Source organism: Lactuca sativa, chromosome 4 (genome assembly GCF_002870075.4).
Source record: "Lactuca sativa cultivar Salinas chromosome 4, Lsat_Salinas_v11, whole genome shotgun sequence".
Classification (NCBI taxonomy): Eukaryota; Viridiplantae; Streptophyta; class Magnoliopsida; order Asterales; family Asteraceae; genus Lactuca; species Lactuca sativa.
The window spans coordinates 3,140,879-3,212,967 of NC_056626.2; the positions used below are offsets into that span (position 1 = coordinate 3,140,879).

Here is a 72,089-nt window from a genome sequence, read left to right on the forward strand (position 1 = left end):
GTATTATTCAGAGATAGATCTGATTGATCTGAACAATGAGTTCCAAAACTTGAAGAAGGGGAGGATGAGCATAGATGACTATGCTACTGCATTCACTGAGAAAATGAAGTTATTTCCGTACCTAGTGCCAACGGAACTCTCCAAGATTGAGAGGTTCGCTAATGGACTGCCTGCCGACTTTGGCCCAACAGTCAAGATGACAACCACTTTGAAAACAGCTGTTCGTGTAGCTAAGAATGTGGAGGCCCAACAGAAGGAAAAGGGTTTGGAAATGATAGATGTTGGTGAGAAAAGGAAGTTCGATGGACCTTCAGGGTCCAACAAGAAAAACAAGTTCTCGAAGTCTAGTTCGAGAGGAGGAGGAGGCAAAGCGAAGTGGTGCGAAAAATGTAAGAAGAAGCATCATGGAAAATGTGAGGTAGTGGCCACATGTTTTAAATGTGGAAAGCCAGGGCACTATGCCAATGAATGCACCTCACTAAGAAAGTTTGTTATGGTTGTGGTGAGGAGGGACACATGTCGAGGGACTGCCCGAAGAAGTAGGAGGCAGGTAGACCCAACATTCCGCCAAAGCCGAAGGCGAGAGCATTCCAGATGACATTGGAAGCTGTTAAAGATGAAGCTGATGTCGCTTCAGGTACCTTTCTCGTAAACGAATTGCCTGCCCAAATTTTATTTGATTCTGGAGCCAACTACTCCTTTATTTCGCATGAATTTGGTAAGCAACTAGCTTTGCCTGTTGATAGACTAGATAATGCCTTATTAATCGAAGTTGCTAGTGTCAAGTTTGTACCTGTTAGACATTGTATGAAAAACATATTAATTGACTTGAATGAGAATAAGTTCCGCGAGGAATTATTGCCTATAGAAATTAATGGTTTCGACATCGTTTTGGGAATGGATTGGCTTAGCGCCAATGACGCCGAGATATTGTGCAAGAAGAAGATTGTAAAGGTAAACCTGCCAGGGAAAGATTCGTTTATGGTGTATGGAGATAAACGCAGAGTAAATTCTGGAATCATTTCATTGATGAAAGCAAGAAAGTGTTTAGCCAAAGGATGTACATCGTATCTAGCATTTGTGATAGATGCTAAGAAGGAGAAAAAGGCGATGTAGAGCACTCCTGTCGTATGTGATTATCCGGAAGTATTTCCCGAAGATCTTCCTGGATTACCGCCTGATAGACAAGTGGAGTTTAGAATAGACTTGTTACCAGGGACGACGCCAATATCAAAAGCCCCTTACCAATTAGCACCGATGGAGATGAAGGAGCTGATGATGCAACTTCAGGAGTTATTGGACAAAGGTTTCATTAGACCTATTTCATCGCCCTGGGGAGCTCCGGTGTTATTCGTAAAGAAGAAAGACGGGAGCATGAGGATGTGTATTGATTATAGAGAGCTGAATAAAGCAATGATAAAAAATAGATACCCGTTGCCAAGGATTGATGACCTGTTTGATCAATTGCAAGGTTCGAGCTATTTCTCGAAGATCGATCTAAGGTCAGGATATCATCAGCTAAAAGTAAGAGAGCAAGATATCGAGAAGACTGCATTCAGAACTAGATATGGACACTACGAGTTCTTGGTTATGTCGTTTGGACAAACCAATGCTCCAGCAGCATTCATGGATTTAATTTATCGGGTTTGTAATCCATTCCTTGATAAATTTGTGATAGTGTTCATAGATGACATTCTGATTTACTCGGAAAGCCAAGAGGAGCATGGCAGACACTTGCGAGAAGTGTTAGAAGTTTTGAAGAAGGATAAGTTGTATGAAAAGTTCTCCAAGTGTGATTTTTGGATTCGAGAAGTCAAATTCTTGGGTCACGTGGTCAACCAAGAAGGGATAATGGTTGATCCAGCGGAGATTGAAGCTGTGATGAAGTGGGAACAACCGAAAAGTCCCACGGAGATCTGAAGCTTTTTAGGATTAGCCGGATATTACCGAAGGTTTATCCAAGGCTTTTCTTCGATCGCTAATCCATTGACAGCTTTGACCCACAAAGGAGCTACTTATGCTTAGAGTGATAAGCATAAAGAAGCATTCGAGAAGCTAAAGAAGAAACTATGTGAGGCACCGATACTTTCTCTACCCGATGGAGTTGAAGACTTCGCTGTTTATAGCGATGCGTCTGGGGTTGGATTGGGTTGTGTTTTGACCCAAAGAGATAAGGTGATCGCATATACGTCTCGACAATGAAAGAGCATGAAAAGAACTACCCGACTCATGATTTGGAGTTGGCAGCAGTAGTTTTCGCTCTGAAGATATGGAGGCATTACCTCTATGGCACGAAGTGTAAACTTTTCACTGATCATAAGATTCTCCAATATCTCTTTAATTAGAAAGAATTGAATATGAGGCAACGACGTTGGTTAGAGTTACTTAAGGACTACGACTGTGAGATACTTTACCACCCCGGTAAAGTAAATGTTGTTGCTGATGCTCTCAGTCGGAAAGTCAATCTTGAAAGGAAATGGCCAAGAGCGTTGAGAATTGAAGTTGTCTCGACCATTGTGGAAAGTATAAACAAAGCTCAAGAGGAAGCTTCTGAGAAGAATGACCGAAAGGAGGAACGTTTGGGTAAAATGTTAGTGTTTGATACAAACGGTCATGGACTGAAGGTGTTCCAAGGTCGGATTTGGGTGCCTAATTCAGGAGGAATAAGAGATCTTCTGATGGAAGAAGCTCACAAAACCATGTACTCAATTCATCCTGGCAGTACTAAAGTGTATAGGGACCTGAAACCCTACTACCGTTGGCCGACGATGAAGCTTGATGTTGCAAAGTATGTGGCTGAGTGTGTGACTTGTGCGAGAGTAAAGACACAACATCAGAAACCGTACAGGAGTTTAGAACCATTGCCTGTGCCTATGGGTAAGTGGGAAGACATTGCTATGGATTTTGTCACTAAACTGCCCAGAACAAAGAATGGTCACGACATGATTTGGGTGGTCGTTGATCAATTCACTAAGAGTGCGCATTTCATAGCAGCCAAGGAGAAATGGACTATGGAAAAGCTTGCGAATTCTTACATGAAGGAAATAGTGAGGCTTCACGGTGTTCTGTTAACAATTGTGTCAAATCGTGACAGCCGTTTCACCTCGCGATTTTGGAAAAGTCTACAAGAGGAATTGGGTACCAAGTTGTGTTTGAGTACAACTTACCATCCACAGACTGATGGTCAGAGCGAACAGACGATACAAACACTTGAAGATATGCTAAGAGCATGTACCCTGGAATTCCAAGGTAATTGGGATGAACATTTACCTTTGGTAGAATTTTCCTACAATAATAGTTTCCACTCGAGCATTAAGATGGCACCTTATCAAGCTTTGTATGGACAGAAGTGTCGTACGCCGTCTTGTTGGCTTGAGGCTGGGGAAAAGCAGTTTATGAGACCGGAGGTAGTCCATCAAACTGCTGAAAAGTTGAAAATAATTAGAGAAAGAATGTTAGCAGCTCAGGATCGTCAAAAGAGCTATGCTGACAACAAGCGAAGACCGATGACTTTTGAAGTTGGAGATTCAGTTTTGCTAAAAGTCTCGCCGTGGAAGGGACTTATAAGATTTGGTAAAAGGGGAAAATTAAGTCCAAGGTTTATTGGACCGTTTAAAGTTCTTCAGAGGATTGGTAACCAAGCTTACAAGCTCGAACTACCAGAAGAACTGAATGGAATTCATAACATTTTTCATGTGTGTTATTTGAGGAAGTTCACAGGAGAAGTTCCCGACATAATTCCACTTTCGGAGTTGAGAATCGATGAGAACAAAAGGTTGATTGAAGAACCAGAGGCAATCATTGACCGAAAGACTAAGAAGTTACGACACAAGATGGTCGGGTTAGTGCTTGTCCGATGGAAACACACGAATAGGCCGAATCTCACATGGGAGACGAAGAGTGACATGACGAGTCGTTATCCGCATTTGTTTGTTGATGTGTGATTCCGGGGACGGAATCATTCTAAGGTGGAGATAATTGTAACGCCTGTGTTTCTGGGCTTGTCATTAATGTTGATATAATATTCTAGGTTAACCTTTGTAACCCTTCTTGAAATAATAAAGATGTATTATTTGAATATTATGTGTTTTATGCTTAATTGCTTAATTGTGTGGCTTAAATGAATTAAGTATAAAATAAGCGTCAAAATTTAAGTGTGAGATAAGCCCGATATCTTTGCATGAAGATGTAGTGGTTGAATCAAGGATTCCGGAGATATAATGAATGCCAAAATCCGAGTTATAACGAAGAAGTTATGATCTGTCGAAGTTTTGCGACATAACCTGACAATGCTAAATGATGTAAAAAGTGAAATTTATGTTAGAGCGATATTTAGCCTTAGTAATATAAACGAAAGTCGTAGAGTTCGTTAAACCGAGAGCGTGCATAAAAAGAACGCCCAAATCTAACTTCGTATGAGGAAGTTATGATTTTTCTAAGTTTCGACTTAGCAGTATGCAACCCGAATACTTGATTTGAGACCGAACGGTTTTTAGCCGAAACAATCTAAACGAGAATCGAAGATCTCATTAATAGTAGTAAAACGATAAAAAGATAGGCGAAAACGGACGTCGGATGAAGAAGTTATGAATTTATAACGGAACTTTCTTGTCCTGGCCTACTAAAAATAAATAATAAAAATAAAGTCAAAATTAGCCGACGGAGTCCAAACGAAAGTTGTAGAGCGTAGTCTCACCTACGCGTGGATATAAAGAACATCGAAAACGGAGTTCGTATGAAGAAGATATGAATTTTTGAAGTTTATTAAATAATTAATAGATAAATTTAATTATTAATCCGATATTATCCGAAGGGGAGTCACCGAACTTATCCGGGTTACGCCCAACGTACAGCGAAGCATGACGCGTCTCGCACTCGAGTTCTTCGGATACGTAAGCAGTGACGATTTCGGAGGAGTACGCCCCGCGTAGAGCATTACGCCCAGCGTAATGCGAGGCCTCAACCTCCTCTAAAAGGGCATGCGAGGGCAGCCTTATTCTTTTGCCAAATTCTTCCTTTCTCTCTAGTTTTTGCCTCGATTTGCGTGCCATTTATACCTCGAAGCCCCGATATTATTCCCGAGCCCCGAAGCAAGTCCTGAAGCTCTGAAGATCCTGAGAAGTAAGATTCCCGAGCCGAAGCTTTGCCCGCGAGAAACCAATTTTTGTGAAGATCTTCCAGATCTGCCGAAGAATACTACTTCTATAAGCCGTAGTGCTGTCCGATCATCTTCTGATCAAGTGAGTGTGTAGTTACCTTCTTCTAACACATAATTATGAAGTATTTTATACGAAATACGTGTTATGTGTATATTTTGTTGTTATATGCATGAATGTATATTCACTTTCTTCTATCTCATAGATCTGATTTTATTCTCTGTGAAATACGTGTTATGTGGATGTATCTCATCTGTTATGTGGAATATGTATTGAATGAGAATGCTATATAGGTTTTAAACTATGTATATAAATATATATTTTTATCTACTAATATGTTGGGTAGAACATGGGTAGATAGTTGATGTGTGATAAATAGATGAAAGGCCTCGATGTTGTTGTTGTTGATCTAGTTATTTAGCAGAGTATGGATAACGACCACATACTCTTTCTAGACAGTCCCGTGGAACGCTAGCAGGTTCATAACCTGTAGGTGTTGTGAACGATGTGTTCACTGGTGTACTCTATCCCCCTCATGGTTGCCTTTATGATATCTACTGTTGAGGAAACCCCTTAGCAATAATGTCCGTCCCGATGAAAATCCTAGATTAGGTCCCTTGAGATAGATATTGTTTTAGGGACATAAAGTGAGGATAACGGGAATGGATAATCGGGTTATTGTTGGTTGGTGAAATTAAATATAATTATTTATTGTGGGTTGAAAACCCTATATGCTTACCAGGCTCCCAAGCCTGACCCACTCAGTTTTATTTGTATTACAGGAAGTGGTGCAAGGGCATAAGATGGATGAATCATCGAGTTGTTTTGTTTACAAGTCTGTATATGTATGTATTTGTTGAATGACTTGTAATGTTATCGTTTATGCTTTATGGTCTGTATCGGAACATGACATCCCGAGTTTTGATTAGATAATGAAAATGCATCTCTTGATGAAATGCTTTGATAAATATTATTTTATCATATTTTGTTTTGGGAACAAATTCCGCAACTCTTTTAAATCAAAATGATTTACTCTGAAATTATTTTAAAAAGCATAAATGAAATCGGTCTTTTCTGGCCGTGATTTTGGGGGTGTCACACCAACCATCACATATTCACATATAGCATAATGAAACATAACTAGCATATACAGATAGTTATACAGGTCTAGTATATCACTATAACATAACACATCCTATCTACCAGGATACCGATCTAACATATCACAACATCATAGCAAGCATACAATAAGCCAGGATAATAATCCAAAGGGCCGACATTGGTGCCTTCGACTCGAGAGTATAGTGAGGACAACTCACCTTACAAGCAACACAAAACTGATAAGGTCCGACTCCGAATCCCACCTCTCAAATCAAATGCCTACAACCATCAAATGACCAATTTCATCAAACCCAAAATACCCTCAAGGTCAAACTTGGTCAAAGTCAAAGCCAATGGTCAAGGTCAACAGTCCAGATTGACCCAACACGCCATGTTCTCTTTTGACCACGCCGTGTTCCACGGATAATTCTACAGGTGGGAAAACTTTAGCCAACACGCCGTGTTCGCTAGATTCCTAACAACTTAAGATATTTAGCTGCCTTTTCGACCCCAAGAGCTCCAAGGCTCAGATATGGACTAGGAATACAATTCCAACTTTATCCTTTGGGACCGCAAAAGGTCTAAAAATCTGATCTACATGCTTAACCATGCAAGGGATTAACCAAAAAGTCCTCAATCCTCAATATCCAAAGTCCATTCCTTCCAAAAGTGGTTCAACCACATAAATCCTTCCAAAGTTTGGTGCTTTTTAATACATGCATATCCAATGCATTGCCTGAATCCATATCAGGTCAAAAAAGGAATTCATGACCTACTTTCTATGCATGGCATCAAAACTTTGGTTGAAATGAGATCCAAGCCACTACAAGGTCTCCCTGACCTGGAGATTCATAAAGTTGCAAACTTTATGAGATCCTTCCATGCATCAAACCATAGCAAAGAGAAAAGGGGACATAACTTAAGATCTAGTGACTATGAATGGTAAAAGTCGGGACTTGGACACTTATAATGATCCAGGAGAGTGTTACACTAAAGTGTGATGCTTGCTAGTTGAATCCTCACTTCCTTCTTTCACCTTCTTCCTTCAAAACACCAACTATATTCACAAATCGGAGATGAAAAGATTAGGGTTTCTTTTCAAGCTTGAGAGGGAAGATGGAGGCTGAGGGTGGACAAACCCTAGCCCCCATATTCCTTAAATAGGTGAACAAACCCGAAATATTAGGGTTTCACACACAACAGTCAACACGCCGTGCTCAGAGGGGAAAAACGCCGTGTTGCCCAACCAAAACACACGCCTTTTAATGTCTAGACACACCGTGTTGGTGCCTCCAACACGCCGTGTCTAAACCCCAAGATTGCAACGACTTGACCAATTATCATGAAATAGAATGAGTTAGAAATACCAGAACATCGGGATGTTACAATATATATATATATATATATATATATATATATATATATATATATATATATATATATATAACTACCTTTTATATAAATAAACTCTAATTAGTTTAGTAAGATATAAATATAACTTATAGATAGTCATAGTTTATGATATATTTCATAAGTTGTTAAATTTCTCCAATTAATATTTTTCCATAAATAATAAATTCCTATTTAGTAAAATATTATTTTCGTAAAATAACAATTGTATAATTAAATACAAGTGTTGATATATTTATTAATAATTTAATTATATTAATAAATAATCAATCGATGATAACTTGCTATAAAATATGATCATATATGATTGTTTGTTATTAGCAATAACATTCTATGACGACTATTGAGTATACAAGATCTTTCAATTTTTCAATTATGGTATGAAAATAACCAACATCGAAAAAGTATTTTCAATGGTTAAACTATAGTATAATTTAAAAAATTATTAATTTATTATTCTTTTAATTTAAACCTCTAATTAAATGGTTATCTTTAAGAGTTAACTTTTTTCAATAATATATATATTTTTTAATTTAACTAATTTATCATTATCTATCGAAAATATTATATAAAATATTTTTCTTTAATTAGTCTCCTTCTAAACATATATTATATCAAAAATGTTATAAACAATTAAAAATATAAGTACAATTATGCCGGTTCTTTATTTTATATAGATAAAATACGAAAAAGTATATTAGGTTATAGTTATAAAAATAAAAAAAGAATTAATGTGTTATATAATCGATATAAAATTTATATTTCATAATTGAACTATTTAATAAAATAATTAATTAGTTATGAAATAAAAAATATAAGAGGATAAAATAAAATATAAATTAAGGGGTAAAATAAAATATAATTAGAAAGATAATTAAATGTACTATGCATAAAATTATATCAAACATTCAATATATAAATTATATCAAACATTCCATATATATTAAATGATCAATGAAAATAAACAAATAAATTATATGATCCAATGATTTTAAAGCAAATAATAATAAAATACAAAATAAAATCATAAGCTTATTAAAGATGGTCTAACCCTAAGATACGAAACTACATTTCAAGTATAAGATGTGTATTTTATAAAACCTATAATCACACTTTACTCTTATATTTTTCTTATTATAACATCAAATTTTAAACTATCTATGTGTTATAATAATGAAATTTATCCTATAATTGAATGACCTTGTTACGATAATATTTTCAAAAGATAGTGATATATAATGGTCCGTACTTTGCAATAAAATTTACCATGACATCACTTCCAATTTCCAAATCTTTAATTTCAAGTGTGAAAAAGATAGGTTAATTAGAAAGATAAAAGCTTATATAATTTGCAACATGGAATAATGACCTCCCAATTTATTTTCTCTAGTCTTATCCCTTACTTTTCTTTTGTACAGTTTGACCCATCGTTTTAATTTTTTTAAAAGAATTTGTTCCTTAATTTTTACTTTGTGATCTATCACTTTTCATTTTTATAGTTTTGGCTAAGAATTTTAATATTATTTACAAATTTGGTTCCTTATTTTTTGACAAAATTACAAAAATGGTCCCTATGGTATATATTTTTTTGAGGTTTTAGTCCAAGCCCCGACTTTTTTGGCTTCGTGATCTTTTTGACCATGTTTGTTTGTGATTTTGGTCCCTCGGAAAACTAAAATGACTAAAATACCCTTTCTGATACATTTTTTATGTTTTCTCATTTTAATTTAAAGGAAAAAGAAAATACTTAATTAATTTGGGCCCCATCTCTCTCTCTCTCTCTAATCCCGGTCTATCTCTTCATCGCCCACAAACAGATGAACCTTCCCTCTTCTTTCGATCTCCACCTTATCCCCTGATTTGTTATATTTTTTTTGAACATAACAACCCTAAATCCACCGTTATGATGCGAAATTGTTCAAAATTGGTTGCTGATTTTATAGTTCGTAATCAAGATCGAAAATGGTGAGTTTGAAGTTGATAGTTATGAGATTCAAGAAATAAGGATACCAATTGGGATATTATTAGAAGCTTCAAAGTTAATGGTGCCTACATTTATCGATTCTAATTTTAGTTTGGGGTTGATTACAATTTCAGGTGAGGAAAAAAATCAATTGGGAAAAGCCCCAAACATATATATGATCTTTCATCCTCTTCATAAAAACATATATTTGAGTAGTGTTCTGATACCTGAATCGTGTGGAAAAACGATGGAGATGGGTGTTGTCTTGTCAATCATCCCTCCATCTTTGTGTTCCCCCATCCCTCCATCTCTGTGTTCCTCCACCTGGTGATGCAGATGCTTTCCGGCAGCGAGGTCGCTACATTTGCTCCTCTTGATGCTGCAGATTTGTTACATGCCAGTGGAAATGGAGAATGAAGGCGTTCAGTGGTGGCTACGGATTGCCAGCAGCGGTGGGTAAGGGGAATCACAGAGTGAAACTGGCAGTGGTGATTGGGTCAAGGGCGATGAAATCATAAGTAACAGGTGGAATCTTCAAATCATTTTTGAAACAAAATTCGATTTTAGAAATCGATTTGTGCATACGATTTCATCCCCCAAAACTAATTTGTTTGTGCGTGTGTATTTTAATTTTTGAAATCAAGTTCTCGAAACCCAAAATCGGTTTCATAAATGAAATACAAAATCGATTTCAAAAACAAAATATAGGTGTGCATCTGATGCTTTTGGTCTTCAGTTACAAAACCAATTTCAACTGTATGTGTTCTTTTTAGGAAGAAGACGAGAGAGAGAGAGAGAGAGAGAGAGAGAGAGAGAGAGAGAAAAGGTGGGCCCTTCTTATTTTTTTAATTACTAAATTAAATAAATTAGTATTAAATTTGAGAAGAAATGAAAGAAAAATGAAAAATAAATACCCCAAAGGTATTACAGTCATTTCACTAATCAAAGGGACCAAAAACACAACAAAACTCGCTCAAAAGTACTACAAAGCCAAAAAAATTGAAGTTTGGACTAAAACCCCAAAAAAATACATACCACAGAGACCATTTTTGCAATTTTGTCTATTTTTTATATAGTTTTGGCCAACTTTTGTAGTTTTTATTATGACTTTGATTATTTCACGTTCTCACACTTAATTTTATTTATTTTACAGTTTTGGACTATGTTTTTTTTTTTTTTTTTTTTTTTTTTATTTAAGAATTTGGTCCCTTACTCTTTTATTTTTTTTATTAATAAAGTGATCGTTTTTCTAATTTTTATAAACATATGGATCATTTTCCGTAATTTTATTTATTTATTATTATTTTTTTGCATATGTAATTTTTCTATAAACTACTTACATGGACAGTTTTGTAATTTATTTTCTAAAAAAACCAAATTTATCAGCATATAAAAATCTTTTGACCAAAATCTCAAACCTAACATGTATATTGTTTAAATACATGAGCCATTCATATAAAACAAACTACACATGGACCTTTTTTGTAAAGCATATGAACACTTTTGTAACTTATTTGAGTAAATTACACGAATCATCCCTCATATAGGTGTCAAAATGCAATTTGGTCTCTATTTTCAAAAATTAATTCGGTCTGTCCCTCGTTAGTTTAAAACTTACACGTTTCATCCCTTTGGACATAAAACGATCATTTTGCCCTTATTTATTTCTTTTTTGATTTATTTTCTATTTATTTGTTATTTCTTAATTATTTATTGATTTGTTTATAATTAAAAATTATTATTATTTCCTTTTAAAAAAAATGGGCCCTAAATCCTCCTTAAAAACTATGTCACCAGAAAATATTGGTCAACAATATCATGCCCGACCACTAGCCACCTCCGGCCACCAACCTACTTTCGACAACCGCCTGTAATCAACACTAAACCAAACCAAATCAAATCTGAAAACCAAAAATTGAAACTTGAAAAACTAGAAATCTCAAGATCGACCAGAAATCTAAAATCCCAAACCTTAAAATCAAACCACTTCAAATTGAAAAACCTAGCTCTCGATATGAAAACGACAAAACTACAGAAATGGTCTTTGTGGTATGCATTTTTTCTGAGGTTTGGTACAAACCTCAACTTTTTTGGATTGACGGTCCTTTTGAGCTACTTTGTTTGTGGTTTTGATCCCTCGTAAAATTATAAAGACAAAAATACGCTTCTGATACATTTTCTCTGTTTTTTTATTTAATATAAAGTTTTATTAATAAAAATTATGGGACCCACCTCTCTCTCTCTCTGTCTCTCTCTTTAAAAATCCATAAAGCCTCCCCTACCCTCCTCCCATTTTCTCCACCTTTAACCACCATTACTCCACCATAGAAATACCACTGCTACTACCTCTTTCCATACCGCCGGAAACCACCATCCCCACCTCACTGTTTTTGGAGGAGCTCTTTCCTCCACCACTTGCACCCTCTTCACAATCTCAGATTTTTTTAGACGAAACCTAGAAGAAAGTTTCTGATTATACATTTGAATAACAAGCAAAAAAATGAAATTCAAATCGACAGTGACACACAAATCCACCCACCGACCAAAGGGGATCATTTTTTTTCACCCACTGTTATGATTGAGGCTCGCCAACACCATCCCTACGTTAACCTAGTACCATCATTCACATCTGTAACGAATCACCACCATCTCATTCCATTACTAGGGATGGATAAAACGAAATTGAAGAACAAGAAGTCGCCTGATGTGCGTGTTCCACCCTCAATCAACCCCACCAAGGCTGGGTAGAAAGATAAAGAACAGAGGTACTACTTTCCCAATTGGTTATCAACGAAATACCAAAAAAAAGGTTGGATTCTTTTTGATGTAAGTGTCTATAGATGATTGACACAAATGAACCCAAAAAAATTATGAGACTTGCAAGTTTATGTAAAGAATATGATGAATAGGGGATAATCCTCCTTTTTTTTTTACAAGGGATCAGTTAAGAAAAAAGTAAGATGAGAGCTTTGTTAGCAGTCACCTTCGTCTTCTTCTCTTCAATCATATGCAACACCCAAACCATAACCATCTCATCCCAAAACCATCACAAATATGACCAACCTGTAGAATCAGAGTCAAGAGAAACTCTCCCCGTTCTTTGATTTTATCCTTTTACATAGACATGTTCTTGTAAGTGGGGAGACAGACCTCGATTTCTGGAGTATGTATATGAGTGTGTCTCGATTTTTTGGGTCTCAATTTTGACATGGATTTGAGGTTTGAAAGAGGGGAGATGAAGGCTAGTCTGGTGGATTCGAGAGAGAGAGAGAGAGAGAGAGAGAGAGAGAAAGAGAAAGAGAGAGAGAATCTTTATTTAATATATAAAAATACTTATAAAACAGAAAATAGAAAATAAATCTAATAAGGGAAATTTAGTCATTTAAATTTTACGAGAGACCAAATCTACGTACAAACATGGCCAAAAGGACCACAAAGCCAAAAAAGTCGGGGTTTGGGCCAAAACCCAAAAAAAATACTTACCACAGGGACCATTTTTGCAATTTTGTCTATGAAAACCCACTTGCATAAATTGAGGGACAATCGTGAATAAATTGAGCAAATATATGAGTTAGGGTGTGGGAGATTGGGCTTGAGACGGTGAAGGGTGAGAGATTCGCCAGAAGGAGTAACCATCGACGACGGGTTCAAATGTGGTGATGGTGGAGTTCCGTGGTAAATGTGGCATTCACTTATGATGGGGGAGTCAATCACTTGCAGTGGTGGATTGGAATACCTAGCTCTCACCTGAAACCTACATATAAAGTTAGTGGCTTGTAGGGAGGATGGTGGATTAGAGGCGATAATGATAATGACAGTGACTGATTGATCGCCTTCTCAGATGAAGGTGGAGAAACGAAAGAGGGGGGTGTTAAGGTACTTCTAGAGTTCCCCTAGAAAACCTAGGCAAAACAACCACCACTAGAGGGTGCAGACGATGATGATGACTAGTCACCGACGAGTTGATGATATCTTTTTTCCTTCTTATGAATGTGTGTGCTTACGTATTCCTGTCCCGAATCATTAACAGTTAAAAGTGGTGGATGGGTTGGGGAAAGTGAAAGGTAAGGATTTTTTTAATTGAAAATCATAATAAAAAATCAAATTAATTGATAGTTAAAAACAGAAGGGTATTACGGTCATTTCTGTTACATCCCCATTTTCACGGCCAGAAAAGACCGATTTTGTTTATCCTTTATAAAAATCAGAGTACTTCTTTTAATAAAAATGTTGCGGAATTTGTTCCCAGTAAAACATGATAAATATGCTATCAAAGCATTTCCGAAGAAAAATAGTTTTATTCATTTTAAAACATTTGGGATGTCATCGTCAATACAGTAACATAAGCATAAACAGAACTTACATTCATCATCACTAGTGATTTATATCTCTTTAATCTCTCAGTGTAATGTGACTTCATATCAACACCTGTGATATAAATAAACTGAGTGTGTCAGGTTGGGAAACCTGGTGAGTATATAGGGTTTTCAACCCACAAAAATATAATTGTTATGTTTAATCATCCAACAATTAACCCAATTACACATCCCCATTATCTTCTTTACTCTTAAGGATCTACCCTAAGAATTAGCTATTCCTCGTTAATTCATTCCTAAGGATCATCCTAAGGAATCGACATGAAATCCATCGTAGCCAGGGTTTACTCAACAGGCACTAAGTCGCATAGTGGCCAAGGTTTAGGCACTAAGTCTTATAGTCGCCAGGGTTTATACAACAGACACTACGTCACATAGTCGTCAGGGTTTAGGCACTAAGTCTCATAGTCACCAGGGTTTAGACAATAGGCACTACGTCGCATAGTCGCCAGGGCTTAGACACTAAGTCTCATAGTCGCCAGGGTCTAGGAACTAAGTCTCATAGTCGCCAATTTTTACTTATATCCCCTTTCATCCCTCCTTATTCATCTACTCATGTTTTACCCAACATATTCGTAGATATAAAATATATATACAATTTAAATCATTTAAAACATATATAAAATCGTTCATCCAGCATAGATAACAAGTATACATATAATATGCACACATAGCACGTAATTTATATAAAATATTTCATATCCATGTGTAAGCTGAAAGTAACTATGCACTCACTTGATAAGGTGATGACTCGACACTCGGACAACACTTCGTTACTGTTAAAACAATTTCCCTCGGACAAAACCTAGTAACATTACCACTAGATTTAGTCTAATGTTTCACGAGACAAATTAATAGTCTAGCTATTATTACTATTATATAAGCGTTAAACAATACTCTTCACCCACTATGTACACACAAGGGCCAGACATGGAACACCGGGGGCAGGATCATTTTGGCATATAACACTTTTGAATCCAGCAACCCAAGCGGCCCTCCAAACAAGATTCCCCGTACCATGAGTGGTTAAAAAGATATTATAATGACACTTATATGACTCATAATAACAGCCAAAACATTTATTATAAGGTCCTAATAATATTACTATATTGAAACATAAGCTATACTACAGATAGGTTAGACGTAGCTCACTTAAAGCGAATTTTTTCTCAAAACTGGGCTCCACTGGAGCAGCGTTACCGAGTCGAAAGGCTGTTTTCTCGGAGCCGTCGGGCGCTCCGGGGCTTCCGCGATCCCTAGACTTTTCGGGGGGTTTCGGGGCTAGAGAGAGGTTCTAGAGAGAAAAAAGGAAGTGATAGGAGGTGTGAGGAATGAAGAGGGATTCACCTCTTATTTATAGGGGTTGGAGGGTCACTCACGTCGTGAATTTTATGATGCTCACGTAGTGAGCCAACTTGGGCTCCAAGTCAGAGCCTGGTGCTGACATGTGGCATCGCACATAGGGTGGAAATCAATCGATTTTCAAAAATTCATAACTTTCGCATACGGGCTCCGTTTTCGATGTTATTTATATCCATGCGTAGGTAAAAATAAGATATACGAATTTCATTTTGACTCCGTCAGCTAATTCTCGACCGATCTTAAATTTAACAGTAGGAGTAGATTAGACTGTTAAATGACCGCGAAGAATTCGTAACTCCTTCATACGGACTCCGTTTTCGTCTGTTTTTTTTATCGTTGAGTTCCTATTAAAGAGATATTCAACTCTCATTTAGGTCGTGTAGGCCAAAATCCACTTGAACTAAAATTCGAGTTTCAGGCCATGCATTGTTGTGCCAAATCTTAGAAAATTCATAAGTTCCTCATACGAAGTCAGATTTGGGCGGGTTTTTTTTTTTTTTTTTTTTTTTTTTTTTTTTTTTTATGTTCTCGGTTTAATGTATACTACAACTTTTGTTTATATCACTAAGGATAAAAAGTCATCTATCGTAAATTCACTATTTACGTCTCCCGGTGTCGTGCCGGTTTTGCCGTAAAACTTCAATGGACCATAACTTCTTCGTTATAACTTGAATTTCGGCGTTCTTTATATGTACGGAACCCTTGTAACATATATTACCACTTGGTTAAGATTATTCCTTCTAAATAATCTTCCATCAAAAACTCATTTTTGATGCTCATTGTCTCTAAATTGACTAGCCCGGATCTGCGGGCGTTACAATTATCTCCCCCTTAGGATGTGTAACGACCCGTCTTCGGTATGATGATTCCATAGTATTTAATTAGAAGTTTGCAAGAGGGACTCGGCGAGTTCATAGCCTGACTCGCCGAGTAGGGACGGGATTTCGAGCACGTGTTAGTCGGCGACTCGGCGAGTCCATATTCGGGACTCGGCGAGTCTGCCTGCCTGGAAGAAACCCTAAATCCCCGGGTTGTTCACTATTTAAACCACCTTATAGCCCCCAATCTCGCCTCCTTCACCCTCAGAAAGCTGTGAGAAAACCCTAATCCATCCTTGAGTGATCTAACTGTTCTTGTGTTAAATTTTGAAGGCTTGAAGAAGGAGAAGAAGAAAGGAGCAAGGAGAAGAGGTGTAGAGCAAAGATCCAAGGGCAAATCAGAGTTATTTGAGGTATTCTTCGGATTCCCTCCTGTTTTATGCTTTTAACCTTCATTAGAACTCTTCTAGATCTAGTTTGATGCTTTCCTCAAGCCTTATGATTGTATGAATACCCTATTATGTCGAGATATCCTTAGATCTGTTCATTTAGGAGTTGTAGAGCCCAGATCTATTGCCTTTTTGAAGTTACCTTGCATGAAAACCCTAGATCTAGCCTTTATTACGCTTTTTGAGCTATTTTAGCTTCATGGACGCATATGGACACGTAAAGATGGAATCTTTACGTGCTAATCGAGTTAAGGGAGTCCAGATCTATAAGTTTTATACATTGGATTCAAGCAGAATCGAGTTTTGAGTTGCTGCATGAAAGCGACTCGGCGAGTCGAGTCGCGAGTCCCCGTTTTTCCCATTTTGAGTGATGACGAGTGGAAGCATGTGAGTAGTAGAGTGGACGCAGTGAGTTGGAGAGCAGACTCAGTAATGGAGGGACTCGGCGAGTTGTTCATACAACTCGGCGAGTCAATGGCAATCTTCTTAAGCTCAAGAACAACTCGTCGAGTTGTTCATACAACTCGGCGAGTCAATGGCAATCTTCTTAAGCTCAAGAACAACTCGTCGAGTTGTTCATATGACTCGGCGAGTCGGATGAAGATTGCCTGAGTTCTTGGATCGAGAGGGTACTCGTCGAGTCGATGCCATACTCGACGAGTAGCCACGAGTAGGGTTGAGAAGTGAAATTAGAGACTCGGTGAGTTGGCGGCCCAACTCGGCGAGTCAGGTCAACTGTGGGATTACTTTGACCGAGAGAGTTGACTTTGACCAAGGGTAAAAGAGTCATTTTACCCCAGTGTAGTGTTTAGTATTTGATTGAGTGTGTTTATGGACTTGTAGCCGAGGAGATACCGGAGCAGCAGCAGTTAGCTTCCAGAGCCATTCACACAGCAGCCAGTTTACGAGGTGAGTCTCCTTTCAGTAGGAACGGGTCTACGGCCACAATGCCGGCCCGTTTAGTTAGCAGTAGTCCCGGACTTTGGTCCGATGCAGTAGCTAGAGTGCTTGATGTCTTTGTGATTCAAGCATGTTTGTTTTATGTGTTCCGGACTCTGTTCCGATGCAGTGTGCAGTATATGTGATTATAATAGTTGATATGTGTTATGCTATGCCATGATCAGCCAGTTCCGGACTTCGGTCCGATGCGGGGGACAAGGTCCCAGTCAGTTCCGGATTTCGGTCCGATGCAGCAAGTTCCGGACTTCGGTCCGATGCAGTCAGTTCCGGACTTCGGTCCAATACAGTTAGTTCCGGACTCTGGTCCGATGCAGGGGACAAGGTCCCAGTCAGTTCCGGACTTCGGTCCGATGCAGCTAGTTCCAGACTTCGGTCTGATGCAGTGGGCAAGGCCCAATATGTGCTTTATATGTATTGTATGGTATGTGGTAGTTTGGGGGAGCTCACTAAGCTTCGTGCTTACAGTTTCAGTTTTGGTTTCAGGTACTTCCGCAAGCAAAGGGAAGAGCTCGGGATGATGGCATCGCACACACCACAGCTTCAGTCTTGTCCTGGGAGTTGATTTAGTTTTCTTGATATGTTTGGATAACAGTTGTGATATAGTTTTTCCCACAGTATTTTATTATGATTTTCGAAACACGCAACATATGGTTTTATTATGTGATACTCAGTCTCGTGGTTTTGTTATAATAAAAATCGAAATTTTTGGGTGGTATTTTTGGGTTGTTTCAGGATGATTACGTCCCAGAATCATCAACGAAACAGGGCAGTATAATGACTCCATACGTTATATCTTCATCCGGTAATAATCATAACTACTTTGTTCATTCGAATGAGTATCTAACTCTTGGACTCCTTGACTGTAGGTGGTGCTCGATCTTGCACTTGCTCCTTATCGCATGTTAGACTCCAAACTATGAACTTCAAGTCACAATCTCGATCATCACTGGATACGAACTTAAGATAAGTTCTTTTATTACTACAATGGAATGATGACATGGAACACCGAAGGGCAGGATCTTTTTGGCATATGACACTTTTGAATCCAGCAACCCAAGCGGCCCCTCAAACAAGATTCCCCGTACCAAGAGTGGTTAAAAAGATATTATAACGACACTTATATGACTCATAATAATAGCCCAAACATTTATTATAAGGTCCTAATATTATTTCTATATTGAAACATAAGTTATACAAAAGATAGGTTAGGCGTAGCTCACTTACAACGAGTTTTTTCTCTAAACCGGGCTCCACTGGAGCAGCATTCCCGAGCCGAAAGGCTCTTTTCTCGGAGCTGTCGGGCGCTCCGGGGCTTCCGCCTCGTGCTAGGGAGGTTCCCTAGACTTTTCGGGGGGTTTCGGGACTAGAGAGAGGTTCTAGAGAGAAAGAGAGAGGGAAGTGATAGGAGGTGTAAGGAATGAAGAGGGCTTCACCTCCTATTTATAAGGGGTTGGAGGGTCACTCACGTCATGAGTTTTATGATGCTCACGTCGTGAGCCAACTTGGGCTCCAAGTCTGAGCCTAGTGCTGACATGTGGCATCGCATATAGGGTGGAAATCAACCGATTTTCAAAAATTCTCAACTTTCGCATACGAGCTCCATTTTCGACGTTCTTTATATCCGCGCGTAGGTAAAAATAAGATATACAACTTTCATTTTGACTCCTTCGGCTAACACTCGACCGATATTACATTTAACAGTAGGAGGAGATTAGACTGTTAAATGACCGTGAAGAATTCGTAACTCCTTCATACGGACTCTGTTTTCTTCTGTTTTTTTATCGTTGAGTTCCTATTAAAGAGATATTCAACTCTCATTTAGGTCGTGTAGGCCAAAATCCACTCGAACTAAAATTCGAGTTTCGGGCCATGCATTGTTGTGCCAAATCTTAGAAAATTCATAAGTTCCTCATACGAAGTAAGATTTGGGCGTTCTTATTTTGTATGTTCTCGGTTTAACGTATACTACAAATTTTGTTTAGATCACTAAGGCTAAAAAGTACTCTATCATAAATTCACTATTTACGTCTCCCGGTGCCGTGCCGGTTTTGCCGTAAAACTTCGGCGGGCCATAACTTCTTCGTTATAACTCGGATTTCGGTGTTCTTTATATATATGGAACCCTTGTAACATATGTACTACCACTTGGTTAAGATTATTCCTTCTAAATAATCTTTCATCAAAACTCATTTTTGATGCTTATTGTCTCTAAATTGACTAGCCCGGATATACGGACGTTACAATTTCAAATATGGAACAGACTATGTTCGCTAAAAAATCTTGTTTCAGGGATGAAGCGTGTAAGTTTTAAACTATCGATGGACGGTCCAAGTTAATTTGAAAATAGAGACTGAACGTGGATTTTGACACCTACATGAGGGACGATTCGTGTAATTTGCTCAGCTTAGTTTCTATAATGTGCCAACATATGAGCATATTATGGCCAACGTCGAAAGCCTAAAATTATTGTGGCCAAAATCTAAAACCCAAAAGATATACTATTGATACCAAGTTAGTTTTTTTATTATATATAATAATTTGGTTTTATTAGATAATGATTGATCCCGATTTTAAATTCTATGTTTATCCCTTGTGTTTAGATTAGTCAATTATCTTTTGCTGTAACTATTTATTGGTTTTCAGACTTTCATTGAATAATAATAAAATATAGATCGATACCATTAATTAGATGGTATCAGAGCGGGTTTTAGAACCCTAATCAGACATACCCTTTCGTCAAACCTAAACAATGACATGCGGAGATCCAAAAGACAAAGCCAAGATTGGAGAGGGTTCCAGTGGGATCAATCATGATTCACCATATTATCTTCATCCATCCGACATTCCCAAGCAGCTCCATGTCAATGATGTACTTTCAGACGCTAACTATACCGATTGGTCTCAAGAGATGTAAAATTTCCTTTTTTCTTAAAACACATTTGAGCTTGTTGATGGAACAATTTAGAAACTAGAAAAGGGGTCCTCAAAATATATGCCATGGATGAGATGTGACACCATGGTGAAGGTGTAGCTCACCACCGTAATAGAGAAGAACACCCGTGACAACGTGAAATATGCGAACACAACGACACAGATGTGGTCAGACCTACGTGAGAGATTTGGAAATGAAAGCTCACCTAGAGCTTATGAGTTAAAGCAGAAAATAGCTGCTATATGAAAGTATGACGCTTCTGTTTCCACGTATTACACCAATCTTCGAACACTATGGGATGAACTCTCATATATTCTACCCTTTCCAAAATGCTCATGCAGCAAATGTTCGTTTGAGATCGGGATGAGAATGAGAAAGTATCAAGAAAAGGAGCGTCTATATCAATTCCTCATGGGACTAGATGTAGAGTTTATGGTGATCAATACTTAAATTTTAGCAATGAAACCAACTCCCTCTCTGGGAACATTATATCACTTGGTCGCTGAAGATGAGAGGCAAAGATCGATTTATAATGAAAAAAAACCTCTTCAGAGCCCACAACATTTAGGACCTCTCAAGGAAGAAATGAAAGTTTCAACCCTTCAAGAGAAAAGAATTTTCAGAAACCAAACAAAGAAAATAAAGAGAAGAAAGAAAACGAGCAGTGCACCTTTTGCGGAAAGAGGGGGGATAAATGAGAAGGGTGCTTTAAACTCATTGGGTACCCGGATTGATGGCCTGGGAAGAAAGGGGTGAAGGGTAAAACGACAACAGCTTGCACAGAACTGGAAGCTAGTCCAATACTCGAACTCACGAAAGAGCAATACCAAATCCTTGTGAAACACTTCATTCCCACCAACAACAATGAAGGGGTGACACATAATGCAAACATGACAGAAAGGAAAAATGAAAGTGATTGGATCGTCGATTCCGGTTGTACTGAGCACATAACCTTTCTTACTAATTTACTTGAATACAAGAAAAGAACTCCTTTTGAAGAACCTGTTGTTATACCTAATGGTGACTCCATTCCCGTAGAGGGAAAATGAGATTGTCCTCTCCTAGGAGGAGTAAAACTCACAGGGGTATTATGTATTCCAGATTTTGAATGCAACCTTTTGTCAGTTAGTCGCATAACCAATGATTTACAGTGTGATGGAACTTTCTTTCCCGACAATAGTGTCCTGTAGGGGCTACATATAAGAAACCTGATTGAAGCGGGTATATGCCGATGGGGGCTTTACCGAATGGGGATGATTGAAGAAAAGAAAGCCATGACAAATATGATAGATACTTGGCACAGAAGGTTAGATCATGCCTCAATGGTAAAGCTCTCCAAAGTCGATTTTCTTAAAAACCATCCAGTTAGTTTTAATAATGAAACTTGTGACTCTTGTGATAAGGCTAAACTTGTTAGAACACCTTCTCCTATTAGTACTATCAAATCCAAGGATGTTTTTGAATTAATTCGTTGTGGCATTTGGGGTGGATATCGAGTACTATCCTACACCAATGCAAATTATTTTCTCACCATAGTTGATGATTATAGTAGAGCTGTGTCGGTTTTTCTTATTAAACACAAAAATGATGCCAGTAAATGCCTTATCGATTTTCATAAAATGGTAAAGGTTCAATTTGAGAAAAAAATTAAGAGGATTAGGTGTTATAATGTTAGTAAATTCACATCTAACTTGATGCATGATTTTTACAATAAAGAAGGAATTATATTGGAAACAACTTGCCCACATACCCTACAATAAAACAGTGTTGTCGAAAGGAAACACCATTATTTGCTAGAAAAGGCTCGGGCAACTCGTTTTCAAGCAAACATTCCCAAAAGATTTTGGGGTGAATGTATTCTCACAACTGCATATATAATTAATCAACTTCCTTCTAAAATCTTCAAAAATAAAACCCCTTATGAACTCATTTGGAACACGAAGCCTCAATATGATCATATGAAAATCTTTGGTTGTGTTTCGTATTTTAAAAATACAAATACGAAGGGAGATAAGTTTGAACTAAAAGGAAAACCAAGTGTGTTTTTGGGATATTCTCAAGGTACAAAAGGATATAAAATTGATGATATTGAGGCAAAGAAAATAATAGTATGTAGGGATGTATTATTATGTTAAAACGTCTTTCCTTTGAAGGGGATTCAAGCAGATGGGCCCGATGAAGGTGATGAGCTCTTCAATTTTCAATATGACACATGGGAAAAAAGGTTACCATATAATGAACCTATAGAAACTGAGCCTAACATCGATGATGATCACTATGATGGGCCAATGGTCCAAGAATATGAAGATGGCAGTCAGGACAGCCCCACCATCAATTAGACAAGATATCAAAACAAGCCCAACCAACGAGTCCAACCCAAACAGAGAAATAAATCAAGGCAGTGAAAGTAATACTTTTCACTAACGTGAAGAATTTGAAGGCAGGATCAGAAGCACTCAAGCATGGTCATAACTACAGAGATTCAAGGATTATTTTATAAAACTCCCCCATCGTTTAGTCATGAACAACCCGTCTCCGATCAAGAAACCTCGACGATACATATTATCTCTAATTTTGTTTCTTATAAAAGTTTTTCTACAAATCATAAAGCTTATCTTGCGTCCATTTCTTCCAACAATGATCCAACCACCTTTTCTCAAGCTTCTCAGGATGAGCGATGGTGTGAAGCTCTGGAAAAGGAGATCAAAGCACTAGAAGAAAATGGAACAAGGAAGTTGACAACATTTCCTGAAGGGAAACGGGCTATTGATTCAAAATGAGTTTATAAAATAAAATATAAACCAAATGAAAAGGTGGAACGATACAAATTGCGGTTAGTTGCAAAAGGGTTTACCCAAATGGAAGGAATAGATTATCATGATACGTTTTCCCTTGCCGCAAAGCTCGTTAGAGTACACACTCTATTGGCAATTGTAGCTAAAAGAATTGGTTTGTTCATCAACTTGACATGAACAATGAAGTCTTACACAGAGACTTGGAAAAGGAAATATATATGAAGATTCCATAGGGGTTCTCTAAGAAAACCGAAACTCATGTATGTCGTCTTCAAAAGTATCTTTATGGACTAAAACAAGCCTTGCGAAATTGGTAACACAAACTCGCAATGTTTCTTTTAGATATGGGTTTTCGGTAGTCAAAGGCTGACCATTCTTTGTTTTTATGGGATAAGACTGGTGTTTATGTGGCCATACTTGTAACATCCCAAAATTCAAGGCCAAAAATTTCATTTTTAAATACATTATTATATAAAACCATCAGTAATAAAACATTCATATTCATATCTCATGTCAAAACCAAAGTGTCAATAATCAAAGCATTTTATCGTAAAACCATATCAGAGTGTAATCCCAAAGATCTCTTGTGTGGAAAACATAGTGTGATGCGCTGCGATCAAGCCGACTCCTTCCTTTGAAAACGAGTACCTGAAACCAAAATTGTAAACCGTAAGCACAAAGCTTAGTGAGTTCTCCCATCATACCACATACCATACAATCATATAATGAACAACTAGGAGATACGGGCCTCGCCCACACTCATGGAGATACGGGCCTTGCCCACACTCCGCTAGCTGGGAGATACGGGCCTCGCCCACACTCCACTATCTCTGAGATATGGGCCTCGCCCACACTCATCTACTAAACCCTAACATACAAGTATATACAATCATATATTGAACAACTAGGAGATACGGGCCTCGCCCACACTCATGGAGATACAGGCCTCGCCCACACTCCGCTAGCTGGGAGATACAAGCCTCGCCCACACTCCACCATCTCTAAGATACGGGCCTCGCCCACACTCAGCTACTATCACATATATCATAACAAAAACATACTATCAGACATACCTGGGTTGTCCAAACTACCCTTCGGTCCTAACAACCAAACTCTACTACTATCACATATAACATATCATGCCAACATATAACATATCAGGTAGTAGCAAAACTAGATGATATCACAAAGACAATCATCTAACATACAACCCCTATTGGTGGGCCGGCATTATGGCCGTAGACCCACCGCTATTGGAAGGTAACTCACCTCACACTGCTGAAGTCCTGAAAACACAATCCCACACGTGCTGAAGTCCCGCAGACTTGACCCCAGCTGCTGGCTAACAAATTCCCGAACTGTCAACACCAAAATAACACCCAATTAATAATTGGGTCCCAATACATAACCATAAGTACATTCTTTGGGTAATTACTACATTACCCCTAGCTTGGCTTATTCAAGCCCAAGGCCCAATCCGTAGGCCCAAAGTCAACTAGGAATCAAAGCTCAACACATGGCCCTATTTTCCAAATTAGGCCTAGGCCTATACATGGTTTCATTCTAAGGCCCAACATCATATAATCATTAAGGCCCAATCTATGGCCCAATTTTCCAAATTGGGCCCAAGTCCCTTACATGTGCCTTACCCTAGGCCCATTAAATTACTCTAGACCATTTGCTTGATCTTGGATAGTCCATTTAATAGCCCAGATATCGAGGCCCAATAGAAAGGCCCAAAAAATAAACCCAAGTGAAATTAGGGTTTCACATAAAATGATGATTAGGGTTAAGTTTCCTACTTAACCAATTAAAGACTTAATCCATTAAGTCCATTATCGCTTAGATTAATCTTTGACAAAGTCTATTATTTAATATCTCAAGTTATTAAATAATTCTTGTGTGTCCCGATTAATTCTCAAAATTAGGGTTTAATTGGCATTAGTGTTTTCCAACCCAAAGACTAACCCATTTATTAACTTGTTGGCCTTTTATGTCAATTAGGGCTTTATTGGGTCTATTAAGCCCACTAAAATATTATTAAGCCCATTAGGGTTTTATTAGGTCTATTAGAGTCCATTAAGCTTCATTAGGCCCATTAGAGCTCCTTTGAGCCCATTAGGGTTTCACTAAGCCCCTTTGAGCCCATTAGGGTTTCACTAAGCCCATTAGGGCTTCTTTGGGCCCATTAGGGTTTCTAGCACCCTAAACGAATCAATCACAATAGGCAAAACGCACCGCCACCCGACACGGCGGCCGGTGGCGGCAGGAGGCGACAGCCACCACGCTAAGGTGGTGGTTTTCAATTTCTTTTATTATTCCAAGCTGTAACTTACACTTTACAATGTTGAAGCTCAAAATAATACCTACACTAAACAAAATAAGCACACACAACCACCTTATGGTGGCCTGTGGTGGCAGAAGGTGGCAGCCACCATGGCCGGCGGCCATGGTGGGCATTCTTTTCCATTTCCGGCCAAGATAAACCACACACAGCACACACACGACCGGGAGCACACCAACAGCGGAAATACAACCACCTACACGAGCTCTAATTGCAAAAAGAACCCAACCACCCTCTTGGTTGCGGTGGCGACACGAGGAGGCGGCAGAAACGGATGGCGTAGCGGCAGCATCAACAACCTTGGCCGCCGGCGATGGGTAATACAACTGTGAAAGAAGGTGGAAGTCGGAAAGGAGGCGGCGGCTGGAGTAGGCGTCGGAATCGCAGCGAAGAAACACCGGGACAACAACCATTGCTCCTTGTCGCTTGCAACGGAACAACAACAGCATTGATGTCGACTGCCGGGGATAGCGGCGTTTGCATGGCAAAGCAGCGGCGGCCATCGATTGTGAGCAGCACCGATGGATGGTTTCGCTGGAAGTAGAGTTCGTCGGTCCTCTTGGGTTTTCGGGGGTCCTCTAAGCCGCTCATGGTGTCACCGGCAGCAGGCGGCGTCTTGACTGGATCGGAAAAACTAGGAGAAGGGGGAGCGGCGACTGGGGAGTCACAAGGCGGTGACGGCAGTAGAAGATCCGGAGATGGCGGCTGAACAATGAGGTTAGGGTTTGGGGTTATGGAACGCTTTTATGCTCAACACCCTTATAAACTTTCTTCCATAATGGCATAAACGACCCCTCCATCTAGAAATAATTTCAATTTCACTCCAATAATTACCTAATAAACCCTGACCTCTATAATTCCTCTCATATTAGGTCCGGCAATTACCAAACAGTCCCTAAGCCTCCAAAATATCTTCAAATTAAGTCCCCATAATTTACCAAGCAACCCTTAATATCTTAATTATGACATAATCAACCCTTCCACCTCATTTCCTTTTAAATTAAGTTCAAATAATTACCACGAAGCCCCTGTCTTCATAAATATTATAAAATGAGTCCCAAACTCACGTTTTTATCCCCCAACTTCTAAAAATATGGCAATTATTCCTCGAACCCAACACCCCGCATATAAATATTTATTTATTTTAGGCTACCATTCGTCCATTAATTAATTTATTTATTTAATAAATAAACGGGGCTTTACAATACTGGTTTATGTAGATGATGTTATAGTGGTGGGAAACGATCTTGAACGAATTCAACAAATTAAGAAACAACTTGATGGGGCTTTCAGTATAAAAGACTTGGGACAACTAAAATACTTCGTTGGTATAGAGGTTGCAAAAATCCAAGGAAGAATAGTCTTTAGTCAAAGAAAATATGTACTAGATATCCTCAAAGATAGTGGGATGCTGGGTTGTAAACCTAGTCTGTTTCCTATTAAGCAAAACCTAAAACTGGATCGAGGAGTGAAGGAAGAACAAGTTGATGCTAATCAATATCGTAGACTTATTGGGAGATTGTTATATCTCCAAGCTACAAGAACTGATGTAACTTATGCAATTAACGCATTAAGTGAATTCGATTCAGATCCAAGATGGAATCATATGGATGCGTTAAATCGGGTGTTACGATATTTAAAGGGGACATATTGAACAAGGAATACTTTTACCGAAGGCTGGTGAGTTGGATTTAACTACCTTTTGTGTTTCTGATTGGCTTGGGTGTCCATACACTAGAGGGTCACGAACGAGATATCTACTTATGCTTGGAGAGTTGGAGGTGCTCCCATTTCATGGAAAACGAAGAAGTAGTCAGTCGTTTCACGTTCTTCCGCATGCGATGACATCTGCAGTCAGTGAAATTCTATGGGTTAGATGGCTACTCAAGGATTTACGAGTTTATATTAATGATCCTATTGTTCTATAATGTGACAATCAAGCAGCATGACACATTGCAAACAATCCCGTTTTCCATGAGTGAATAAAACACGTTGAAATTGATTTTTTTTGTTCGTGAAAGAGTTGCTTATAAAGAATTTTTACTAATGCAGATTGACAGCAAAATGCAAGTTGCGGATTTGTTAACCAAAGAACTCGGCACGACTCAATTTCAGTTCTTACTTGGCAAGATGAGCATTATCAATTTACATACTTCATCTTGAAAGGGAGTATTACATAATGTTTGATCCCAATTTTAAATTCTATGTTTATCCCTTGTATTTAGATTAGTCCGTTATCTTTTGCTCTAACTATTTATTTATTTACTGGTTTTTAGACATTCATCGAATAATAAGGAAATATAGATGGATACCATCAATTTCTAGAAGTTGAGAAAAAGTTTACAATTATTCCTTAGTTTTTACAACTTTCTTTTCATATATTTTTGTAAAAGGTTGTTTTTTTATTTGTTTTTTTTTTTTTTTTTTTTTTTGGAAAATTAGCTTTTTACTACGTTGTTCAACATGAAATCTTCTTCACAATTTTTTAAGAAATTGTTCTTTTATAAATATTTTTTTCTCTACATTTTACGTATGTTTGTTTAAGATACCTCCATTCTTATAAATTAATTCTTAAAAGTAATTGTTTATCACATAAAATATTTTTTTATAACTTTGTTTTTTTTTATCAACTTGTTGTTTTTTTTTAAGTTAGTTTTTTTTGAACAATTATTTTTATAAAGTTTTTTTTTATGTATTTAACTTTTATATTTTTGTTTAAATCATTGAACAATTAGGCTATTTCTTTTTTTCATTTTTTACACATTTGTTTTTATCCATAGTAATTGTAAACACATGTAAATTTCCTCCATTTCTTTTGCAATTTTGGTCTTTTTTTTTTTTCTCAAATATGTTCTCAATTTTTTTCTTACAGAATTTTCTCGACTTTGGTTTTCTATTAATATATTTTTTGACACGATATTTAGCATTTAGATAGTATTTAATTGAAATTTAGAAGCATTTTCACACCAAATGAAAATACTAATAATACTTTATAATTATCTTTTACCTTTTTGCACACACACAAGATTTTCACAACAATGCATGGGCTACAACTCCTAGTTGTTTACATTTTCGTGTATTTGTTTATTATCATTTATTAAAGTTTATATATGTATATATATATTTTTTTACGCGTGTTTTATAAATATCTTTATATAAAAAAGCAATTGTTAGTGACTCAGCGAGTGATTTCATCCACTAAGCTTTGTTTTTTGTGTTTTTTCCTTCACAACCAAGTTTCCCTCCCACTTAATGCATGTATAAATCTCCTCCATAACTGATAATACGCTCTCAATCTTATCTCAACTATCACTCTATTAGCGTATTATTTATAGCTGTGTGTTTGATCGATCAGATCAGATATCAGATGGCAGATTGGGGCCCGGTTTTTGTATCGGTTTTGTTGTTTGCATTGTTATCGCCGGGATTGTTGTTTCAGTTGCCGGGACGTGGTCGTTGTGTTGAGTTTTGCTGTTTTCAGACAAGTGGTGTCGCCATACTCGTTCACACCATTCTCTACTTTTCTATCATTTGTCTTTTCACCTTTGCCATCCAAGTTCATCTTTATCTTGGCTAAAGCTCTAAACTCATCGATCGTTTTGCCTACTTTCTTTTTTATGGTACGTGGACTTGTTTGTTGTACATTTTTTTTAAGGTTGAGTGGACCTGTACTTTTTTACTTTTGAATAATTGTATATCTATCCTAATAAATGAAAATGTTTTTGCCAAATGTCATGTTCTCATTTAGTTTGATAAATGTTTTTCTTGTGCTTTCAATTTTCTTAAATTTAAAAGTAAATTCCATATTTTATGCGAGTTTATTTATGTTATGTAGAATCATTAAATTAAATTTCAATAACCATACCAAAAAAAAACGTACAACTACAAATTGGGGCAATAATCAATTCTTCCATAATTAAATGTTTACACATCATAATTTTCACTTATACAATAACTTTTTCAAAACAAAAAATGTTATGGAATCCAATTATAAACAAAAAAATTAGTTTTCATTTATTACGGTAGATATATTGAAAAACTTGATCCTTATTATTTTATATTCAACTTTTTTAAATAAACTCGTGTAATACACGGGTTACGTAATAATCATAATCTTAGATTGCAACTTCTACAAAAGAGGAAACAATTCATTTACCAAAATATAAATTATGATATCATTTTTTGCGTTGGAGAAATCGACTAGAAGAAATAAGAGGGTGTGTGTCTTTTCTTTTAAATCAACTTTTTGACTTTTAACTTTTCCAAAAAGTTAAAAAAGTCCAAAAGTTGTTTGGTAATGAAAAAGAACTTTTAAAACCAATTTTTACCAAAGCACAAAAACTAACATTTGCAAAAGTCATATCCGTGACTTTTTGTCTTTTTGAACTTTGGAGTAATCCCAAACACTTTTTAAACATCTTTTGGAAAAAGATCTTTTATAAAAAAATCTTTTTATAAAAAAGATTTTTCTCTTCAAAAAAGAATCTGAAACAACCCCTAAAGAAAGAAGAATGTAAGGTGATAATAAAACTTGGATATCTAAATGAGTTGCGCAAAGACATTTTTGCCTTGGTAATATTTCAATCATATTTTCTTTGGGTATCATGAAATTCACCAATCAAAATGATAACTATCAGTTTAGGCAATGGCCGATTCAAACCGATTTGAGGCCCTGAACAAAATAAAAAATAAGTTTTTTTTTTGCTGTGACGATTTAATACCGAAAGTCTTTCTCTTTTATTTATTTATTTATTTCTAAAATAATATAATTATATACATAAAAATGTGTCCGGAAACTTGGAGGCCCTGGGCCATCACCCATGCTGCCTTATCCTCTCATACGGCCGTGGTTTAGCCAATAAAATGAAAGTAGTGTTATCTCGTTGTTACAAAGATTAAAGAAAACAAATGCCTCTTTGTTTCTAGTGTAAATATACAAGTTGTTTCATTCAAATTAGTAGACAAACATCATAAATAGAAATAGCTAATATCTGGTCATGTACCATTTCAGGACCAAATGCTTCAGGTTGAATTAGTTGCATGTGTCTTTGCTAATTAATCACATGATTCTATAGATTGATTTGTGTTATAACCAGACGAATGTCAATTTGTACCAGACGAATGTTAATCTGTACGTTGTGCCAAACACTATTATGTAGTGTGTATATATATATATATATATATATATATATATATATATATCTCATTATTAATTATAAATAATGAAATAATAATTCATATATACTTGGTTGATGATATATATAAAGTACTAGGTGTGAGACCCATGTATTACATGGATTTATTTAAAAAAAATTAAATATAAAATTTTAACAATTTGAAAACTTTAAATTTATAAGAAAAATAAGAAATTTTTTGAATTATTAAAATTAATGAGACTTTAATGCAATAAATACATTACATATATAAACCATTTTCTAATAAATACCTTACATATATATTACCTTATATATTAAATGTGACATTTTAATTTTATAAAATCAAAAATACAATAAAATGACAAGTGAAAAATAGAAAATTTTAAAATTTCTAGAAAATGCCATGTGTCCAAATGAATGAGAAGAGGACATGTGGCAAAGTCATTTTCATTTATTAAGGTAGATTATCGTTATTTTGAACAATATTATACAAAAAGATTTGCATCTATTTATAAAACCAGATAATCTCAATGACATATATCCATTTATTACGTGTAAATAAAATTAATTATATTAATTTTCATTTTATTGTTATTTTTAATTATTATTATCAATAAAATTATCACATTTTTACAATAAGTTGTTTTATGGATTCTCAACCCGTTCTAAATGTATATGTGGTATTTCCTGGTTTAAATTATCTTCATAACATCAAATAAGAATTATTTCTTGCTAGGCGCAAACTTTACTTGTAATGATTTCTTCATATTCTGATTTATCGCTTGCTTTTTTAGATGAATCACTTCCCATTATGAGTGTATTTCGTGGATATGAATGCTTATGACATGGGAAAGGAACCATTTTATTTTAATCTTTCTAGTTTGATGTTAAAATAGTTAATTTGCATTTTGATTTATTTAAAAAAGTTGAAATTTTTCGATGGGAAAATATAAGAAGTTTCTTAAGTTCACCATGTCATGTATTTGACATTGACCTTGTTGCACTGTGCTTATCTTTGGTTAGAAGAAACCCAATCCGATGTGTGATTGTTGTAACGAAATATCTTGATCAAATGTATGTATTTGAAGTTGATATCCTTTCAAGTGATTGATATTTATTTAGGATAATATTAAAATATGAAAAAAAAAAAAAAAAAAACAATAAGAGACTCATGTTGTTTTCATGGATTCATTTGTTAGCTGTCAAATCAACAAATAAGAAAGGATATAAAATTAAAATAAAAGAGAAATTAAATATCCTTTTACAATTTTCTTATACTTATGGTCCTACCCATATTAAATCAATATTAAATGGTGAGAAGTGAATTAAAATATTATCAAGGAAAATTAAATGTGATACATGTCATTATTTGACATGGATATATAGAAGGATGATAAGAAAATATTTAATTTCTCAAAATAAAATCATTGTTATTTATACCACAAATTATATAAACACGATTCAAATCCTTAGGGGAACATATCAACTATAAAATATATATTTGATGAAACTATATGATCTTCACATTTGTGAATAAACAATAAAAAGTAAGGGTGGAATCAAATACGAAAGAAATAAAACTAGTTTCTTTCTTTTAGAGGCCTTCATATGATTCTAGCCCTAAGGTGAAAGCTTCACTTTTCATAGTCTTGTCTAAGAAGATGGTTGATTACAATAACTATCTTGTAAAATTCATAATTAATTTTAGAAAATTCCAAATATCATGAGACCAAGAAGTGTGATTAGATATAGGAGTCTATTTTACCATATATTTTATTAAAGACGCGAATCTCATTGTTTCTAAAGTAAAATCTTCTATCATTTCAGCTTGATCAAGAGAGTTGACTGGTTTTTATAGTCAACTTGTAAAATCTATAGAAACATTGTTAGAGCATGTATTTTATATCCCTAGAAAGTTAAGAGAGTATTATAAAATAATAAATAATAACATTATCGAAAGAATGGGTACAAGAGGGGTAAATAAGTCCTGATGTACCTAAAATATAACAAAAATGTAGGTTGATCTGAGTGTGGCTACCTCAGGTCTACATCCAATAGAATTTTCATTTGATCTTCTAATCATGTGAGTTTCACTCTTCTCGACATGCTATTATGTGTTTTTGTATACACGTGTTTACATGTACGGTTGATATGTATGCTTAGTATGTTGGATGTAAGAGTATAGTTGGGTTATAGAATTCCCATTTTGATGTAAGACACAGTTGGGTCCATATCGTTTCCATGTTTGATGAAAGACTATAGTTAGGTATATAGCACACCCACTTTGATGTAAAAGTATAAAGGCAACGGTTTGACTACTACCAGATCTCGCATTCACGTTTTAAGGATTTTTATATTTTTTAGTTAATCTCATTTATGATTATGTAACCTAGGTTTATAACTTCTGCATTTTTGTTTATGGAATTTTTTCAGTAAACTCTGATATTTCGTTTTGGAAGTCTTATTGAAATGTTATCATGAATATTGTTTTCTTTTACAAATGGTTTTAAATGTATCCTTCAAAAAAATTAGGACACTACAGGTTAGAACATGTTCGAGACATGAACTTAGTATTAAATGAATGAAATGGTCAATTTGATAGGAATTGAACTTGAAAGGGGCAAGGGACACGATAGTTATCAAGAAGTAAAAGTAGTTATTTGTGCTAACTACCAAGGTGAGTATATGTGGCTTTTACCCACTGTGGGATACATGTCATACATTAAATGTTTAAGTGTTTTCAAAAAAGCTTTCTTATAAAGCACTAGTTAAATGTATGAAATTCTTTCTTATAAATCAATAGTTAAATTTCTTGAAGGGCTTTCTTATAAATTAACAGTTAAATGTTTTGAAAGGCTTTCTTATAAAGCAAATAATTTTTTTTACAAAACATGCTAAATAAGTTGCTACTTTTTAATATTATAGCTTATGTCTTATACTTTTATGCAAGTTTATTATGTTTCAAATTGTTTAAAGCTTTTATATATATATATATATATATATATATATATATATATATATATATATATATATATATATATATATATATATATATATATATATATATATATATATCATGAGTACGTTGTGTGAATGGCCCGCATAAAATAAAACTGGTGTTCATACATACACCTAGTTGAATACCATGTTGAGATATATGGAACTAATTGTTTGTCAGGACTATGAGAGTCCTGTAATGAGACCTAGAAGACTCTACAAATGTGGCACATTTCATTTGTGAGGTAGATGCCTTAATCTATTGAGAGCCAATATGAGCTGATTTGTTCTTCTCATTTTGGCATAGACTTGGGGTATCACTATATATAATTAGGTCCTAAATATAAAAATCCGGAATCGGTAAGTAGCTGATAACACAGTTAGCAATAATACGCAAGGAAAAAACACTAGTAGTCAATCATGCAATATATATATATATATATATATATATATATATATATATATATATATATATATATATATATATATATATATATATATATATATATATATATATATATATATTATAAAGCTTTTCGTACAAAGCAATTAATAAATAAATCATTAACACTTACCAAAATTTTGAAGACTTTAATTAAGAAAAGTTATTAAATTTTAATATGGAGCAAAATGATAATTTAAAATAATAAATATATGTATACAAATTAATTTACATTTCTTAAACTAGATATTGATATTAATTAATTTACATCAAAAGTTTAAACAAACAATATAAATCTAAGGTCTAAAACATATTTTATTTAAAAATGGTAGTTTTTTATTACATAATAACTAATAATAAATTTTAATAATTTTTTCTCCGTAAGAAAACTATTCGTCAAAAGAGTTATTTATCGTCGGCACTTTGTGCGTGCACACATTTAGTGTGTATGTGTGTGAATAAGCTTTGAAATAAAAGTAAAGAAAAGTCTTTGGAATAAAAGTGAAGTCTTTGGAAACAAAGTAAATTTTGTAGATGCTTTTGAAAGAAATTTGTTTCTAAATCCATGTAACTTACAAGACATTTTCGTGTTATATATATATATATATATATATATATATATATATATATATATATATATATATATATATATATATATATATTATTTCATGTATCTCAACTATAAGTTCCAAATTGTATAGATTCGTTTATAAAATACTTGTAGTGTTTGAAGTTAGATGGAATGGGGCATTATAGATTCTACTGTATGATCTTCAGTAAATCTTAAGTTACTTTTTATAGTTTTTGTTTGTAAGAATTTAGTAACACTTGCTTGTAAATCTTAATAATGGTTTTTGTTGAACCTTGTTTTTACAAAACTTGACTTAATGTCATAAAATGTTTTAAACCATAGCACTTAAAGTTTTCAAAATAAGGTGTGACATTCAATCAAAATCTAAAAGGTTTTTTTTTTGAATTGGAATAATATAGTTAGGTTTTAGCTAAATAGTTTATTTTACCTATATAATTTAACAAGGAAAGTAACATTACAGTTTATTAATAATGCGTAGTCCTAACAACGCCTGTCGAAAAAACCCGAAACCCGTTCTACCCACCCGACCCGTTCCGAATTCGGGTAGAATGGGTCGGATAGAACGGGTAACGGGTATGAACATTCGGGTAATAGGTGAACCTGATAATAATATAGGTCGGGTTTTAGGTATGAATATTTATTTTCGAGTATACCCGAATACCCGAATTCGTTTTTTAAATAATATCAAATATACAATACATTCACGTACGTACACTTCAAATAAAACAAAACCCTTCGTTTGCTTCTTATGAACGATAGCTCGACAGTCGATGCAAACTTGCAAAGGGAATACAAAGCTAAAGCTGAAGTCCTGAACCGTCATCACAATTCTTAGTTTCTCACTATCGCACGGAATAAAATTAAAAAAGTACATAACATATTATAATGATTTGTATTGTTATTATATATGTACTTGTTAATTGTACGGAGTATTTTCCTACCCGATTCTTTATTAAACCAACCAACATGTAAAAATAAAAAATAAAGAAAAAAAATTATCAATAAGTGTCATTTAAGAAATTTTCGGGTATACCCGATAATTACCCGACCCGACCTCAAACCCGAATACCCGAAACCCGAAAACCCGAATTACAATATAGGTCGGGTATCGGGTATTATTTTCTTAAGGAAATACCCGTTCTACCCGAAACCTGAACCCGTTCGACACCCCTAGTCCTAACTTAGATTAACAACTATTCGAACGATAATTTATAATCAATTATATTATAGTTGAATAAAACTTTAACCGTAATTATTTTTCCATTTTGATTTTCTTAAAGATATAGTTTTTATTCCTTTCATGTTCTTATTTTTTGTATGTGAACCCCCCCCCCCCCCCCCCCTTTTCCCCTACCTTTTTGTGTTTAGAACTTTAACAATAATTATTTTTCCATTTGAATGGATGAATGTTGCATGTCTCAATGATTGATGATTTCGAGCTTATGCTTGGTAATGGAGTTAGGATTAATCTAGTCGTTTGCTATTACTCGTTGAAGATATGTAGAAACCAAATTTCATTATATGCATTGTATAAACATGAATTTTAATTTTCATTTCATAATGGAAATGTGACAACTCTAGTTTATAAAGATGACAATTTTATGTTTAAAACTTCTTCTTGCAATTGGCATTTATGAAATTATAGTTTGTTTTTCTAATAATAATAGTGATGAATTGAACATTGATTCTTCTAATAGTTCAAATATGATCATGCTTGTCGCATGATTTCCTTGGCCACATAAAGAATCGCATCACCAAGCTCCAATTGGATCGGACTTGGAATCATTCGACCTTGAGTTGGATGATGAATGCAAGCCTTGTATGTTGGCAAGACGACTTAGTCACCAATCACATGAACATGTAATGGAGACAAAGGATTGTTTGATATTGTACACACGAGTGTGCATTGACCCATTAGATCTATCACAAGGGATGTCATATTGTAACACCGTGAAAATTTACAACCAATTTAAACTTTTCAAAAACAACATATTCATTAAGTTATTACAAAAAGGTTTTCAGTTCATTTATTATCAGAGTATCCCAGAAACATCAACATAAAACTGAGAAGCGGTACGATCACGCCTTCGCCTTGCCACGGTCTCCTGAAGTACTTGAAACAATACACTGAAACTGTAAGCCCGAAAGCTTAGTGAGTTACCCCCAAAATACCAACTACAATACCACACACATAACATATCATATCATAAACATAACAGCCATGCATATCGAGTCTACAGGTAAACCAAGAACCATCAAGCAATTTCATGCTTTTGTTCCTAATTGGGGCCCAGCTTGCTGGCTGACTATTACCTGCTTACTTACTGGCTGACTGTGACTGGTCCGCCTGCACCAGGCCTTCAGTCCACCCAGTCCACTCTCTCTCCGAGTCTACAGTATGACTAGTCCTCCCGCACCAGGCCTTCAGTCTGTCTGGTCCACTCTCCGAGCCTCGACACGTCTGGTCCGCCCTCTTGGGGCCTTCAGCCTATCCGGACCGCTCATCGGGCCTTCAGTCTAACCGGTCCGCCTTGGGTATGTTGGCCTACAACACAAAGCAGGACCCGCCTCAACCCAACCCCAGTCCAACAACCATGTAACACCCAGAATCAGAAAGACTAAGAAAGGAAAGGAAACCCTTAGTCAAAGGGTCAACTCGTCGAGTCCAGGGAGGAACTCGACGAGTCAGAGCGGGATCCGGGGGATTGATTAAGTAACCGACTCGGCGAGTCGGCAAAGAAGACTCGGCGAGTCCGGTCTGAAGAGGGAAACCCTAAATTCGGGACTTTATGCAATATTTAAGCATCTCATTCTCTCCCTTAGGGTTCCTTATAGCCTCTCTTATCCAGAATACGAAACCCTAAGCCTCCATTGTTGCACATTCAAGCTTTCTTGCCATTTTGGGTGTTTTGAAGGAAGAAGGAAGAAGGGAACCATTGGGGATTCAAGGATTGGCAGTAGATCCAGAGTTTGTGGGATTTTCCAGAGCATTTGAAGGTAATGAGTCGCTACCTTCACTCTTTTTCATATAGATCAACCTTTAACATGAGATTTGGGGCTTTTAGGGCAAGTTTAAGAATCATTTCGAGTTAGAAGCCCAGATCTGAAGTTGCTACTTCAGATCTAAGTGTATCTTGGCCTAAAGAATCATAAAGCATCAGTCTATGGGTTGATTGTAACGCCTTTTTGTCTTAAACCCTAGTTTATAGTGTTTTGAGCCTAGATCTCCTTAGCTACGCGTAAAGTTTGCCACTTTACGTGAGGAATAGGCTTTAGAAGAGTGGATCTACAGTTTGGAGTCCATGCATGACTCAAAAGCTTTTGAATATATGAAGGGCTGAATAGACTCGGTGAGTTCTTCGAGTGGACTCGGCGAGTAGTATGAAGATGGAGTTGAACTCGACGAGCTGGATGAACAAATCGGCGATTCTGTTGAAGATCGCCTTGGACTCGGCGTGTCTGTTGTTGGACTCGGCGAGTTAAGTCACGAAACCCCAAACCCTTCGATTTAAGACTCAGATCAGTGAGTTGAGTAGGGACTTAGTGAGTTGGTCAGGACAGGACTCGGAAATCGGTAGACTCGACGAGTCGAGTCGCGAATGAAAGGATTCTGAGCGTATGAACTCAACGAGTCGTCGGGCTGACTCGGCGAGTAGGGTCAGTCAGGAAGGTTGACTTTGACCAGGACTTTGACTTTGTCAACAATGGACTTAGTTGGCTTCTAGAGTTCTGTTTGGATCTAAGTGTTATATGTATTGATATTGGTAGCTCGGGGAGCTAGTGGAGCAGCAGTTCAGAGGGAGTGGTCAGACAGCGGCCAGAGGGATTACCAGCAAGTTCAGCAGTACCAGGTGAGTTTCCCTTTGTGTGGATGGGTCTAAGGCCACAATGCCGGCCCATGTAGTTACGAGTAGGAAGACCCAGGGGTTAGCCCTAGGCACTATATGCTAGTATGATATTTGGGACCAAGGTCCATTGATAGCGGGCGGGTGCCCAGGAATGGTTTGCATGATAAAGTATACTTGTTGTCTATGTGATACTTGTATGAGCCTGGTAGGGAGGGGAGTACGGGTGAGGTCCCGTATCTCATCAACAGCAGAGTGTGAACGGGGTTCCATATCTCATTAGTAGCAGAGCAGGGGCGTGGCCCAAGTTAGGAAAAGAGTGAGTGTGGCCCGGACCCGTATCTCACTATCAGTAGGAGCGTGGACGGGGTTCCATGACTCGACAATAGCAAGGCAGGGGCGAGGCCCAAGATAGGCGAGGCCTTAGAACAGGATTCAGTAGCATTGTTTAGCTTATGTGTTGTGATATCTTTATGTGATAGTATACGTTAGCGGGCGAGGCCTAAGTGAAACAGATCTGTATCTGAGCGAGGCTCGAAGTTAGTAGGGGCCTGTTATAGCGGGCGAGGCCCGAGGTAGAGGGCGAGGCCCAAGGTAGAGGGTGTGGCCCAGTACTTGCGGTTTGCGATTATGTGTTTGGTATGTGGTAGGTTGGGGAACTCACTAAGCTTCGTGCTTACGGTTTTCAGTTTTGGTTTCAGGTGCTTTCGGTAGCGGAGGGAAGAGCTCGGGGTGATCACATAGCACACACCATAGATTAGACAGCCTGGGAATGTTTTACTCTGATAATGAAATTATGTTTGGGAATTAATACTCTGATTATGTTATGGATTGATAAATGTGTTTTAAGTAATGTTTTATACAAGAAATTTTTAGTCTTGAAAATTGGAACGTTACATGTGCACATAAGCATATAATCATATAACATCTCACAACTAATAAAACCGATCCAACATATCACATAACATAGCAACATCCTAACCAAGATACCGACCTAACCGGTCACTAGCATAACATCATCCTATATACCAGGATACCAACCTTAACCAGGTCTCTAACATATACCATCCTAACTACCAAGATGCAGACATAGCAAAACAATAACATAACAACAACTACCTGGATTTCCATCTGATAAAGGGCCGGCCTTGGTGCCTTAGACCCTGTTGATATAGTGAGGATAACTCACCTGCAACTGCCGACTTGAAGAAATAAGATCACGCTGCTCCGACCACCATCACGAACTCCACCACTGAACAATACCAATTAACCAAATCCAATAAACACAAATAATTACCAAAATACCCTTGGAAGTCAAATTGGTCAACCCTTGGTCCAAGTCGAAGTCCTCAGTCAAAGTCAACCTTCCTGGTTGACCCTACTCGCCGAGTCAACTCGTTGACTCGTCGAGTTCCTATGCTCAAAAACTCCCATGCCACGACTCAACTCGTCGAGTCGCCCCAAGACTCGTTGAGTCCAACAAGCTCTGAGTCCCTTCCAGCTTACTCAACGAGTCATCCATCGACTCACTGATTCACAGCTCAACCAGAAAAGGTTAGGATTCCACGACCAGACTCGCCGAGTCCAAGCACAGACTTGCCGAGTCCAAGGCAATCTTCAACAGACTCACAGAGTTGTTCTTCCAACTCGCCGAGTCTATGAACATATTCATACAACTCGTCGAGCACACCCATGTGACTCGCCGAGTCTCTTCAGTTCTCATTCTATACAGAGGCTTTTCAAGCCATGCAGGGACTCCAATCCATAGATTCACTCTTCTACAACCTAACCCTCACATAAAGTTGCAAACTTTACGTGAAAGCAAGGAGATATAAGCCCAAAACACTTCTAGGTTGAGGGTTAAAGACAAAGGGCTTCACCAATAACTCTTAGACAGGAACTTTATGACCTTTTGGGCCATCATAAGTCTAGATCTGAAGTAGCAACTTCTGATCTAAGCCTCAAACTCAAGATAGCTCCCAAACAAGCTAAATCCCAAATCAACCACCATTCATGAATCAATAATGAAATAGCTTAATGAGGAGGTTCCTTACCCCTGAAATGTGCCCAAACAGAAGTGGATTCCAGATCTACGCAAGCCCCTTGATGATGGCCTCCAAATACCCAAGCTTCTTACACCAAATTTCTCTTCCAAGATCTAATTCTTCATCAATGGAGTCACACACACGAGATGAGGGTTTCTAGATCTCAAATGCATAGCAAAGAGACTGAAGGTGGGTTATAATGTGCTTTATATAGGGCACAATCCCCTGATTAGGTTTTTTCTCCCTTTAGCACCTACTCGCCGAGTCCAGCTGCCAACTCGCGGAGTTGGTTACTTAACACGTGACTAGAACTGCGACTCGACTCGCTGAGTCTATCCATCGACTCGCCGAGTCGACCTTCCTTATTTAAACTAAGAACCTTGAACTTGCACTTCTAAACTCGGGGCGTTACACATATACTACTATATTTTTTGATAGGTTCAATAGATGTGCTTATGTATATATGATTAAGCATACTTCTAACACTTTGAAAAGTTTGAAAGAGTATTAGAACAAAATAAGGAATCAAGATTGTGCATGAAGATAAAGGTTTTTCAATCTGAAAAGGAAGGTGAATGCCTTAGTATTGATTTCTACAATCATCTTATAGATTGTGGAAAGGTTTCCATAATTGACTACTCTAAGGGCGTCATAATGTAATGTTGCTATTAAAAGGAGAATCGAACGCTATGTAGTTCGATCTGTGATGAGTTGTGCTTCACTACCATTCAATTTTTTTGGGAATATACATTTTAATTGGTAGATAATTTTTAAACCTTGTGTCCAACTAAGTAGATTTTGATGACACCTCATGAAATGTAGAGTTGGAAAGTTCCATCACATTAAGATTTGGTATTGTGAGGTATTTCGTTAAATGAGAAACCAATGACTAACTTGAAATGTAGATATTAAGAAGTTAGTGGGAGTGTTAACATGCTGTCGAGCGCGTATTAAACAAGTAAATCATCATTGCTGGTTGCACTAAAAATATAGCACAGGGAAACAGGGTCGAATCTTCAGGGACACAGCCTAAAAGTCTATGCCTTTTTGCATCAGGCACAATCTAGTTAAGACATAAATTATTAAGAAGGGGAAATTTATTTAAACCAAAAAATAAAAATACAATGATATTAAATTTAAACGAAAATCAATAATAAAAGCAATTTTCAGTTCTGCTGTGACTTTTCTAATCATGCAACTGATCCAGATATGATTATTTGAGATGCGTTCTATCTAAGCTGGTACTGAGAAAAACTAACAAGCTCTAGTATTTCTCTTTTATCTAAATTAGTTAATCAAAACAAGCTCTTTAATTAACACCAACTTTTTACAGTTCAATTAAACAAGCTCTTAATTAAATCAGAAAAGTTCCATTAAGTTCTTTGTAAAATTTCCAACAATACCCAATACTTCTCACAAGCTTGGAAGCGTAAAGATATGATTTTTTAGTTTATAAAAGTCAAATCCCAAACACAGAACCGATTTATTACTTGTTACTTATTACCAGTTGACAAGAACAATTACGTAGTCTATAACTGATTAACTGGAATGATAAAACCCTACCTAGGGGATCAGACTAACAAGAATCAAAATCAAACATTCATTAAAAACAAATACGAAGAATCTAGATAAAAACACAAATCAAAAACTAGATCTAATGATCAATCACATGAAAAGTACTCATCTTTGTAGAACTGAAAACTAAGGTTTTACCCAGACATGGCTAAAATCTGATAAAAACAAATGAAAAGAGACATCAAACAGCTAATCTTACTAATCTACATGAAGGAGATGACCCATAGCCTTCAGATCTTTAGAAATCGTTGAAATCGGAGAAGAAACACCTCTAAAACCGTATTTTTGTCGTCTGGTACCTCTGGAATCACCATCTTGGGTTACTGGAAGGTTATGGGGGTCTATTTATACGTCGAGCAACAAAAATGACGCGCATGCGATCGCATGTCTCAAAGCTACGATCGCATGTTTTAAGAAAACACGTCATGGGCCTTTTAATGAAGTAGGATGCTATTCTAGCACTTTTTAGGATACCTGCGATCACATAGAGAGAAAGTTGCAATCATATGTTTTCATTTTTTACTTCTGGATGAATTTATGGCACTAAAAAACCTCGAATCCAAGTTGCGACCAAAGTTACGATCACATAAAGGCTCCATGTGATTGCATGGACCAGATTTGCGATCGCATGTTTTGCCTAAGACGTCCAAAATTTCGTCTACTTTTCAGATCATTTTGAATCGCGTCAATCGGAGTTACGGTTCATGAGATATGGTCAAATTACTGACAGGGGGTCAAAGTTGCCAGCAACATCCTATAACTTTAGATTGCATATTCTATCTTCGTGTGATCAATTCGATCGAATGTTTCTTGACCACAGCATCTTGCAAGCATTCATCAACATACTCCTTCAGTTCCAACTCCATTTTAAGCTCTAAAACACGCATCCAATTGCTCCCGAAGCACTGCTCCACTCGAACTATCTAAAATTGACAATAAAACATGAGTGGTATGGGAACTCTAACGAAATACATGAGCTGAACATTATTTAAATAAATGACATGCAAATGTACAAAATATGATGCTAAAATGATAATAAAACTACCCTAAAAGATGCATAAAATGACATCTAACAAATCTCCCCAAGCTTAAACCTTACTTGCCCTCAAGTAAGAAAAAGATAAAATGTTATAAAAAATGGAAATGTGTAGATGACATAAAAATAATTTAGAATAAAGTAAAAAGAAAATAAAAACTTAAACTAAAATACTTCACTCTTTTTTTGTTCACATGATCAGATTTCACGAGGAAGTTCCAATGAAATCACTACCTAAACAATAGTCTCAATACTTTATATTAATGATTCAGATTTCATATTTAATAAGTCAAACCAAGCTTGAACAAATAATTTTTACGCCGAATTAAATTTGTGAAAACAGTGTATTTTAAAAAATCATTTCACAAAAATTCGTTTATAAAAACTTAGCTTGACTAACCCCTCTTTTTTTTTTCTGAACTCGTCCAGTAAACGGTGTAAGCTCCATTATGGACAGAAAATCCAAGCTTACCTTATGATTCCACTATCGAGGGATCAATCTCATTATACCACACATTTTTTTGTCTCGATCAACACTTCTGATTTAGCTTGTTTGGTTCTTGATATCGACTTGAATTTGACTTTGAATTGCAGATTTCTTCAAGTTGCTTGACGTACCATTACTTTGAGGCCCACCATATCTTCAATACTTCAATAATAATAATAAATTGTGGGTATAACAAGAGTTCCCTCCTAACCTCAAAAAGCGTAGAAACTATAGGGTTAAGTTTTTCAAAGAATGATAAGAGTTATCCAATCTAGACTCTTTTTAAGGCATTAAAGGAAATTATTTTCAAAATACTATTCGTTTTCTATCCCACACTTCCATTGTAAAAACTATCCGACTCTTATGCTGGTTCATATTGAAAACATTTAAAGCACTTGAAAAGATAATTTTTAAAATTAATTGTAATAAGATTGTTATTTTTGGTAACTATGACACTTCATCTTAACAGAGCTATCATCTCATGTAAAATATAAAAAATTTGTTTATTTATTATTTTTTTTTGGATTTTGATATGCAGAAAATAAAAAATAACTAGAAATAAAAACTTTTTAGGTATTTTTTATGAATGCAGAAAAATAAAAACAGAAAATAATTTTTTTTTTGGATTTTTCAGATTTGTATTTTCAAATGCAATAGAATCAAATGCAAAAAGAAAAATAAAATTTGAAAAATTTAAATGAAAAATTGAAAATTTAAATTTTTTTACAAAAATGCAAACTTTTTACACTAATCCCCTCCCCCAAGCTTAAAATGATGCATTGTCCTCAATACTCAAAGAGGAATGAACAACACAATAAAGAAAATATACAAAAATGTGCAACCAGGAATGAATGTACATGATAAGTTTGCAGAAATCTGTTTTGATGACGAATGTTGACGAAAAATATGGATGTCAGCAACTCTGAAGATCCTCTGATTTCCCCAAGCTTGCTTGTAACTGCGACCATCTCTTTATTGAAAGCATAAAAACTAAAAGCTACTCATCAGTTTGCCTCCCGAAATGCCGCCCTTTTTTAAGGTTGTTGGCTCGACCATGCCTGAAAACTATATTACCGGGACGTAAAGATTTTGGCACAAAACAATTAGCAGTACCGTGTCCCCAACAACGCCGCCAATTTGTTAACATGTTGCCGCGCGCTTATTAAACAAGTAAATCATCACTACTGGTTCCATAATTAACTTCTCTAAGGGCGCCATAATGTAATGTTGCTATTAAAAGGAGAATCGAACGCTATGTAGTTCGATCTATGATGAGTAGTGCTTCACTACCATTTAATTTTTTTTGGAATATACATTTGAATTAGTAGATAATTTTTAAACCTTGTGTCCAATTAAGTAGATTTTGATGACACCTCATGAAATGTAGAGTTGGAAAGTTCCATCACGTTAAGATTTGGTATTGTGAGGTATTTCGTTAAACGAGAAACCAATGACCAGCTTGAAATGTAGATATTAAGAAGTTAGTGGGAGTGTTAACATGTTGTCGCGCACGTATTAAACAAGTAAATCATCATTGCTGGTTGCACTAAAAATATAGCACAGGGAAACAGGGTCGAATCTTCAGGGACACAGCCTAACACCCCGTTCCCGAGTTAAATTTAAGGAGAGAAAAGAAAAGAAATGAGGGGAAGTGAGAGGAAAGTAAAAGAAATTGGTGTTCCCGAGTTTCATTAAAGGAAGGAAGTGGAAGGAAATGGAAGGATCACTTTCCCTCCTAACATTCCTTCTGATATGGAAGGATTTGAAGAGAAAGAAAAAAATATTTAACTTTCCTTCCACTTCTTTCCAACTTGGGAACACAAAAGAGAAATTTATTTTCCTTTCTTTTCTCTTCTTTTCTCTCCTTACTTTCTTTTCTCTTCTCTTCTTTTCTTTGCTACAGCTTGGGAACGGGATGTAAAAGTCTATCCTTTTTGCATCAGGCACAATCTAGTCAAGACAGAAATTATTAAGAAGGGGAATTTTAATTAAACCAAAAATTAAAAATACAGTGATATTAAATTTAAACGAAAATCAATAATAAAAATGATTTTTAGTTCTGATGTGACTTTCCTAATCGGGTAACTGATCCAGATCTGATTATTTGAGATGCGTTCTATCTAAGCTGGTACTGAGAAAAACTAACAAGCTCTAGTAATTTCTTTTTTTAACTAAATTAGTTAATCAAAACATGCTCTTTAATTAACCCTAACTTTTTACTGTTCAATTAAACAAGATCTTAATTAAATTAGAAAAGTTGCATTAAGTTCTTTGTAAAATTCCCAGCAATACCCAATACTTCTCATAAGCTCGGAAGCGTAAATATATGATTTTTCAGTTTATAAAAGTCAAATCTCAAACACGGAACCGATTTATTACTTGTTACTTATTACCAGTTGACAAGAACAATTGCGTATTATATAACTGATTAACTGGAATGATAAAACCCTAGCTAGGTGATCAGACTAACAAGAATCAAAATTAAACATTCATTAAGAACAAAATTGAAGAATCTAGATAGAAACACAAATCAAAAACCAGAAGTAATGATCAATCACATGAAAAGTACTCATCTTTGCAGAACTGAAAACTAAGGTTTTACCCAGACATGGCTAAAATCTGGTAAAAATAAATGAAAAGAGACATCAAACACCAATCTTACTAATCTACTTGAAAGAGATGATCCACAGTCTTCAAATGTTCAGAAAGAGTTAGTGCGGATTCTTATCAAGAAAAACACTTCACACAATTGGCCTTAGTTGGTCTTTGTTTTATCTAAAAACATCACAACTTACCAATTTCAAATTTACATGAGTAGAAAACTTTTACTATACATTTGATAAGTTTTTTAAACCTTTCTTAAGATTATGTCACTCAAGGTTACAATCTTGGAGTACGACTCTAAGACTTGTTTTGGGAACGAAGTATGACACATCTTCTTGATTTAAACTATTTTCAACAATTCACGATTCCTCTTCTTAGCCATACAAATGCACTAAGATGTCTTTAGAGGATCAATTGTGATATGGTTTTTCCATAGACATTAATATGATCATAAAACACAATACTAAAGTACTCTCCCATCTTTTCAGATTGGAGAAACTCTTATCTTTCTGCCTAATTTGATTCTTCTTATTCGTCCTGCCATACATTGAACCTTTTTCCAATGTTTCATAATTATACTTAAACTTGTAAGCATAACCATGTTTACTAAACTTTAGTAAATCATGATGAATAGTCTTATCAATCCTTGTGGTGGATCTTGACCAACGCACACCCAGTGTACCCGATCCCCTAGTCCTTCACTTGACTTACAACTTGTACCTCATTATGCTATTTACCAAGTAACCGAACCAATTCTAATTACATGACATCTCTTTAGTTATCCATCAATTTCACTTAATGATGGATAAATAGTGTTCAAAGAATGATTACATATAAGAAATTTCATCACTTAAATAAACCCTAGAATTTAGGTGTAACGACCAAAAGTTTGAGTATTTTACTATACTCTATTTTGGTATGTAAATGCTAAAGTAGGTTGTTATTATTAGAATGACAACTTACTTTAGGCTGAGTATGAAAAAATAAAGAAGTAATGTGACATGATCATGCACGGAAACGAAACGAATGGTCAAAGGTTAAGGAGTCAACTGTAAATATTACATCACGACATGATCATGGGTGTATGTCTCGACATGACTATGAATGTGAGTCACATGATACATAGCATCAAGATGTAACACATGGCAGAAGACCAAGCTACGTGGAAAGTATGTGAAAGCATACTTGGTCACGACATAAGTAAGAATGTTTCGCGACATGAATTAGCTAGAATCAACAGGTATATAATGCAAACCAAGAATATGTTGTAGCTATAATTCACAAGGATCACCAAATATATAATTGTGACAACCCGAAATTTCCATTCTGTACAACATACCAAGTCAATAGAAGTTAGGACAGTTACTGTTTATTTTCAGACTATTTGGGATAAGTTTGAGTATTCTTTGATTAACACTTTAAGAGATGCCAGGAGAGGGGATGTCCTAGGGTTTATTGTGCAACAATAACATTTCATACTCTAAGAAATTGGAATTTACGACCCAAACATGGAGTTCGTGGTCATAAACCCCAAGGGGTATATATATGGTCCTTACCCATAATTATTCATTTGTTCCATTTCCAACTAGAGAAAAACCCGATTCTCTCTCAAGGATCTTCAGTCTTTCATCCCAAATTGTAAGTTCTTCCATTCATAGAGTAAATAGGGCTTGTTATATGTCTATACATGAAGAAATCACGAGGAAACAACAAAATCAAAGAGTTTACGGACCAAGAACACCTTGGACCGTAAACCCTTCTTTAAGGGCCAAAAGTGTGCCCTAGTCCCTTCCTTTCCTTGTTAAACTAGTCTAGACTCATACCTTAATGTGCGTGGGACTTGAAAGCACAAAAATACCATGGTCCCTATGAGATTACGGCCGCAAACACAACGAGAATTGGTCTTAGGGCCGTGAACTCCTCAATGGAGGGAAATGGTGCCCTAATCTCTTCCAAGGACTAAACCATCAAGTAGAAATACTTCTAAGGGACATGTAAGGCTTCAAACCATCAAATGATCAAAAGATTAGGAGATTACAGCCGTAAAATCAAGGGTTTACGACCGTAAACTCATTAGGTTATGGTCCTTGGGGAGTAAACTCAAGAAAGGGGTCCTTTGAAACCCTAAACCCAATAGCCTTGTCCTACAACAACTTAGATGCAATCCTTAGGACTTATAACACTTATATAAGGTGTTTAGCATGTCCTAGGATGTATTAACATTTTCAATTAGTAGTTTAAAGACTAATTGAATACATATATGTGTGATTATATGTTAACTAGGATCTTTGAGTGTGTACAAGTCTTCACTTGACACTTAGCAATCCTACATCGTTCAGTTCATCCAAACCACCATCTAATGGTGAGTTCATACCCCTTAATCAATGTTTTAAATGATTTTAAATGCTTTAATGGGGGGGGGGGGGGGGAATACAAGTAGAAAACAACATGCTATAGAATCAATCATATGTGATTCATAACTGTGTTTTCATCCAACTGATTTTACATACTTCAAAATGTGATACATGAAATGGTTTTCTGTCTTAAAATATCTTGTTATCAAATGAATTGCTTTTGAAATGTTTATAAAATGATATCAAGTCATTGTTATTTATTGTTTAAAACTCTTAAATGTTTTACAGAACCTCTTTCATGTCCTTGGTCAAATCTATATCTATACACTTATGTTCATATATATATATATATATATATATATATATATATATATATATATATATATATATGTATTAATATGACAGCTTTCATTCTTCGTTCAGTTCCCACACTCTTGAGTAGTAAGGGTGTATAAACCTTCTTGGACCACAAATACATTCCACTATACTATTCTAGGGATAGTTTAGGGGATACAAAACGTTATTCCTATTACAAGGAATCACACCAAAGTCAGTTCATTCATGAGTCTATACTGAAGGCTATATGAAGAGATACACTTACATGGATACTTGTACCTAGATACTATATGATGAGATACTATTACATACTATACGTGTAGATTAGTTCTGTCTATCCTAATACAAAAGGATACTATACAGGACTAACCATTCCGACACCCACCTGTTAGCAACAGAGGTAATGAACATCTATGGATGCCTACGGTTAATACTTATACTAGGGGTACCTTTACGGGACTAACCATTCCTACGACTTGTTGTTAGCTACAGAGGAAAATGAACATCTACGGAGGTTCAAGGTTAATACTTTTCGGCAGTCACAATGTCTTGTTTATCCTAATACAAAAGGATAATACTTATATGGCTATATTTTCCCTATTACTTTTATTTTGTGATACGTTCACATAAACGACGAGGTAGACTATATATTTTTAATAGTAGTCATGCAGGGGAAAAACCATCTTTGTTACAACAATACATTCAAGTCTTGGTAGAAGACTACTTTCAAAACATTCGGGTCTTGGTAGAAGACTACTTTTATACTAGTAGGAAATATGGGATTTTCTAGGGTTTTCACACTTATATCAAATGTTTCAATCAAAATCTACATGGCATTCATAACAGCTTTCCGAAACAGAGTAATGACACTTAAATACTTATGAATTCACCAGCTTTATGCTGATCTACTCTTTCAAAATAACTTGTATTCTCAGTTCACCAGTAGACAGGTATGATGACTAGGTTTTGAGAAGATGGAGCACAAACAAGACTTGTCTTTTATTTTGATTACATATTTTGGTGTCTTAATACAATGAAAGAACACACATGTATTAAAACTTTACTTTTAATGCAATGGATGATGTTGTTGCTTGTTTACTACTTTACAATGTTATGATAATTCACATGACGTCCTCCACCCCTGAACGTTTTTGTCGTTCTTGGTTTTGGGGTGTGAAAGATTAGTATCAAAGCTTTGTTTATAGTGAATATAGTATATCAACCCATAAAAGATATACTAACTATAAATACATTGGGATTAAACACTCTGTCTAAGAGTTTATAGTTTTAAATACTAAAATATTTAAGTAAGTATATGTGCCTGCATTCATACTAAAATCGGTGTCACAACGACAAGAACAAAAGTATTACGATTTTTGAATATCACAAGTAAGCCTGGGGATATATGGTCAGTCTTGGGAGTGGCATAGCCTGATCAACTATGCTGGTACAAGGAGTGATTAGCATATGCCCAAGAATGGTTGTGATGTGACAACAAGTCTAAAAACTTACCAACACAACCACAAAGAAATACCATAGGGGTATTTGGTCTTACTGTAATTACTTACCTGAGAACTAAATAGATTTTTATTATTATGTCAATAGTCGTTTAGTGGGTACACTAAAGTTATATGTACTAGGGTGTCATAGACTTAGAATCTGTGAAATCTTTGCCTTATGTCCTGTCCTCGTTGGGTTAGGGACTTAGGGTTAGGGTCACTTATTCGAAGGTCTATCCTATCCTAACTACATATAACTGGTATGCACTAAACAAGTATTGAAGCAACTGATAAAGATCATCTTATAATTATCTTAGTTAGTTCGTCTATTTAGTTATTTCTTATATCCCTTTTCTCGCATAGATTTTAATGGCTGGATTTCACCACGGCGACCCGTACTTCCCAGACCAAGGCAACGATGGATGGCTAGAGGAAGAACCAGAAGATGATCACCCAATCCCTTTGGATGATCACCATGCTGCGGGTTTTTCTGATAGTTCTGAATCGGAGCCTGAAGTCGACAACCTACCTCCAGCTGCTCAAAACCCAAACCTGAACCCCCGTCCCGCATTTCAAGGACCCACACCTCTGTGGGCCACAAACTTGAATAGGTGGAGTCAGGAACAGGGTCAACCTATCCCCTACAATGGAGACATCTACAACCTCACTGAGGGAGGTTCCGCTGACAGAGTCCTACCCATCATGGTTCGTAGGATTTCTCGGAACACGATACTGGGTCAATCAACTATCAATCGAGTCTTGGAGATTGACGCCAACTCTGGCGTTAACACAGTCCACATTCTCCAACTAGAGTATGCTCATGAAAGGACTCTGGTCCGCAATGCAGCTCTACAAAGAGAACTTGCTGAACAAGCTGAAGTTAGGGAACTTCGAGCTCAACAAGTGAGAGCTGACAAGCATATAAGGGACATAGAATGCCTACTGTCGGGATCAAGAACTCATGCTATCAGCTCTCATCGCCGATAGAATCTCATCGAATCATCTTTTGGATATAACCTAGTTTATGTAAAAACTTTGGTCTAATTTCCTATCCTTGTAAATCTTAGACCCGTTAGGTCTTGATCTAGTCATAGTTCTGTCAAAATTTTCCTATCTTGGTTGATGTAAGGCCTACTTCTAGGCCACTTTTCCCAAACTTGTTACATCTGTAATTCCAGTATTATTGACATATATCTAATCATATGGAAATTATTATCCAAATGCTATCATCTTCATTCAAACATACTATTCATTGTGTTGTTGGACTATGGAGAGTTAGTACATGAGTCACTCTCACTCCCATTTCCTTTTCTCTTCAAATATGACATCTCTTGATACATATATTCTATTTCGTTTAGGGAAATACAACCGGAACGCATTACTTCCTGCTTCGTTCCCAAATACACCATTTGTTCACTTCTATCTCCCAGCTTTGTGAGTTTATTCATTGGTATCTTTTCATGAGCTACACTACCGAACACTCTAAAGTACTCCAATGTTGGCTTCATCCCCTGTAGACCTTCATATGGAGTCATGTCTTGTACTCCTCTTGTTGGGACTGAGTTTAAAATCTGCACGACGTGGCAAACAGCTTCTCCCCATAGTGTTTCTAGGACGTCCATGGCTTTCAGCAAGGGCCTCGTGGCTTCAAGAATTGTACGGTTATGGCGTTCTACCACCCCGTTCTGTTGAGCGAGTAGGGTGCGGTCAATTGCCTCTTGATTACTTCCTAACTACAGAACTCAGTGAATTCATTTGACATGAATTCACCTCCTCGATCTGTGTGCAACATTTTTAATTTGTATTTCCCTTCACCTTCTACTTGATTCTTGAACTTCTTGAAGGCAGTGAAAGCTTCACTTTTGCTTTGATCATCGACACCCACATGTACCTGATGTAGTCTTTGATGGGTTTTGGTCATAAGACATCCTATGTGCTCATACAAACCCTAATGCTTGGATCTAGGTTTCTCTATTGTACATGCATGTTATCCAAGACTATAAACCCTAATTCTAGCATACAGGTAATCATATTAGATATTAGAATAGGTTTATAATGTTACCTTGATTGTTATGTAGCAATAACAATCCCAATTCCTCCTTGAATTGACTTTGGAAGGCTTAGAGTCACAAGTGTCACTCCTCTAATGGTTTACAAACACCATAAGCAAGAGGATGAAGAGGAGAGAGGTTATAGGCTGCCCAAAAACGTGTGAAACCCTAGCAAGAAGCTTAGCCACATTTTTGGTCCTTAAGGGGTATATATATAGTGAGGCAATTAGGGTTATCTAACAAGGAAACCCTAATTTGGTTGCTTAAGCCCTAAGAAACCCATAGACTCCTTTAATCAAGCCCTTGGACGATTTCCTTATGGGCTTCCCATAAGAATTCGTCCACCTCTTGATTTAAGACAATCCATGGCCCAAATTGTAATTATCTTATAATTACAATTCCAGTCCCTTAAGTTTAATTAATCTCTTTTAGTCACAAAACTAATTACCAATTAATTATTGACTAATATTAATTAAACAATATGATTTCTCCTTTAATATGTAATTCTCATAATATATTAATAAATCATATTTAATCCTTTCTCTCCATAATTCATCCTATCAAGTTGTTTTGGTGAAGGCAACCCAAAAGGACCATGCACCATCGGGTCAAGTACATACCAAAATAGTTATGGACTTAGACACTAATCTAACAGTCTCCCACTTGGATAAGTCTAATAACTATTCTGCGTATGACTTCAGATCCTGATCTGCAATCGTAGCTTTCCAAAGCCGCTGTCAACTCTGATCTTATCAGATACGCGTGTCACAAAGACTATTGCCAATGATATTACAAAGTCACAAAGACTATTGCCAATTATCTAAGGACACACGTATCTTATCGGGGTTGCCAATGATATTACAAAGTCTTTTATCGGAGTTGCCAATGATATTGCCAATGATATTACAAACGCTGATCTTATCAGATACGCGTATCTTGGATAAGTCTTTTATGCAACGATCCTTTCATAATGTTACTGCACCAAAGTCACAAAGACTATTGCCAATGATATTACAAAGTCTTTTATCGGAGGTTGTTACAAGACAATTCCTTAGATATGATGTCTCTCACTCAAAGTATATTCCTTTGAACATCCTTTTGCATAAAAGTTTCTAATCTAGTCATAGATTTCTCAATATTCACTTCCCAATATGGACACACTTCCATATTTTCCATATGACAACTCATTCTTAATAGAATCTTTTCTATTCATAATAATGTCGATATGGTCCATCCAATACGGAAACATTTCCATATTTTCCAATACTATACTTCCAACTACTCACAAGCGACCAATCCTCGTCGAACTTTGGATTGTCCTTTGATAGTTGTTTAATTATTTTAGTCAAAACCGATTCTAGTCCCTTTTCCCTCTAAATGCGCTAGACATTTGGAAAATTTTATAAGGGTCAAACATTAAAGCATTTGCAATCGATCCTATACCCGAAGCGTATGGGACACGACGCATAATGTTTTATTTGCTATGTTCTCAAAATTCGAATTGTGAAGAGGAATGCTGTAATCATAATCGAAATTTTAAGAACACACTATGTACCTTTGGCTAAATTTATTAACATTTCTCAACCTAATCCTTTAGATTTGAAATGAAGCATAATATTCTCTCCCTTAATTATAGCAAAACAACTTTACAACTGTTACGACTTTGCAAGGTATAACTCTTGTTTTCTATAATTAATATTGCAAACTTGCAATATGTGCCTTATTAATCATACAATCATAACATTTATGCTACCACTATCATGATGATTATTATAAAACATAACACTTATGCTCCCACTAGCTTCGACATATATTCATAAACATCTTAACTTTCAGAAAAAAAATACTTATTGAATTTCTTAAGTTCATGTTTCTAATACTTAGTGCTTTGATAATCTTTTATCAAGGCTTCTTGAACTTATACACCTTTGCCTTATATAGTTCATATGTGTGTCTAAACAATTAAGACTAATTGCCAAACCTCACAATTCAAATCATGGAAAGGGATACCGTAACCATGATCGAATTCGAGAATGCAATATTACAATCACTATCTTCTTAAAATCTTTCTTAGTGAAAGCATTTCCTCACAATCATTTTCATGAAGGAGGAAATCTTATGACACTTAGATTTAAACGGTGTATGTGTTCCTATCCATGTGAATTTTGTTAAACCCAAAGTTTACGACAAATTCAAACTCATATAGACCGAACTTTCTTAATCTTGATTTCTTGCCTTATGGTAGCACAGCTGCCCACCACGTATTCCAAGTAGTTAAGCAGCTCACATTTTCCTATCAATGTACTTTTCATTGATTAAGGTGCTTTGCCTTTTATGCATTTAAAATGAGAACTCATAGAACTCACATGCATAATTAACTCGATTGGATTGGTACGAAAACAAAATAATGTCATCACGATAGGTTTTAAACCTCAACTCGTGTGCTAGTGATGATCGATAAGGTTTATTTGATTTGTTCTTGAAACCTTTCAAGACCATTAAGACTCCCACTGGCTCCTTGACATATAAGATTCTCTTGTCAAAACATTTCTTGACAAATAAATATTCAAGAGTTAGTGTAGCTTTTATCAAAACTCTTCATAAATTGGTCCTAGTTGGTCTTTGTCTTATCCAAGACATCACAACTTTCCACATTTGATGAATATTACAAACCTTTTTAATACTTTTCACTCAATGTCACAATCTTAACTTTAAGACTTGTTTTGGAACGAAGTATGATTGACTTTTTGATTTAACCATTTCTTCAATTCTTGATTCCTCTTCTTAGACATACAATTGTGCTAAGACTCACTTAGAGGATCAATTGAGATATGGTTCTTAATCATTAAGACCTATCATAAAGCATAAAAGCTACTCTCCCTTCTTCTTAGAATGGAAAAACTTTTATCTTTCTGCCTACTTGATTCTTCTTATTCGTTTTTCTATTGATTTAAACCTTTTCAATCAATTCATAATTACACTTAATCTTGTAAGTATAATCATATTTACTAACCTTTATCAAATCATCACGAATATCATTGTTACTCTTATGGTGGACTTGATCAACACGCAACTTTGTGTGCTCGATCTCATAGTCCTTCACTCGACACTTTGTCAATGAATTAGTCTAATTTCCAAATATGAAATTTCTCATTCATCGTGCAACCAAGTTGCATGATTCCAAGTTTCTGTCCAATTGAAAATTGGCGATGAGAAACTCTCCCTATTTGGTAAACTCTCGACTTTCCATAAATAACATAATAAGAACCAAATCCATTATTGCTAATAATAGAAACATTTTAACATTAAATTTTCATACACACCATTGCAAGGATAAATAAATAAAATTTAAAATCAAAATTTATTTTATTGCGGAAATTTTTTTCCTTACAATGCAATTCATTGAAAAACTTATGCTAATACATTTTTCTTAGCAATCTGACTCTACCTCTAAGTAGTAGCTTAATAATCTAATCTTCGAGAAATGTGATCGAAATCCATTCCTTCATGGTTAGATTCTGCTCACTTCTTCCTTTAAGCTCCCTTTCTTTTCTTTGATTCTACAAAACATCAATTGTAATCTTATCACATTATGTATTAAGAATCTAGAATGAAGCTTAAAAGAGTTAGTCAATGGATTTTGCCTATATTAGATCCATACGTTTCGACTCTCCCATCTCTTAGATCTCTTAGGTAAATGGGGCAGCTTGGTCTCCAATACCCTTTCTCTTGGCAATAAAAGCAAATTGACTCTTTTGGAACATGACATGGAACTACTTCAGACATTGCCTTTCTCTTATGATCAAACTTTTCGATCATAGCATGTCTTTCGTTGCCATTTTCTATATCCATAGAGGTCTTGAAGACAGATTCACCAATCAACTTTGCTTCTCTATTGCGCCAAACCATTTCTGATTCAGCAGCAATAAGCATATAGGTGAGATCTATAAGGGTCACGTCGCGGTTCATCATATAGTACTCTCTTACGAACTCACTATATGAGTTAGGAAGTGACTGAAGAACCCAATTAATAGCCATTTCCTCACAGACAACGGATCCCAACATTCTTAACCTATCAATGTGTGACTTCATCCTTAGGACGTGTGCACACACCGACTTTCCATCTTTATGTTTACTTGCCAAAAGGGATTGAGTGATCTTGAACTTTTCAAGCCTTCGAACTTGTGGGTTAGGGAGAATAATTGGAAGAGGAGGAGGAAGTGAAGTATGATCTCTTGTTCCTTGATCGAATCGTGGAATATCATCTTCATGTGGAATGCTTGTTCCACGGGATTTGGGAAGACCATAGTTGTCGAACTTTGACATCTACAATACGGGAGAAAATGAATTCAAGTTAGTTGATTGATTGAGTCCTTAGCAAATCACCCAAATGAGATACTAAGGCTAGGACCCAACACAATATTCTACAACTCGGGAGAGGGATGCCGTAACCCAAATTGCAGAACATTTGAAGGTAAGTGAATGACGATTCACTAATTTCCACCATGAAAAACGAAAAAGAAATTTAAGTTTTAAATCTGTGAAAACTCCTAGACCCTTTGAGATTCATTGAACTTTCAATGGCATGTTTATATCTCGATATGCCCCTCTTGTTTGTGACTGGGATGCCGAGGATCACAAAGCGGGTGTGAATAACCATGCAAACTTACATGGTGCCCTCACATGTTACGGTCACCTATTCGATGTGCCGGTAAACCACACACACTCCACCGAACTATGACAAACATTGAGTCACCCTTTGCTACCTTTGCTTAGAACCATTTAGTGTGCCAGTAAATCACACACGCTCCACTAACGTCTTCGCAAGGGCACAAAGTGTAATTTCATGGAATTGTATCAATTCACTTTTGCCTAAGTAACTAAGATTGGGAATTTTATGAAAACATTTAGTTACTTTTATACTTCATTATACTTATAATGGAAGGTTTCGTCCTATCCTACCCGTTCGGCTAACGACCCTCCACTAGTCAAGAGTGCCGTGGGTAAGAGTGGATACCCATTCAATCGCCATTTTATAGGCAATTTCCTTAAACACCCCTTATAGACCAGCTTCGTGAATGAGGCCTACTGACGGTAAGACTGACTTTTACTCATACATATATATAATGTTAGACTTTTAATGTTATATATAGTATAGGGTGTATTTTATACTTTTAAAATATTAGGTGGTCAAATTTAACGATTATACCTTTAATTCAATTAAATTGTAAACCAAAACTTTATGAATTTATTAAGCCTCTTTTAATTATACACCTTAATTAATTAATGAAACCATAAGGGTAAGATTTGAACTTTTTCAAAACTATACTAGAGTTTTAGAATTTAACATTCCTAATTAAACTTTTAATCAACTTTTAAATTCCAAAACTTGAGGGCAACTTTTGAAATATTTCAACACATTGGGGTTTAGAATTTAAATATACACCAAAATTAAACTATTAATCAAAATTTAAATTCCAAAACTTGAGGGCAAGTTTTGAAACCTTTTTCAAAACATTAGGGTTTTAACTATTTAAATTTCAAAACAACAAAACTTTTGGGTTCAAATTTAAACTATAAAACCTAAAGGGAAAAATATGAAACTTTTCATAACAACAAGGATCAAATAACAAATAATTCAAATTAACATTTAATCACATAATTATCCATATTTGATTTGTTTAATGATTTCTTGCAAAACAATTTATCAATTTAGTCAAAATAATTAATCAATTATCTTATAAGGAAACAATTATCTTATTAATTGATAAATATCTTCAATTAGATCAAAATTATAGTCAAGTATATCATATAATCGGATTAATATTGGTCTAACATGATAAGGTAACTATCCCAATGCAAAAACAGCAAGAAATCCCGAGATAACCTCCATCTGACGAGTTGACTCGTCGAGTCAAGCCTGGACTCGTCGAGTCACCTTGGACTCGGCGAGTCCAGCCTCCAGAAACCCAAAAAACGAATTTTCCAGATATGCAATGCATCAATACAATTGAAACCAAGCTACGCTCTGATACCACTGATGGGTTTTGGTCATAAGACATCCTATGTGCTCATACAAACCCTAATGCTTGGATCTAGGTTTCTCTATTGTACATGCATGTTATCCAAGACTATAAACCCTAATTCTAGCATACAAGTAATCGTATTAGATATTAGAATAGGTTTATAATGTTACCTTGATTGTTATGTAGCAATAACAATCCCAATTCCTCCTTGAATTGACTTTGGAAGGCTTAGAGTCACAAGTGTCACTCCTCTAATGGTTCACAAACACCATAAGCAAGAGGATGAAGAGGAGAGAGGTTATAGGCTGCCCAAAAACATGTGAAACCCTAACAAGAAGCTTAGCCACGTTTTTGGTCCTTAAGGGGTATATATATAGTGAGGCAATTAGGGTTATCTAACAAGGAAACCCTAATTTGGTTGCTTAAGCCCTAAGCAACCCATAGACTCCTTTAATCAAGCCCTTGGACGATTTCCTTATGGGCTTCCCATAAGAATTCGTCCACCTCTTGATTTAAGACAATCCATGGCCCAAATTGCAATTATCTTATAATTACAATTCCCTTAAGTTTAATTAATCTCTTTTAGTCACAAAACTAATTACCAATTAATTACTGACTAATATTAATTAAACAATATGATTTCTCCTTTAATATGTAATTCTCAAAATATATTAATAAATCATATTTAATCCTTTCTCTCCATAATTCATCCTATCAAGTTGCTTTGGTGAAGGCAACCCAAAAGGACCATGCACCATCGGGTCAAGTACATACTAAAATAGTTATGGACTTAGACACTAATCCAACAGTCTTCTACCATGAGAAGAAAGTATCGGTTGCCAGCTAGTGTTTGGGGCGTTATAGGACCGCACAAATTTGCATGAATCAGTTCAAGTGGAGAGCTTGCATGCCACTGTGCTTTTTTTGGGAACGTATATCGGGTTCGTTTGACAACTAGGCATCCCTCACAGATCTGTGTGGGATGATGAGTTCTTGGCACTCCCCGCACCATAGCTTTTTCCACCATAGACTCAATCACACGGAAGCTCACATGACCCAATCTTGCGTGTCACAACCATGTTGTATCATCTAGGCTTGCTCTGAGGCACACATGTTGTGTTGTATGCAAGAAAATCTTGTATAACTTTTTCTTTGAACGTTGTACCTTCATAATCAACCTGTTGCCTACATCATGAACCCTTAAGAATTCATGAAGCATCTCGATCTTATATCCCACTTCTGTCATTTGTCCTTGACCAAGTATATTAGTTTGCAAGGCTGGGATGTAATATACGTCAAATATAACTTGTTGCTCTCCATTTTTACATTCCAAGAGAATTGTACCTCTTCCTTTGATCTGAACTTTAGACCCGTCCCCAAAACGCACCCGTCCTGTTACTCTTTCATCAAGTTCTGCAAAGTACTCATGCACCCTTGTCATGTGGTTACTGGCCCCATTATCCAAGTACCATGTATCCTTCTCATTCCCTTTTGTTGCTGGGAACACTTTGTCTTCATTAAGCAATACCCAATCATCTGTATCTTCACCTCATATAGTTAACAGAAGAGCATGTTCTTATTCTTGCACCTGTGTTAGATTGACATAAGCTTCCTTCTTTTTGGGATTTGGGCACTCCGATGCAAAGTGTCCAAACAGGTCACAATTGAAGCACTTTATGTGACTTTTGTCTCTTCCCTTTCCTTGACCATTGCTTGTATCTCAGAATGATTGATGATTGCCTCGACCGCCTCTACTCCTTGAACCTCTTCCTCGATAACCTCCTCGACCCCCATTTCATTAGAAGATCCACGACCTCTTCCTGCTGTACTAGGAGAGCCCTTTTGTGATTTTTGACCCATTTTATCTTCGGATCGAGTCAGCAACAAGCTCGCTTCAGCATTCGAGTTTTCACCCCGAACTCATAGTCGATCTTCATAGGCTTTGAGTCTGCCAATAGCTTCTTCAAATGGCATTGTATCCAAGACTGAAAACTTTTCTATCGAGGCCACAAGTTGTAGAATTTCTTCTGGGATAGAATCAAGCAATTTCCTCACCAAAGTACTATCTTCCATTGTTGCACCAAGGCTGATGTATTTCGAGTTTATCCCACTCAGCTTCCCTGTGAATTCATCTATGGAATCTCCTTCTTTCATCTTCAGTGCATCAAACTCACTTTTGAGTGTGTGTAATCTCACCTTTTGCACTCGATCTACACCCAGGTACCGGATTTTTAAAGATTCCCAAACTTCCTTTGCAGTTTTCTTCTTGGCCACCTGCATGAGGATATCCTCTGGTATTGCTTGGAAGATGTAGTCTCGTGCCATCTTGTTCTTCTTCTCATCCACAGTTACTCCGACTATTGGTTCTATGGATTCCCAAACACCTTGAGCATCCATGATAGCCTCCATCTTGATTGCCCACGTGGTATAGTTTGTTGAAGTCAACACTGGACACTGGAGTGACACCCCACCGTCATTTTTTGGTACCTATTGACTGGAACCTGTCATGTTGTCGTATCTTATGTATTTGGGCATAATCTGGAAAGCTCTGATACCAAGTGTTGGATCAGGCCCCTGTTAAGATAAAAAGTAGTATACCCAAATAAAGTAAAACACAGAATTGCAGGGAAAGATTCCCAGTTTTCTCCCTCTTATTTCTGATAATCAAAACAAAGACTTAAAAGCTTTTAAATATCAAACAAAACAAAATAACTGCAAAGCTAAAACTGAATAAACGTGTGCTCCTAACTAGGTGGCAACTAAGCCACTTAATCCTATTGACAAGGTCAATTAAAGACCAAGTCAGAATTACTTTTGATGGGTTTTATATAAACAATCATATGTGTGCATGCAACCCTAGAATTGGATCTATGTTTTCACTATTAGATACACAACATTATGAACACATAATAAAACCCTAATGAGTCATACTATTTTCAAAATTCACCAAGAAGATTAGATTACATACCTCTTGTTGTTATATTGCAATAACAACTCAAATCCTCCTTGTAATGGCTTTAGAAAGCTTAGAGTCACAAGTGTCACTCCTCTAATGGATCACAAACACCAAGAGAAAGAGGATGAAGAATGATAAGAGAGGAGGCGCCCAAAAACGTGTGGAAACCCTAAGGAAACTCTTAGCCACGTTTTTGGTGCTCTAGGGATCCTTAAATAGTGAGGCTATTAGGGTTATCTAACAAGGAAACCCTAATTTGACTGCTTAAGCCCTAAGCAACCCATGGACTCCCTCCTTAGAGGCCTAGGACGATTTCTAATGGGTTTTCCCATAGAATTCATCCACCCCTCTAATATGGAGTCCACTAGCCCAATATTCAACTATCATACAATTGACAGTTCTAGTCCCTTAAGTTTAATTAATGTCTTTTAGCCACAAAATTAATTCTTAATTAATTATTGACTAATATTAACTAAACAATATGATTTCTCCTTTAATATATTATTCTCATAATATATTAATAAATCATAATTAATCCTCTCTCTCAATAATTCATCCTATCAAGTTGCTTTGGTGAAGGCAACCCAAAAGGACCATGCACCATCGGGTCAAGTACATAACAAAATAGTTATGGACTTAGACACTAATCCAACAGTCTCCCACTTGGATAAGTCTAATAACTATCATGCATATGACTTCAGATCCTGATCCGCAATCGTAGCTTTCAAAAGCCGCTGTCAACTCTGATCTTATTAGATACGCGTCCTTTAGATAAAAGATCATATATTCCTCCATTCTAGATATCGTATAGACTGATACATGGATTTAAATCATTCTCTCTATCTATGTGTTGTTTCCCGATTTCTGATTTATGACGACTGACAACAGACTACAATTGAACACATCAAATTAGTCCCGGCTTGGCCAAGCGCTTAGGTGTCATCACTAAATCATCGAGGGGCCCACAGATATCGCTTTCATCCCACTTTGGATAAAAGGAACGGATAAACTTTGATTCAATGCTTGCTTGCACTCACTCACCGAATCACACACAACAATATGTTTTATGACACCAAGTTACTGGTGTGTTTATATATTATCAATGTGTAACTGACTCGCAAGATACGACTCACTCATCTCGGTTTCAAGAATATAAGATATTATTGTATCACCAATCACTCGTGATAAAATCCATGAAGTGATCCAAGTGAGCGTGGGTTTAATCCAATGCTCAAATCGTATTCATAAGCACTCATGAACGTTGCAGCAAACATTTGCTTATGTCTAATACACTTTAGACAATCCACACACCAATTCATGACAGTCTTCATTCATACATACTTCCAACATATGAACGACTGTGGTCCGTTCGAATAATTCAATTATTCTGAAATAATTAATTATTCAGGAAGTCAAAACATGCAAAGTGAAACACAAGAATAATACTAATCCTATATGGTCCCAAACCCTTGAGTATAAATAAAACACATTTTATTTATCACCATATCGATTACTCATTATTTGTTGTTTCGGGTAATCAACTTCTTACTTGAATTTTTACTACACTTGTCCCATGCTCTTAGCATGCACACAATGTTTACCTATGGTCCTTACTTTGTGAAATAGATCAAATGAACACATTTCCAATCATACTCATTTCACAACTTCCAATCCCTATCAAGAGTGTAAGAATATCAAATTCTTGTTACTTATGCTAGATTATAACATTTTATGCAATGATTCTTCCGTAAAGTCATAGCTCAAAATCATCAAGACTTGGCCAATCTCTATAAGAAACAATTCTACAGATATGATGTCTCTCACTCAAAGTACATTCCTTTGAACATCCTTTCTTGCATAAAAGTTTCTAATCTAGATACAGATTCTCAATATCCAACTCCCAATATGGAAACCTTTCCATATTTTCCATATGAAAACTCATTCTTAATATAATCTTATCTATTCATAATAGTGTCGATATGGTCCATCCAATACCATACTTCTAACTACTCACAAGCGACAGTCCTCAGCGAGCTTTGGATCGTCCTTTGATAGTTGTTTAATTATCTTAGTCAAAACCGATTCTTGTCCTTTTTCCCTCTAAATGCACTAGACATTTGGAAAATTTTAGAATGGTTAAATATTATAGCACTTGCAATCGATCCTATACCTGAAGCGTATGGGACACGATGCATAATGTCTTACATAAAGATACGATACTTTATCAATCTTCTGCCATAATATTTAATGTGTCACGTTCTCACAATTCGAACTATGAAGAGGGATGCCATAATCATAATCAAAATTTTTAGAACGCACTATGTATCCTTGACTAAATTTATTAACATTCCACAACCTAAGCCTTTAGATTTGAAATGAAGCATAATATTCTCTCGCTTAATTATAGCAAAACAACTTTTCAACCCTTGCGAGTTTGCAAAGTATAACTCTTGTTTTCTATAATTAACATTGCTAACTTGCAATACTTGCCATAATAATCATACAAGCACAACTTTTATGCTCCCACTATCATGATGATTATTATCATATAAGCATAACTCTTATGCTCCCACTAGCTTTGACATGTATTCAGAAAACAACTTAACTTCCAGAAAAACAATACCTATTGAATTTCTTAAGTTCATATTTCTAATACCTAATGCTTTGATAATCCTTTATCTAAGCTTATACACCTTTGCCTTAGATAGCTCATATGTGTGTCTAAACAATTTAGACTAATTGCCAAATCTCACAGTTCGAATCATGGAAAGGGATACCGTAACCATAATCAAATTTAAGAATGCAATTTTCACAATCACTATCTTCTTACAATCTCTCTTGGTGAAAGCATTTCCTCATAGTCATTTTCATGAAGGAGGGAATCTTACAATCTCTCTTAGTGAAAGCATTTGTCAAAACCAAAGTTTGCGACAAATCCAAACTCATATGGACCGAACTTTCTCAATCTTGATTTCTTGCGTTATGGTAACACGAGTGCCCACCATGTCTTCCAAGCAGTTAAGCAACTCATCCTTTCCTATCAATGTACTTTTCATTGATCAAGGTGCTTGCCTTTTATGCGTTTAATTGAGAACTCATAGAACTCACATGCATAATTAACTCAATTGGGACGGCATAGAAACAAGATAGTGTCAACACGATAGGTTGTGAACCTCAAGTCGTGTGCTATTGATGATTGATAAGGTTTATTCTTGATTAGTTCTTGAACTTTTCAAGACCATTAAGACTCCCACTGACTCCTTGACATATAAGATTCTCTTGTCAATAAACATTTCTCGACAAACAAATATTCTAGAGTTAGTGTAGCTTTTATCAAGACAAAACACTTCACAAAATTGGTCCTAGTTGGTCTTTGTCTTATCCAAGACATCACAACTTTCCATATTTGGTGAATGTGATAAACCTTCTTAAGACTTGTCACTCAATGTCACAATCTTAACTCTAAGACTTGTTTTTGGAATGAAGTATGATTGACTTCTTGATTTAACCATTTCTTCAATTCTTGATTCCTCTTATCAGACATACAATTGTACTAAGACTCACTTAGAGGATTAATTGAGATATGGTTCTTAATCATTAAGACCTATCATAAAACATAATAAAAGGTACTCTCCCTTCTTCTTAGAATAGAGAAACTTTTATCTTTTTGCCTACTTGATTCTTCTTATTCGTTCTGCTATTGATTTAAACTCTTTCAATCAATTCAGAATTACACTTAATCTTATAAGTATAATCATATTTACTAAACCTTTAGTAAATCATGAATAATATCTTTGTTACTCTTGTGGTGGACTTGATCAACACACAACTTTGTGTACTCGATCTCCTAGTCCTTCACTTGACACTTTGTCAACGAATTAGTCTAATTTCCAAATATGAAATTTCTCATTCATCATGCAACCAAGTTGCATGATTCCAAGTTTCTGTCCAACTGAAACTTGGGTGATGAGAAACTCCCCCTATTTGGTAAATTCTCGACATTTCCACATAATTAAGAATCAAATCCATTATTGCTAATAATAGAAACATTCAAAACATCATTTTTTTCATACACGCCATCGCAAGGATAAATAAATAATATAAAATCAAAATTTTATTTTATTGCGGAAAAATTTGTCCTTACAATGCAATTCTTTGAAAAACTATGCTAATACATATTTCTTAGCAATCTTATTCTAACTCCAAGTAGTAGCTCAAGAATCTAATCTTCAAGTAATGCGATCGAAATCCATTTCTTCACGATTAGATTTCTCTCACTTCTTCCCTTAAGTTTCCTCTCTTTTCTTTGATTCTACAAAACATCAAATGTAATCTTATCACATCATGTATTAAGAATCTAGAATAGGAACTTAAAAGAGTTAGTTAATGGAATTTACCTAAAGTAAAGCCATACGGTTTGACTCTCCTATCTCTTAGATCTCTTAGGTAACTAGGGCAGCTTCGTCTCCAATGCCCCTTCTCTTTGGCAATAAAAGCAAATCGACTCTTTTGGAATAGTACATGGAACTACTTAAGACTTTGCCTTTCTCTAATGATAAAACTTTTCGATCATGGCATGCCTTTCGTTTCCATTGCCTATATCCATTGAAGTTTGGGAGTTTGATTTACCAGACAAATTTGCTCGATCAGCTCGCCAAATCATTTCTGATTCAACAGCTATAAGCAAATAGGTCAAATCAATGAGGGTCACGTCATGATCCATCATATAGTACTCTCTAACGAACTCACTATATGATTCAGGAAGCTACTGAAGAACCCAGTCAACAGCCAATTTACCTGAAATCTCGACACCCAACATCCTTAACCTTTCAATGTGTGACTTCATCTCTAAGATGTGTACACACACAGGTTTCCCATGTTTACTTGCCAAAAGGGCTTGAGTGAGCTCGAACTTTTCAAGCCTTCGAACTTGTGGGTTAGGGAGAATAATTGGAGGAGGTGGAGGAAGTGAAGCATGATCTCTTGTTCCTCGATCGAATTGTGGAATATCATCTTCATGTGGAAAGCTTGTTACACGGGACTTGGGAATACCATAGTTGTCATACTTTGACATCTACAAAATGGGAGAAACTTAATTCAAGTTAGTTGATTGATTGAGTCCTTAATAAATCACCCAAATGAGATATTAAGGCTAGGACCCAACACAATATGCTACAAACTAGAAAAGGGATGCCGTAATCTAGTTGCAGAATATTTGAAGGTAGGTAAATGACGATTTACCAATTTTCACCATGAAAAACGAAAAGGAAATTTAAGTTTTAAATCTATGAAAACTCCTAGATCCTTTGAGATTCATTGAAATTTTCAATGGCATGTTTAAATCTCGATATGCCCCTCTAGTTTGTGATTGGGATACCGAAGATCACAAAGCGGGTGTGAATAACCATGCAAACTTACATGGTGCCCCCACATGTTACAGTCACCTATTCGATGTGCCGGTTAACCACACACGCTCCACCGAACTATGACAAACATTGAGTCACCCTCTTCTACCTTTGCTTAGAACCATTTAGTGTGCCCGTTAACCACACACGCTCCACTAACGTCTTCGCAAGGGCACAAAGTTTAATTTCATGGGATTGCATCAATTTCACTTTTGCCTAAAGTAACTAGGATTGGGAATTTGCAAAAGTGTTTATTTACTTTATATAGATTCATTATACTTATTAATGAAGAGAGGATTTCCCTATCCTACCCGTTCGGCTAACGACCCTCCACCAATCAAGGAAGCGGTGGGTAAGAGTGGATACCCATTAAACGGCCATTTTATAGGCCATAACCTTATCCCCCCCCCCTTATAGACCGGCTTCGTGAATGAGGCCTACTAACGGTAAGAGTAGCATTTTAGTTATACATATATAATATTAAACTTTTAATGTTATATATAGTATAAGGGTGTATTTTACACTTTTAAAATACTAGGTGGTTTAAATTATACTTTTAATTAACCAAAATCATTATGGATTTATTAACTCTCTTTTAATTATACACTTAATTAATTTAATAAAACCATAAGGGTTTAATTTGAACTTTTCAAAATTAGGGTTTTGGAATTTAGACTTTCAAAATTAACTTTTAATCAACAATTTAAATTCCAAAACTTGAGGGCAAGTTTTGAAACTTTTCAAAACAAATAGATTTTAATCTCACTTAAAATTTTCGAATTTAAGACATTTAAATTAAAATTTTAATATTAAAACTCTTGATTTAATAATTATCTTGAATTAGACTATTAACTTTAATTATTAAATCATAAGGGATTATCTAAATCATGAGGATAATTACCATTTATACATTTAAGATATCCTAATCCCTTAAACTTCTACATAGATTTCGAAAATAAGGGACGAGATATCCCAAAATCTTCAATTACCATATTTAACTATTAAAGGATAATTACAAGATATGGGATTATCCAAATCTCTAAAATATAGGATCTTATCTTGGGGAAGGAGGCTAATCTCAAAATCTAAGGGTTTGCAAACCCTAGATCTTGAAATCTTGGACTAATGGAAAGGATTCATAAAACTTTTCATGATATTTTTGCAAATTAGGGTTAGGAAACCCTAATCTCGAAATCTATAGCCTCCTAGGGTTTATTGGCAATAAACCCTAATTTGTCAAGTTCATACAATTGAATAAACTAATTGAAAACAAGTTAACCAATGGCTCTGATACCACTGATGGGTTTTATACAAACAATCCTATGTGTGCATGCAACCCTAGAATTGGATCTATGTTTTCACTATTAGATACACAACATTATGAATAGATAATAAAACCCTAATGAGTCATACTATTTTCAAAATTCACCAAGAAGATTAGATTACATACCTCTTGTTGTTATATTGCAATAACAACTCAAATCCTCCTTGTAATGGCTTTAGAAAGCTTAGAGTCACAAGTGTCACTCTTCTAATGGATCACAAACACCAAGAGCAAGAGGATGAAGAATGATAAGAGAGGAGGCACCCAAAAACATGTGGAAACCCTAAGGAAACTCTTAGCCACGTTTTTGGTGCTCTAGGGATCCTTAAATAGTGAGACTATTAGGGTTATCTAACAAGGAAACCCTAATTTGACTGCTTAAGCCCTAAGCAACCCATGGACTCCCTCCTTAGAGGCCTAGGATGATTTCTAATGGGTTTTCCCATAGAATTCGTCCACCCCTCTAATATGGAGTCCATTAGCCCAATATTCAATTATCATACAATTGACAGTTCTAGTCCCTGAAGTTTAATTAATGTCTTTTAGCCACAAAATTAATTCTTAATTAAGTATTGACTAATATTAATTAAACAATATGATTTCTCCTTTAATATATTATTCTCATAATATATTAATAAATCATAATTAATCCTCTCTCTCAATAATTCATCCTATCAAGTTGCTTTGGTGAAGGCAACCCAAAAGGACCATGCACCATCGGGTCAAGTACATACCAAAATAGTTATGGACTTAGACACTAATCCAAGAACTTTTTCCTCCACATCGGTAACCATTGGATGTGTCAGATCTGCACCTTCACCTTTTCACCTCGATTCGTCATTTTCTGAAAAAACACCCAACAAACATCACAACTGCCACCCTAGATCCATTGTTTCCGCTAGCGTTCCAACGAACTCAAACTAGAAAAAGGAAGTTCATAAAACCTAGACCCATTAAACCCATCTTCTCTGCCACCATGGATTTTTTCTGAAGAACAGGAACATAAACAAAGGGTCATAAACCCTACCCATCTCCAGGTTCCGGCTAAGGCAATTTGACCTGCTTCTCTAGTGACAGTGAGTGGTGGCTGTAGAGTTTCTTGATTTTGGGCTCGATGAGAATTTGGAACACCAACACCATAAACTGATGTGTGTGTGTGTGTGAGAAAGAGAGAGAGAGAGAGAGAGAGAGAGAGAAAGAAAGAGGCACTTGATGAAATAACGTCAATGGTTCTTCACCAGAAGTTGCCGGCAGTGCTTCATTGGAAGAGTCGCCTGTGGTGATTTTGTGGAATAACGATATAAATGGAAGGGGTCGATTGATAGCTGTTAACTGTGTTAGAGTTGACTGGATTAGAAGTTCTGACTGTGTCCACGCTTGATTGATTTTATGCTGTTTGATTACATATCTGACTGATTGTGATGAATGATAAAAAAATAACCATATTACCCTTATGTTGTGCTAGATAAAATTATTATACAAATACAAACTGTCAAATCGTATTAATCCATCCCTCAAAATTTTCACACCATCCCACCCAACACCTGTTGCAAAGTGATTATCACAGTTAAAACAAATAATTTTTTGGTTAATAACCTTTAAAAAATAAGAGAAAAACGCCACATAAATGGATGTAAGTTTGAATCAAGTGGTACTAATGTTGTTGAACCGGTGAAAATAAAATAATACTTAAAAAAACTTATATAAAAACTAACAATTTTAACATCCTCAAGTATATATTTGTAAAGAGTCCAGAAAGTATCTAATTATAAAAAATTGCAACACCATTTAAGCTCATCTATACATAACTTAAAAATCTAATCAACCACACTACACTGTTAATATCAATAACTTAAAAATCTAATCAACCACACTACACTGTTAATATCAATCACCGTTAAAATTCTAAATTTGATAATATCAATCACCGTTAAAATAAATTATAGATAAAATTCTAAATTTGATAATATCAATCACCGTTAAATAAATAATAGATAAAATTCTAAATTTGAAGGAACAAAGCTGGATGCCACTCTTTGTTTGCAATAACTCTAACAAAATCCAACAAAACCATAATCAATCCACAATTAAGATGTGTTGAAGCTCTATTTGTTTGCAATAACTCTAAAAAAAATCCAACAAAACCATAATCAAACCACAATTAAGATGTGTTGAAGCTCTCTATAGTAGATGATAATATTGTTTTTGGTGCAACAAAAAACATAAATATTAGAAGTAGATCGATCACTCTTTATGTTATATGCTTCCAAAAGAAAGGTACAACTTTCAACGCATGATTTACAAGCCAAAACATATACGTTATCTCAGACAGAAAGGGAGATTTTTCAGCCAAACACAAAAATCGTATACATCTCAACAAAAAGGAAATGCCACTAAATAATTATCTATTTCTTAGCCAAAAACAGAAGGAACAAATGGGGGAAGAAATCAGCAAACAATTAAGAAAAATTGGAATGAAGAACGCAATCTAGAACGAGAAGGAAGAAAGGATGAAATTTTACCTGTTGATGGAAGTCGCTCCTTCTGTTGCTTCGTCGAGGGGATAAAATCGGGGGGAGAAGGATGAAATCAGAAGTGTGGCCGAGAAAAATTAATAGGGCGATATGGGTAGAGTTTTTTTTGTTCCCGGTCAAGCAAATGGAAAGGAAGGACCGAGTCTGGTGAAATTGTTGGATCGAGTCCATATATTGGACCGAGTCCCTTCCTCTATAATTCTTATCAAACATGCTAATTGTTTTTTTTAGACTCAGTCCCTCTTCGGACCCAGTTAGACACCATATCAAACGACCCCGAAGTCTGGAGTAGGAATGAAATTGAAAGGAGTAGGAGGTTTCTTAATGTTAATAAAGTGTTTATTTGATTTTTTTATTATATTATAATTATAATAATAGATAAGAATTATAAAATTTATAATAAGGTTACTATGGTAATTTTATGTCTGATAAGAACCGAACGTGCAACAAAATTACATTTTAGGAACCGTCCGAATTAAAAAAAATAATTAGTCATCAAACACACATTATCCAAAACCATAGGGACCATATAATTTACTCATTAGATTTTTCAATGGATCCTTTTACTTAAGGGATATCTCCAGAAAAGTCCCGATATTTTGGGCAAATTTTTAATAAAGTCCTAAAGTTTATTTTTTGAATAAAAAAGTCATGACTTTTTCATCTTTTGAATAGAAAAGTCCAAGAAGCCGGCTAATTTATTCACTTTAGCTCTTTTTGACCTGTTCAGCAGGTCATGAGACCAAATTGTTAATTTTTCGAAAATAACAGGACTTTTTTTTGCAGATTTCGTCAAAAATTTTATATAATGTATAAACATATTTTTTACATATCTATATCAAATTTTACATATTTGTGTATTTATAATGTTTTTATATGTATATATTTACGTATTTTTATGTATTTTAAATGTATAAACGTATTTTTTTACTTATTTATATGTATTTTAAACATTTTTACATATTTTTTTATGTATTTTTATGTGTAATTTTTTATGTATTATGTATTTATATGTATTATGTATTTTTACGTTATGTATTTTTTAAGATTTTTATATAGATGTTTATGTATTTTAAATGTATAAACGTATTTTTTACGTATTTACATCTATTTTTTAGTATTTTACATATTTTTTTATGTATTACGTATTTATGTATTC

The 72,089-nt window shown here is 35.7% G+C and overlaps 3 protein-coding genes across 3 annotated transcripts; 2 read left to right on the forward strand and 1 right to left on the reverse strand.

The window, feature by feature from the left end:
* Positions 1 to 23,739: 23,739 nt before the first annotated feature.
* LOC128133184 (uncharacterized) lies at positions 23,740 to 26,429 on the reverse strand. Its single transcript, XM_052770137.1, has 3 exons — positions 25,689 to 26,429; positions 24,592 to 24,680; positions 23,740 to 23,970 (listed from the first exon to the last, which is right to left on the reverse strand). The coding sequence occupies exons 1-3, from the start codon at positions 26,167 to 26,169 to the stop codon at positions 23,857 to 23,859; spliced, it is 684 nt and encodes a 227-aa protein (XP_052626097.1). The 5' UTR covers positions 26,170 to 26,429; the 3' UTR covers positions 23,740 to 23,856.
* Positions 26,256 to 27,320, forward strand: LOC111889855 (uncharacterized mitochondrial protein AtMg00810-like). Its single transcript, XM_023886013.1, has 2 exons — positions 26,256 to 26,349; positions 26,887 to 27,320. The coding sequence occupies exons 1-2, from the start codon at positions 26,256 to 26,258 to the stop codon at positions 27,318 to 27,320; spliced, it is 528 nt and encodes a 175-aa protein (XP_023741781.1).
* A 1,622-nt stretch (positions 27,321 to 28,942) lies between these two features.
* On the forward strand, positions 28,943 to 29,396 carry LOC111889882 (uncharacterized). Its single transcript, XM_023886037.2, has one exon. It carries the CDS (start codon positions 29,034 to 29,036, stop codon positions 29,241 to 29,243), a length of 210 nt encoding a protein of 69 aa, XP_023741805.1. The 5' UTR covers positions 28,943 to 29,033; the 3' UTR covers positions 29,244 to 29,396.
* The last annotated feature ends 42,693 nt before the right edge of the window (positions 29,397 to 72,089 follow it).

Bases quoted from the DNA above. Each gene is read 5' to 3' on its own strand.
- LOC128133184 (XM_052770137.1), bottom strand. From the start codon at position 26,169: ATGGCCGCCGCTGCTTTGCCATGCAAACGCCGCTATCCCCGGCAGTCG. The intron at 24,681-25,688 runs GTATTATTTTGA...TGGTGTTGACAG, and splicing joins GCTTATTTTGTTTAGTGTAG to TTCGGGAATTTGTTAGCCAG. The intron at 23,971-24,591 runs GTGAGTTACCTT...TTTTGGTTTCAG, and splicing joins CAGGACTTCAGCAGTGTGAG to GTACTCGTTTTCAAAGGAAG.
- LOC111889882 (XM_023886037.2), top strand. From the start codon at position 29,034: ATGGCAGATTGGGGCCCGGTTTTTGTATCGGTTTTGTTGTTTGCATTG.
- LOC111889855 (XM_023886013.1), top strand. From the start codon at position 26,256: ATGGTGTCACCGGCAGCAGGCGGCGTCTTGACTGGATCGGAAAAACTA. The intron at 26,350-26,886 runs GTAGAAGATCCG...TGGTTTATGTAG, and splicing joins GTCACAAGGCGGTGACGGCA to ATGATGTTATAGTGGTGGGA.